Source organism: Callorhinchus milii, unplaced genomic scaffold (genome assembly GCF_018977255.1).
Source record: "Callorhinchus milii isolate IMCB2004 unplaced genomic scaffold, IMCB_Cmil_1.0 Scaffold15, whole genome shotgun sequence".
In the NCBI taxonomy this organism is placed as follows: domain Eukaryota; kingdom Metazoa; phylum Chordata; class Chondrichthyes; order Chimaeriformes; family Callorhinchidae; genus Callorhinchus; species Callorhinchus milii.
In genome coordinates, this window is record NW_024704756.1 from 16,271,513 (window position 1) to 16,341,773 (window position 70,261).

Consider the following 70,261-nt stretch of genomic DNA (forward strand, 5'->3'; position numbering starts at 1 on the left):
GGATTATTAATGATCCCAGGAAAGCGATCCACAAATCGCCTAACCACCAGGTTCCTTACTTAAACAGAGTAGTAAACAGAGGAGTGTATCATACATTTTCTTGCAGTGCAGAACCTGGGAATGAAACTGTGAATAATTCACAATTTATGTCGCGAAAAAAAATGTGCAAATATAAAAAAAAACGCACAGACACACAAATAAATGACTTTCCCCCAGAAAAAGTCAAAGGAATTGAATAAACAATCATTGCATTGAAAAAGAGAGAGAGAGAGAGAGAGGACTTACCAACAGAGAGTGCCCAGTGTTGCTGTGTGTGTGTGTGTGTCCTCTGAGCCTTTCCTTAAATAACGTTGCAATGAGTTGGACACAGAGTCGAGGGTTGAGACGCAGTGATAATTCTCACTCTGGGAATTTTCTCTCTCTCTCTCTCTCTCTCTCTTTCTCTCTCTCTCAGTTTGCAATGTGGGGCAGGAGAGAGGGAGAGAGATATGAAACACCAGACAGACAGACAGATAACCAGTTAGTCCTTCAATTCGATCCACTTGAGGCACACACTCACTCACACACACTCACAGAGGTGGTGAGAGTTGGGAGGAGAGAGTGAATGTGTGTGACTTCACACACAGCTACTGACGCCTCTGATAGGAGATCAGCTATTTTCACACTCACACACACACTGACCTTACACACACTCACACACACTCCCTGACTATAAACTTTCACAGACACACACACTACACAGATAGAGAGTGAGTGAGAGAGAGAAAAGGAGAGTGGAAGAGAAATAGAGGGATAGAAAATCCAGAGAGCAAAGCCACAGATTGGCAGACACTCACACTCACACAATAATTGTGAGATGAATTGTTGATTTTTTTGTGATTCTCTCCCACCCCAACCCCCCCACCCCACACACACACACCCCTCTCCTTCCCCCCCCTCTCCCTCTCCCTCCACGTGCAATCTGACAAGAACACATCAAGTCCCCAGTCAGAATTAACACCCAAGTAACATTTTATTTCAAATAACAGTTTCGCCCACACCAGTCAATTCACTTTACAGTGTATCCTGCGAAGCGCTTTGAGACGTCTCGAAGCTATGATAAGGCGCTATATCAAATGCCAGGATTATTATTATTATTATTGTGCCACTTTTTTTCAGTTTATGGTAAAGGAAAACTCACTGTGTGTGAACAGCTCTTGGTTTCCAAACCCAGGGGCTGCCGAGATGATCGAGTCTTGGAGCAAAGCCAGGAACTAAAACCCAGTGTGTTTGTGTTGTGTTGGAAGATGAAGCTATTGCCTTTGATTAATTGTGGCGTTTCACCACAGGGAGCTGGGGATTTTTTTGCCATGAGAGAGAAAGAGAGAAAAAGAGAGAGTGAGTGAGAAAAGAAACTGCATTTCCATTAATCGCTCTGTGGAAAAATAATAACTGGTCATATGACACAAATTCGGAGAATCAAGCTCATTAAAATCGAGACGTGGGAGTTTTTTTGAACGTGTAAAGATAGAGAAAACCATTGAGCGATTGGTGCTTCTTGACCCGTGAAGTGCATCTAAACACTTTGGTGGAGTCCTGTAGCTCAGTGGTTAGAGCACTCGCCTCGCAAGCGAGAGGACCCGGGTTCAATTCCCATCTGGGGCGAAACGTTAGGCCAGTTTCCTTACCCCACACGCCTCTGGTTACCAGCAGTAAGTTAGTCTATTGGCGGATCGCTTTTCTGGGGGTAATAAAATCCCTTTTAAAAAAAAGTGGTCACTCGATCCACAACTGTTCATGGGACACTACTGTGCGCAATTGACTGCCCTGCTTTGCCCACAAAATACAGTCAATTCACTTTACAGTATATTCTGTGAAATGCTTTGAAACGTCTCGAAGACATGATAAGGCGCTGTATCAAAAATGCAAGGATTAGACACCTTGTGTACTGTTAGTCAGAGCTCCTTCCATTCCAGCCTCTGTTTCTAATCTTCTGCTGTTGTTGGCTCACTGGCATTAACTTATGTAGAAATGACTGATTTCACACAGAATACAGGATCCAATGCCAAGTCTGGAGCACTTTCCTGCAGAGGAATAATGATGGATACAGTACTTGGGAGTGAGTCATAAGGATGCGATCTGAAGCCCTTTTTTCTGCACACAGAATAATAGTTACCTGAGAGTCAATGCAAGACTGGTATCCAGATGTTCAGATGTGTTCCACAGAGAATAATAAATAATGCAGAGAAATTACATTTAACCGAACCGCTTATTAACCGAACAGATCATTTCTCAATAATAAATAACAACCCTGGCATTTTAACATTGCGCCCTCAAAGAGCTTCACAGGATTTTAATGTGAAGTTGGAGGCCAGGCGAGGTGAATGAGCTCGCCAATTTGCACATAACAATCTTCCACAAATAACCACAAAGTGACTGGCTGATTTTATCTGGGGGGATTGTTAGCCAGGACACTGGGAGACAGAAACTCCCTTCTCTTTTCGAAAGCACCATAGGATCTTTAATGTCCTCCCGACCAGGCAGACGGGACCTCGGTTTAACGTCTGTCTCATCACAAGGACGGCACCTCCGACAATACAGCGCTATCTGCCCCTCCCCCCCCCCTCAGCACTGCATGATCTATAATCCAGAATGATAATGATCTCAAAGTGGCAACGTGGGGTTTGATCCAGTATCCGACTGACTCAGAGACGAGAGTCCTCCCAACTGACTGGGTCAAGCTGATGCTTAATGAATAAACGTGGCTAAGTATCTACGGTGAACATTTAGCAAGAGAATAACTTGTAGGTTGACTCCTAAGGTCGGGAATATATTACAGTGACGTTAAAGAGAGACATCTGGAAAAAATTAGGACGCAATAATGATTACAATATTGGTAGCAGCGTATTGAGGGAACTCGCTTAAGAGTGAAATCAACACAGGTTTGATTGCTGAAGGACTGGATTGGAAAAGTAGTTAGATTAGAGACTGCCACCACGGCTCTGTCGTCTGTGGGAAACAATTGGCATTCGCGTAGAGATTCCTTGTTAAAATTGGACCCTGGTTGTAAATAACATATTTGCAAACCTGACCTACATAAATAACTTTGAAGAAAAACAAACTTCCCTCCTCCCCACCTCTCTTTCCTTCCTCCCCATCTCTTTCCTTCCTCTCCATCTCTTTCCTTCCTCCCCATCTCTCTTTCCTTCCTCCCCACCTCTCTTTCCTTCCTCCCCATCTCTTTCCTTCCTCTCCATCTCTTTCCTTCCTCCCCATCTCTCTTTCCTTCCTCCCCACCTCTCTTTCCTTCCTCCCCACCTCTTTCCTTCCTCCCCACCTCTCTTTCCTTCCTCCCGACCTCTCTTTCCTTCCTCCCCACCTCTCTTTCCTTCCTCCCGACCTCTCTTTCCTTCCTCCCCACCTTTCTTTTCCTCCTCCCCACCTCTCTTTTCCTCCTCCCCACCTCTCTTTCCTTCCTCCCCAACTCCAGTTCGGGTGCCATTTCACCACTTGTCAACGAGCTTTGCGATGTCCTTCCGATGTGAAGAGCGCTATGTAATTACTGTGCGCATTTGGCTGTCGTGTTTCGCCCACAAAAATACACAGTCACTACACTGTACAGTATATGCTGTGAAGCGCTTTGAGACATCTCGAAGACCTGAAAGGCGCTATACAAATGTAATTTTGTTGTGATAAGGCGCTATATCGAATGCAAGGATTATTATTAATATTATTATAAATGTCAATTGTGTTGAACTGTAAAGTGCTCTTGAAGAGGACTTTGCATTTTTTTGGGTACCCTTTATGTGTCTTTCCAGTGATTATGGTATTGTTAAGTGTAGTGACTGTTTTTCTCGAAAAATACAGCAGTCATTTGCATCAGCAAGGACTTACAGTCAGGAGGTAAATGATCGGCCAGGACACCCGAGGACTGGCGAGCGGGACCTTGATTTAAGGTTTCATCCAAAGGACGCATCTCCCAGCGTCGCACTGGAGTGTTGGAGGATAGACTGTGAGCTCACAATCCTGAGCAGGAAGACGGGACCTTTCGAACGACTGGTTTCTTGTGGAGCGCCAAGTGATTTATCTCCCATTTGATGTAAGCCCAAAATAGCATTTTCTGTTCTTATGAGGTTGTACTTATTGTATTGGAAGTGGAATTGAAGTGTTGCTGTTGGTGTGCGATGGCTATTGCTGCAGCTGGTGGGAGAATCTTGCGGGTTTAGGGCAGTCTATTTTATGGATTTGTACCTGACGTTACAAGTGTTATTAGAACCTTACGTTCTCATTCCTGTTTTATATTGTTCAGCTGGCACAAAATGCTTTGCACATCCTGATCTGTTGCTCGGTAAATCTTAATAATAATAATAATAACCCTTGCGTTTGATACAGCACCTGTTATGTAGAAATGCGGCTTGATGTACTTGTTATAATTGTTGTCATAGTAATTTTTATCTCTATGTAAGTGCAGTGCGGCAGCCAATTTGCACTCGGCAAAGTCCCACAGACAGCTTGAAGTTTGCCGTCACTTTATCTGGGGCAATCGTTGGCCCGGACACTGGGAGAAATTCCCTTCCCTTTCAAAATAGTTTCATGGCATCTTTAATGTTCATCTGAAGGGGCTGATAGGGCCTTGGTGTAACATCTATCCAAAGGTCAGTACCTCCGACAATACTTCTCTAACTGCTTCTTTGCCCCTCAGTAATGCTAAGATCTCTCAGTACTGCATCTGAGTGTCAACCTGGACTGTGAGCTCAAATCTCGAATAACAATCTCTCCTGACATACAAGAGAGATCGTTATCGACTTTCCATTCCAAATGGCACATCCAGTCTCTGTCCAAACTCCATGACGTCTCTTATTACTAAGTGCAGGATATTGGGACACAAGTACTGAAACTAGGATGCAATTTGCAGTTTAGAAAATATTCCCCTGAAATTAGAGTACGTAGGAAGTTGAGCAACTGAACATTTAATTATTCCTAGACTTTGAATTATCGAGAAACAGACTTAGGCTTCCAACTATCACTCGCTTTGCAAGTGAGAGAGCTGGGTTTGATTCCCAGCAGGGGGTGAAACCTTGGGCAAGTTTCCTTACTCCATTCGCCTTATAATAATCCCTCCAAAAAAAACCAATGATAAAAAATTGGTCATTTCGATCCACGGCTGTCTGTGGGACGCTGCTGTGCGCAATCGGCTGCCGCGTTTCGCCTACAAATATACAATCAACTCACTTTACAGTCTATTCTGTGAAGCGCTTTGAGACATCGAGAAGACGTGAAAAGCGCTATATCAAATGCAAGGATTATTATTATTTTTATTATTAATATTAACACCTAAACATCTGACAATGCTCTCTCACAATCACAGGCCCGGAAACTGTAGTGACTCTGTTTATAGGCAGACACAGCAGCCAATTTGATCACAATCGTCATAATCCTTGCATTGGATGCAGGGCCTTAAAGCGTCGGAAAGCGCTTGACAGGATTTACTATATTTACTGTAACGTGTAGTGACTGTGTATTTTGTAGGTGAACGCAGCAGTCAATTTGCGCACCGCAGTGTCTCCACAAACAGCCACAAAGCGATCGTGCAATTTTATCTGGAGGGGATTGTCGGACAGGACAGCAGGAGAGAGAGAGAGAGAATAAGAAACTCTCTTCTCTTTTCGAATATAATGCTGCGCTTTCTTTAGCGTTCACCTGAACGAAGGAGACGGGAACTGCACTTTGTTTAACATATCATCCAAAATGAGGGTTCACTGAGGCTGCTGTTTATAGCAATCTTTTGCCTCCGTTGTTTGGGACAACATTAAGTCATTTTATACTCTGAAACTCATCCCTCACGAAGCAGCCAGTGAAATAGAACGCAAACAGTTCCAGACAGATTTGGATCACGGACAGTTGCATCACCAGTTCTGGCCGGCGTTCGCCTTCCAGAACGTTCCAGGAAGGCTCCAAAATAAAGGAGGGAAGAATGTTAAAGAGCAGGGAGAAAGAAAACAACAACTCTGTGAGCGACGGCTCTGGAAGCGGTTCCTGACTCGGACAGATGGTTTGATAATTGCCTTCATATCGAACGATTTTAATCAAATGGAAAAAATAACAACCTTTCGCACTTGACAATTAGACACGAAAAGTTGCTGTAAAAATGCAAGTTCTAGATTCGTCCACAAAATGACACACAGCGGGGTCCACTTCAAGTCTATCCAGCGAAGCACTCGGAGACATTCACCCAACGTGATACCGAATGTGAGTTAGTGTTAATTAGAATAGGGCAGTTGATCAAAGTCTTAATAATAATCCTTATGAATAATAATAATCCTCGCATTTGATACAGCATCTTCTCACGTCTTTCAGACGTCTCAAAGCGCTTCGCGGGATACACTGTAAAGTGAATTGACTGCGTGTTTTGTGGGCGAAAGGCGGCAGCCAATAGCGCACAGCGGCGTCGTTTAAGAAAGACATAGAGTTGAGTGAGAAGAAAAGGAACATTAATGGACAAATCAGGCGAGCGGGAGAATGGTAGAAACAGCTTTAAGACGTCATCTTCACATGATAAACCAGGCATAGCCTCGTGCAATGTACTGAATGTACTGAGAAGCCACTGATATTGCAAGCACAGATAAACAGGGTTATCAGGACGCTCTGAATAACTCAGACTGAATGGTCCCTGATGCCCGATTTACTAACCTACTCTTCTGTTCTGTCGCACTGATTTCCTCTCAAACTTCACCTCTCCGTCTCACACAATAAAGCTTTTGCACTGCGCTCCTGCTTTCCTGCGCTCAGTTATTGTTCAGCTTAGCTGTAGAGTTCGGATCATGTAATAACCCTCGCAGTTGATCCAGTGCAGGTAATTTCAAAACATCTCAAAGCGATTCATAGCTGAGCTGCCGGTAGAGGCAGCGATTGTTTATTTTAAGACAGATACTGTTTTGCACACAGCAGTGTCAAACACAGACCGCCATGAAACGGGTATCTCAATGTATCCAAATTACTGTACTCCAGGACACCAGGAGAAACTCTACTCTTAAATATTCTTTATTAATTATTAAAAAAAATGAAATAATAATGTGCTCACTCAATCCACGACTGTTTGTGGGGACGCTGCCGTGCGCAATTGGCTGCCGCGTTTCGCCCACAAATATGCAGTCAATTCGCTTTACCCTATGTTCTGTGAAGCGCTTTGTGACTCGAAGACGTGATAAGGCGCTGTATCAAATGCGAGGATTATTATTATTATTATGATGATTATTATTCTCTTTGCCAATAATGTGGCAGCATCTTTAGCATCCACAGACATCCCATCCAAGGAACAGCAACTCCCGACAATGCAATGCTCACCCAGCATTGCCCGGGAGGGTCGGCCCAGACTCTGGGCTCGTGACCCAACGTTTGGGGGTTGAACCCACAACCTTCTGACCTGGAGGAGGCCAAGACGATGCTTGAGGCTGAGCAGTCTCTGTCTTGCAGAGAGTGATCGCATTTTTCCTGGCGTTTGTTACAGTTATTTGAACAATCCCAAGGAAGTCTCAGAACGTGGCTCATTTGAAGCAGTTTGGAAAGAAAAGTCAACAGGTGTATTGGTCCTTGTGGCAAGAATGAAGGACCATCAGATTGAATGGGGACAGCGACGCCTTCTGGTTAAATGTGGCCGCTACAGCTTCAGCAATCCTTCGCGGGTGAAAAACCAATGGAATGAAATACTGTGCATCACAGTTATGTGGTGTCAACTGGCAGCATTTTCACCTCTGGATCACAACACCTGGGACTTGCCTGGCTCCGTCAGACTACAACAACAACAACTTGCATTTATATATAGAGAGCCCCTTCCTCACGCGGGGTAGATTCTGGGATTGCCAAGCCAACCACGGAGAGTTGACTCAGTTCCAATATTCCATCAGCTATGTTACCTCGGAACCAGCACAGCCCCCAAAGACCCCGCATAGCTCTCCCTCCACAAAGGGACACGAGTTGGACATTCCTCTCATGTGAAAGGTGCTGTATGTCGATTTACGCCGTGAATTATCTTTCAGTTCCAGCTGTGTTCCTGCTCCATTTTGTTATCACTTAAAATTAATAACAATAATCCTTACATCAAATATAACGTCCTTCACATCAGGAGGATGTCTCAAAACGCTTCACAGGATGTACTGTAAAGTGTAGTGACTATGTATTTTGTAGGCAAACCTCGATTAATGTCACATCCAAAGGTTGGCATGTCCAACAATGTAGCCCACTCGAAACACTGTATTTTATATTGTAAGGTTCAAATCATTCGCTGTCCGGCCCCTTGGGATGTCCTCCTGAAATGAAAGGCACGGTATAAATGTCAACAGGTGTACTGTCCTTGTTCTTATTTGTTCGTATTGTTGTATTGGAGTGTCAGCCCAAACAGAGAGTGAGCTCAAATTCCCGATATGAGACTTTGAACCTGAAACCTTCTAAACTCTGAGGCCAGGCTGACAAGTTTCTACTCAGTAAGTTATGGCAAGTGTATTTCGGTAGATAATGTCAAGGCAATTGGTTGGTGTTTATCATTGAACATCAAGAAGCAAACCGGATGTTGGGATGTCTCAAAAGATCAATAGCTGAAGTACTGGGGTAATCCTGCCGCTGTATAAATCACTGGTGAGACTATACTCAGATACTGTGTACAGTTCTGGTCACCGCAGCACAAAAACAATATTGGAGCAATCGAGAGGATACAGAGAAGGGCAACCAGAATGATTGAGGGAATGGGGGGGACTGGACTATGCGGAGCGACTCAGGAAATTGGACGTGTTCACACGGGGAAAGAGAGGATTGAGAGATGACGTGATTGCTGTCTTTAGGATTCTAAAGGGCCAAAACAATCGAGATCATAACCGGCTGTTTCAACTTGTCCAGAATAGTAAAACCAGAGGCCACGGCCTGCGATTGAAGGGGGAGATTCAGAACAGATCTACGCAAACGCTATTTCAGTGAGCGAAGAGTGAACCTGTGGAACAGGCTCCCGAGGGAGATGGTTGAAGACGGAAGTTTGATACTTTCAAACACAGATTAGATAGTTTTCTTTTAGGAAATAACATTATGGGATACAGCACATAGGGAGTTTGGGACATATGTGCAAATATATGGCCGCCAGGAAGGTGGAAGGTGAACTAGATGGACCTTGGTCTTTTTTCGTCAGGCATTTCTTATGTTCTTATGTAAGTATGGCTTGTTTTTCTACGTACATTTCTCTGCACACAAGTGATAAATGAGAAATGTATTTCAATACCCGGCAAACTATCTGCGAATTCTATTTGACTGTCAAATAACTGATCCGCTTATTGATTTCCCTCAGTATAGTACTGACATAATACACTACAAACCATTAACTCTAATAGCTGCAATTGCTATAAATATCTATGCCCGATTCACCACAAGCTCACAGTGTATCCCAACAAAAATATACCACTCGTAGATTGTTTTGACCATGGGGCTGATCTGATTGTCAGAGGAGCTGTCCTTTGGATAACGATTATAATAATAAAAAATCATTTAAAAAATTGATAATAATAATAATAATCCTTGCATTTGATATAACGCTTTTGATATCTTCTCAACGTCTCAAAGCACTTCACAGAATACAACAACAACAACAACAACAACAACAAGATTTCATTTAGGAGGACGTCCCAAGGCGCTGGATAGTTGGGTCGGGACCCGAGCATTGGGGGGAGATGGTCAGGGTGAGGGGAGGGAAGGGAGGGAGCGAGGAGGGGGTAGAGAGTCGAGAGGGGAGCTGAAGGTACGGTCAAAGAGAAAGGTCTTGAGACCGGCTTTGACGGAGGAAAGGGAGGAAGCGGCGAAGGCACTGGGGGATAGAGTTCCAGAGCCTAGGGGCTGAGAGGCTGAAGACCACCGATGGTAGGGCGGTTGGGGCGGGGGACGTGGAGCAGACCGGAGCCAGAGGAACGGAGGGTACAGGCAGGTAAGTAGGGGGATAGTAGGTCAGAGAGGTAGGAGGGAGCGAGGCCGTGAATGGCCTTGTAGGTGAGGATGAGGATCTTGAATTCGATCCTCTGGGGGATGGGGAGCCAGTGGAGGCGAGCGAGGGTGGGAGTGATGTGGGCGCGGTGTCTGGTGCGGGACAGTACACGAGCTGCAGAGTTCTGAATGACCTGCAGTGTGGAGGGAGGGCCGGGAAGGCCGGCGAGGAGAGAGTTCCCGTAGTCCAGCCTTGAGGTGACAAAGGCGTGGAGCAGAGTTTCAGCTGTAAAGTGAATTAATCGTATATTTGTGGGCGAAACGCCAATTGCGCACAGCAGCGTCCCACAAACAGTCATGGATTGAAAATGACCAATTTATTATTATTATGTTATAAACTATAATTGGCAGCGATTGTCTGTGAAAAACTATGAGGTGTTTAGGGGCGATGATAAGGTGCAATAAAATAATAATAAAAATGATCCTTGAGTTTGATATAGCGCCTTATCATGTCATCGCGACGTCTCAAAGCGCTTCACAGAATATACCGTAAAGTGAATTGACTACATTTTGTGGGCGAAACCAAGGTAGATATGGAACGTTGCTAAGGTAGATTATTGGGATGGGATTCCTGTCAATGGTTTGGTCAGAGGCTTGTCTTGTTTTAGATTCAGACCAAGAGAGAAAGACACTTACACAGAATCATGTAGACGAAACGCAGCAACCAATTGTGCGCAGCAGTGTCCCACAGACAGTCACAGATTGAGTGACTCAATTTTTTTCAAGAGATTATTTACCCCCACAAAAGCGATCCACTAATCGACTGACAACCGGGTTCCTACTTACCGCTGCTAAACAATAAACATTAAACAGGTCAAGTTCTTTCTTTTCAGAGAAAAAAGGGTTTATAGGGGAAAGTAAGTCCAATTCCAGTGTATCCCATGTGGTGTCGCTATAATGCAGAATTTGTAATTAAGGGGAAAGTGATTTCACTGAGTCAGAAACCTGAGGCATAAATCCGGGAAACAGGGGAGGTTTGTGCGTTTTATAGAGAGAGTTTCTGTAGCCCACAGTTGTCGGGCTCAGTGACGTCTTGCAGAGAAAACATCACAAGATGCTTACACAGAAGTTTTATACATAATGCCCACAAAATACACAGTCGATTGACTTTACAGTATGTTCTGTGAAGCGCTTTGAGACGTCTCAACGACACGATAAGGCGCTGTATCAAGTGCAAGGGTTATTATTATTATTATTATCATTATTATAACAACATTTAGCCTGATTCAGCATCCATAACGATGAAAAGTGCTTTGCAGATAATTACCTTCAAGGGATTTTGCAGATAATTCCTGGAATGACTGTGTGTTTTAATAATAATAATCCTTTGATAGAGCGCCTTATCTCAAATCGCTTCACAATATACTGTAAAGTGAATTGACTGTGTATTTTGTGGCCGAAACGCGGCAGCCGATTGCTCACAGCATCGTCCCCACAAACAGCCGTGGATTGAAGTGACCAATTTGTTATTATTTTTTTTGAAGGAATTATTAACCCCGGAAAAGCGCTCTAACCACCGAACTACAGGACTCTACAGGGTTTTACAGGCAAATACAGGTTCATGCATAGCCATGGAGTGAGCGAACAGTTTTATTTGGGGGAGTTGTTGGCCAGGACACCTGGAGAGAGAGAAACTCCCTTCTCTCTTTGAATAGCGCCGCGGGAACTTTAACATCCACCTGAAGAGCCGCAGGCGAGACTTTGGTTCAACGTCTTATCCAAAGGACGGCGATGAGTTTGAGTCACAGAGTGAAGGTTGAACCTTCTAACCCACAGCCGAGCAGACAATCGAATGAGCCACGTTTACACGAGTTGGTTACGGTATGGAACAGGTTCTACTGTAAGGCACTGAAGCACTAAAGCACGATTGGAGCTTAGTATAAACTCAGCGCACTGACAATCCAGTGGTGCTCAGGAAGATGGACGCTCACATTGATCCCAACCGGCAGCCACTGGACCCGCCATTGTTACCATTAATTATCACTGTGTTGAGACGTCTCAAAGGGTTTCGTAGGATTTACTGTAAAGTCATTTGACTGTATATTTTGTGGGTGAGACGCGGCAGCCGACTACGCACAGCAGCGTCCCCCATACACAGCCGTGGATCGAGCGACCGCATTTCTTTTCGAAGGGATCATTACCCCGGAAAGCGATCCGTCAATCGGTGGGGGTGGGGGAGACGACCAAAGGTGCAGTCAAAGAGGAAGGTCTTGAGACGTGCATTGAAGGAGGCAAAGGAGTGGTGTGGGGGAGGGGGTGGGGGTGGGGTGGGCAAAGGGACTGTGAGATTGAGTTCCAGAAGGTGGAATAAAGTGCTTAAGTGAAGGGAAGGTTAAATGGACAAGTTTCCTTACTCCACACACACACACACACACACAGACGCCTCTGTTTCCCCGGCAGTAAGTCGGAACCCGGTTGTTAGTCGATTGGGGGATCGTTTTCTCGGGGGGCGATAAACCCTTCAAAAAAATAATAATAATGCGGTGACTCACACTGCTACGCAATCGGCTGCCGCGTTTCGCCCGCAAAAATACACAAATACTTTTACAGAGTTACATCCCGCGAAGCGCTTCGAGATGTTTTCGAAGGCGCTGTGTGTCAAACACAAGGACTATTTACTATTTTCAGACACTATTTACTGAGAACCAGAGCCACTCTGTGCGGTCCAAAGAGAACCAGCAAACACATGGCAGCCCCAACCTGGCTCAGGGTGAGGCAGGCTGGACTCTGTGTGGGGGGGGGGTTGTGGGTGGGGGGTGTGTGTGGGGGGGGGGGGGGTTGTGGGTGGGGTGTGTGTGTGTGGGGGTGGTTGTGGGTGGGGGGGGGGGGTTGTGGGTGGGGGTGTCTGTTGTGTGTGTGTGGGGGGGTTGTGTGTGTGTGTGGGTGGGGGTGTGGGGGGACTTGTGGGTGTGTGTGTGGGGGGTGTGTGTGGGGGGGGGGGGGGTGTGGGGGGGGTTGTGGGTGTGTGTGTGGGGGGGGGGTGTGGGGGGGGGGGGGTGGGGTGGGTGTGTGTGTGGGGGGGGGTGGGGGGGGGGTAGGGGCTGGATTTCCATTGGACTGACACACAATTGGAGGTTTTACTTCCGCTCGGGTCCACCATCCAGAAAGGGATAATAATAAAAAAAAGGGAGAGAAAGAGATCGAGACAGACAGACACACACAGCGAGAGAGAGAGAGTGTGTGTGAGTGAGAGCGAGAGAAAGAAAGAAAGAAGAGAGAGGAGAGAAAGAAAGAAAGAAGAGAGAAAGGAGAGAGAGAGACTACATTCGAGGAGGAGAAAGCAGAGATGAGATGAGGAAAGAGACCTACAGATCGGAGAGGGATTGAGAAAGGTACGTGAGAGTGGTCACTGGCGAGTGAGCGGCTGCCGGAGGTGGAGAGGGATCGACCAGAGACATTTGTAGCCGTTTGACCCGCAACACTGTGGCCATTTGGGCCGCAACACTGTGGCCATTTGGGCCGCAACACTGTGGCCATTTGACCCGCGACATTGTGGCCATTTGTGACCCGCGACACTGTATCGCTCTGTAGCCCCAAAGCGCTCCCACTTCCTCGTTCATTTCACGCCTTAACGTTACATTACAATACATTACACATCACATCGCGTCGGGGAGAGGCTGTTACAGCTCACACCCCGGGGGGGGGGGTCTGTCTGTCTCGTGTTGGGTCTAGTTCTGGGAGGAGACTGTTTTTTTTTGGGGGGGGGGTGTGGGGGAGAGAGAGATCTATACCATTTCTTTGCAGAGGATTTTTTTTGGGGGCGAGAGAGAGAGAGAGAGAGATTGGAATCAGATTTGCTTCCAATGCTCTCACTCTCTCTCTCTCCCTCTCTCTCTCTGTCTGTCTCCCTTTTTTTTTGCACCCATCTGTGCTATGTGTTGTATCTAAACCCTCCTCCATCTCTCTCCCTCTCCTCCATCTCTCTCCCTCTCCTCCATCTCTCTCCCTCTCCTCTCCCTCTCCCTCTCCTCTCCCTCTCCCCTATCTCTCTCCCTCCTCTCTCTCTCTCTTTAATATGCGGTAAATTGCACCAATACTGACGTGAGCGAGAGATGGGGGCTGGTAGCAGAGAGTTGCCTTGTGTGTGTGGGGGGGGGGGGGGGTGAGGGAGAGAGGATGGCTTGGGGAATATTGGGGGTTGATGTCATGGTTTTAATGCTTCAAAATATTACCTCTGTGTGTGTGTGTGTGTCTCTCTCTCTTTCAGAGCAGGGTATTCCTCTCTGCTTGTGTTGTGGTTGACTGGTTTGGAGGGAGAGAGAGAGAGAGAGAGAGAAAGAGAGGGGGGAATCATTTGGGCAAGAGGAGAAAAAGCAGCTTTCAATGACCAAAGCATCTCCCCCCTCCCCCCTCTCTCTCTCTCTCTCTCTTCCTATCCCCACCAACACCAGCAGTTGGTATTTTGAGGAAGTTGTCTCAACTTTAGATTATTGCATCTTAATTTTTTTCTAAAAAATGAAGCTTATGATAATAATTATAATAGTAAGCCTGGCATTGCGAATTTGTGATGTCAGATGAGACTTTGATGTTCCATCATTTTTTTTTCTTATTTATAACCACCTTATTTCAAGTCCCTCTTGAAGATTCCACCCCGTATATTTTATTATATTATATACATATATAGTGTATTATAATGAGTCCCCAGCTATATACCGGCTGCCAAAACCGGAGGGCTGTGTCCCCAGGGACACCTGTGTTGATGAAGGAAGAGAGGATTGATTGATTCATCCCTTTATGAATGAATCATGGGCCCATGTTGCAGATCAATTGGTGGGGGGGGGGGGGTGGTTCTTTTCTTTGTAACAAGGAATAAATTTCCCCACAGAAAGGATCGGGCTGAGGCCCGTGAACGACTTGTACGGTTTTTTTTGATGAATGAATGAACATACACAAAATATACAGTCCCTTCACTTTACAGTATATTCCATGAAAGAGCTTAGAGACGTCTCGACGACCTGATAAGGCGCTGCGTCAAATGCAAGGATTATTAATATTATTATTATTATGACGATGAGTGAACCTATGATTGAGGGTTTAAAGGGAGTCGCTGCCTGCTGGGTGAAGCTTTTCTGGGCAGTGTTGGTATCGAAACTGCTTGTTAATATTTATTGGGGACGACTGAAACAAAGGTGTTGGCCGGCTTCGGGGGAGGGTGTGACTCTCTGTAAGTTTGTGGCGGACTAACAAAAACTTACTGTTTTATTTTTATGAAAGAGTGTGTCAGCCTGGCTCTCAGTGGCTCTCCCAACTCTGAGTCAGAAGGTTGTGGGTTCAAGCTCCCACGTTGGAACTGGGAATCACATCATCTAAGCGGGCGCTCCAATGCAGCGCTGGGGGTGGAGGGGTATTCTCATCGTCGGAGGTGCTGCCCTTCGGGTGAGATGTTAAACCGAGGTCCCGTCTGCCTGTTCAGGTGGACATTAAAGATCCCATGGCATCATTCGAAAAGAGAAGGGAGTTTCTCTCTCCTGATGTTCTGACCAACAATTAATTTAACAATCCCCCTCCCAACCACCCCTGCCCCCCCCCCCCTTCCCTGGGATTGGTAAATTGAGCTGCTGCTTTTGCCACAGTCACTACACTTTCAGCGAAGCGCTCGCCTAAGACATTGCGACAATGTGACGGAGGCACTGGATCAAATGGAAGGATTAGAAACGTTATTCATAATAATCGCACATTCTGGCGATGCAGTGACTGACTGCCATCTTGGAGGGATGGATTGGTGTGGGGGGCGGTGGGGTGGGAGGGAGAGGAAGGGCCAGTGTTTCCAGAGGGGGGGGATTTTGTGGTGAACAGGTACTGTTATCTGGAGCCAGGTCACACAAAGGAACTTGGTGAAACCAATCCGAGAGACGGTTTTGCTTCATGTGTTCACAGTGAAACTGGGAAATCGCGAGCTCTACCACCGTGGGTATAGATTTATGGTGTTGTGGGGGGGAGAGGAAGAGAGAGTGAGGACCAGGAGAGGAAGAGGATGAATATCAGGAAACGATTTTGAAAGAAGACAGTCGCGGTTACTCATATCCTCTTTAATGGGGACTTTGAGCTACAATGTTGGCAATTTGTGACATATTAAACATTTTCAGTATTTGGAACACACGTGACACTTGGATTCCTAAATCTCACAGGACAGACACATAAAGAGGCCATTTGACCCATCGTTCGTGCCTGTGCCGGTTTCTCTGAAAGATCTGCTCGCGTTAATCCCACTTTCCCCTCTTTTTCTGAAATGTTTCCTTTTCAAGTATTTGGGTTTGAGATTCACTCTAGAAAACCATTGTGGATTCAGTTTCGGCTCCAGTGTTTTCGATGGGATGTCCTGTGTTCTAACCACTCTCTCTCTCTCTGTGACTCTCTGAAAAAAAATTCTCCTTTTTTTTTAAAAAAAGGCCCTATGCCCTCAGTCATCATCCTCCCCCTCTCTGATCCCAACCCACAGGCCCAGTTGCAAACCCTTCACTGCCCAGCGCTTTGGGATGTCCTCCTGACGTAAAAGGCACTGTAAAAATTGCACGTTGTTGTTGTTGTTGTTGCTCTGTCCTGGTGAAAGTGTGGATTTGAGTTCTAACCACACCCGTGGGCGTAGCATTTCCTTGTCTCCAAAACCGGTTGCTAGTGCGATCGCACTGTCTTGGTGTTGTGCTTCTTGCCACCTCGAGCCTCTTTATTGTGAGGTTTTCCTGCTGCTCAAGGGACACACAAATGTTGTTGCGTTGCGTGCAAGGTGTGTGTGCACGTGTGTCCGGAGTGCGCGTGTGTGTGCGCACACAAGTGTGCAGTGTGCATATGGACCAGTTAAACACGCAGGACATCAGTGTAATCAACTCTCAGCCACTACGTTTAAAAGATTCATGTAGCATGATATTAACGCTCTATCGAATTACACTACACGCAGTTACACAGAGGAAACCAATCCACTTGCTTTTGTTGAGTGGAGCAGGAGAGTTAGGCAATTACATAGACGAGGTATAGACCCGCTCTTGGCTGATCTTGTGCCTGTATTTGATGTTCCCTTTTGAATTGGAGGCTTGTGTGGAGTTTAAACGGAGATGTGGACTAATTGGGTCGAATGGCCTGTTTCCGTGCAGTGTTGCTCCTTGTTACTCTATGGGAAAAGTGATCTTAAATTTCCCCTGTTGTCTTGATCTGTCGGAAGCAGCGTCTCAAAGCATTCGACACTGCTGACTGGACATGTGAGCTGGGGCTGTGAGTGTGCGTGTCTGTGTGTCTGTCTGTGTTGAAAGCGCAGTCAAAGGGGTACTTCTCGAGACTGGCCACCTATAATTTCATCCACTTAGGTGTAACATACTCAAAAAAACATCGCTTTGGGTCAAATGTACTACCGAGGCCTGCGGCTGGCAAGTAAATCAATTGCCACATACGACGATGACAACAACAACATCAACAACTTGCCCTTATATAACTACCCTCCACCCAGAGCGCTAAACAGGGGCAGGGCCTGACTCCGAGTGCAGGAGGTGACCGTACGCACGGTTGAACAGGAAAGTCTTCAGGCGGGACTTGAAAGAGGGGAGAGAGGGGGCTTGAAAGAGGGGAGTATGTGTGCATTCCCTTCTGGGAACGTCCTGAATAATTCATCCCTGTTCCCCCACTGAGGCTTTATTTTCCTTTTGCCGTGCTTGAAGCTGCCTCGGCCATTCCCCGCTGCCAGGGCCACTGTGTGACTTTTCATCTTTTTCCCCCCGCCCCCCCCCCCCCCCCCCCCCCCCACCTTGTCTCTCGCTACCTTTACTGTGTTGCACATGGAAATTCACCCATTTCTCTGCCAGGCCCGATCTCTGACCCTTGGTCTGTGGCTGTGTTTTGGGTGTGTATATCCAGCGACATGTTAATGCTGACAAACCATCATGCTGAGGGGAGCACTGTGCTATCCCAGCTGTAGCTGATCCATAAACATCCGGCTAGTAAACATGTCCCTGGGGGCAAGAAAAGGAGCGAGAGTCACACGTTTTGTTTGCCTGTTTAACACAGCCACTACACCACAGTCCCTTCGCCTTGCTCCCTCCCTCGCCTCCTTCCAGGCACGTCTCAAGACCCTCTTCTTCGACCGCGCCTTCGTTCACCTTCCTACCCCCATCCTCTCTGCCCTCCACCCCTCCTTGATCCCAACCCCCAGCTCAGATCCAAATCGCTGACTGTCCAGCACCTTGGGACAACCTCCCAGGGTGAAAGACACCGTGTAAACGTAATTTGTTGTTGATAGCAATTCCCTATGAAGCCCTTGAAGACGTCTCTTAGCTTGTAGGTGTTGGGTGAAATCAAGATGGGTGTTAAAGATGTCACCATGTGATGAGAAGGGAATTTCTCCTGGTGCAGTCGGAGATCCTCCTGATTAAATTAGCCATTCGTGCCTTTTTGTGAGATGTTGCGGCTGCACAAGATGGGGTGCGCTTTGCCTACAAAAACGTTACAAAAGAAATCGTGGAGCCCTGTAGCGTAGTGGTTAGAGCACCAGCCTCGAAGGCAAGAGGACCTGGGTTCGGTTTCCGGGCAGGGTGACACCTGAGGTAAGCTTCCTTACTCCTCACGCCTCTGTTTACCGAGCAGTAAGTTGGAACCCGGTTGTTCGTCGATTGGCGGATCGCTTTTCCAGGAATATTAATCCCTTCAAATAATACTAACTTGGTCATTCAATCCACGACTGTCTGTGGGATGCTGCTGTGCTGTCGAGATTTGCCCACAAAATACACAGTCACTACGCTTTACAGTGTATCCTGTGAAGCACTTTGAAACCTCTCGAAGACTTGATAAGGCACTGTATCAAATGTAAATATTATTATTCATTGACTAATTACTGTAAAGTGGTATATTGAGATATGTGATGAGGTGCAATTAAAAACAAGAGTTTGTTCTTCTTGAAAGCTATGGGCGCGTGTGTGCACGTGTGTGCGTGTACGTGTGTGTGCGTGTGTCTCTTTGTTTCTCTGGTCGATGAATGGGATTGTGAGGCCGTGTGGAATGGGGAGATTTTCAGGGACGGAGAGGAGAGCTCAGTGGCAGGTGAAAAGCGTTCACTAGCAATATGTGGCCTCAAGTACCCATTCACATGCTAATATTGGCCTCTTCCAGGCACCATCTGGTGTCCCCCGTGGCCTACCCCAGAATGCTGGTGATTGGGGCCCTGTGTCTGGGCTGGGGCTGGGGGCACAGAGCTCCTGTACCTTGTGCTGAACACCGGCCGGGCTCATCACGTTCGTTTACAAAACTAGTGATTTTAAACAACCCGTGATTTCAGGGCTCTTTGTTCTTGTCGGCCACTGCATATCGAGGCGTCTTTAATGTCCGCCCGGGCACTGCGTTCAGTGTCTGAGGTGCCTACCTTCGGGTGAGACGAGATTGGCTGTGTGGACATTGGCTGCCTTTGTGATCTGGGCCTAATGATCGTCAGCCAGGACAAACTAGGAAATCTCCTTTCCAGTCGTGTCGTGGGATCATTAATGTCCATCCCAACAGAGGCCACAGACAGGTCCTCGGCGCATGATCTCCTCTCTAAGAAGGTGACACTGACGATCTGGAGATGTCTCCCCTCCCCCGGCACTGAACTGGAGCCTCAGCTTAGACTGTGAGATCAAAGTACCCAACGTGGGGCTTGAATTCCACTACCTTCTGACAAGAGGTGAGAGGACGCTAGTGGTATTTAAAGAATAACCTCGATAAACAAGCCCATGTGCCTGCCTTGCCCCCAGGCCGTGTTGGTTTAAGAGCTGACTGCCAGCCTGGAGCCCAAGGTGAGGAGATGTACCGATGGTCGGTGCAGATTCTCTGTGTTTCCGCTGCACTGTGAAGGCAGCAGATTGCAGGCACCAACATTACAGATTTATTCCCTGCCGTAACTCAGAACAGTAATAAATCGGAGGCTTTGCCACTGGGATTTATTCGGTCGGGGTTTGTAGTTTAGCCGTGCCTTCGCTTGGCCGTGTAATGATCACGGATCGATTCGCTCGTGTCCACAGCTTAGCCCAAGTCTCGCCAGTTAACTGCTGTGTTAACCTGCTGCAGGGATAAGACTTGGACTTCTTCAGTAGGTGTTCAGCGCCCACAATGATAGTGAATCCTTGCACTTGATGTAGTGCCTTATCACATCGTTGAGACGTTCCAAACCTTCTCGAAGGCTACGCTGTAAAGTGGTGTGACTGTGTTTTGTGTGTCTCATCTCACTTCACACAAAATTGCTGCTTGGGTAACAGTCTATATCAACCAATTTGCACAGCTATGACATCAACGACCAGGGGGTTCTCTCGGGGGTTTGGGGGGGGGGGGGGGTGGATTGTCAGTCAGGACACCAGGAAAAACTCCCTTCTCTCTTCCAATACTGCCGCGGGATCTTTAACATCCACCTGAACAGGACACTGAACGGCTCTCGGTTCCAACGTCTCATCAGAAAGACTGCGTCTTCGACAACATAGTCCGCACAATGTACTAATTCTCGCCCTCTTTTTTAAACTGGCGACCAAGTAACTGCTTAACCACCAAACCACTTAGCGAAACAATCAATGTCCTGCTTCCATCTGCGCCCAAGCCATTTGCTCCCGTTACCTCTCAATGATTGCCACAGGAAATTCTCGTTAAATGAAATTCTGTGTTGTGTGTTTTTCACAGGCCTTTGAAATCTCCTCTATTTGTCTTCCCCACACCCCCCACTGCCATTTACAGCCTGTAAATCCCAGCACCTCCCTCCCCATCTGCACCTTCCCAAGTCGGGCCTGCTATATGCATTTCTTCCGCCCCACCCCATGTCTTCACCATTGGCAACCCAACGTTCAGCAACTATGCCCCCCCTTTCATCCCTCTGGCTCGAGCCCTCGGGTTTAAAAAATCTTCCTCTTCCAACCCCGCACGTAGGAATTTGCTGGCAAAAGAAGACCCAAGGTCCATCAATTGGAGTTTGCCTTCCACCATCCTGGCAGTCGCTTGACATGTCGTGTCCCAAACTATACACTGTTCCCCAGATATTATTTTCTAGCAGAAATCTCTCATTTGTTCTTGAAACAAATAACAAATTTCTGCTTCCACTGTCTCCCTAGAGAACCTGTTTCATAATAATAATAATCCTTTTTGATATAGCACCTTATCATGTCTTCAAGACGTCTCCAAGCTGACTATATTTTGCGGGCAAAATAATAATTTTACTACTTGCTCACTGAATTAGTGAGCCCCACCTCCCCCCCCCCCCCCGCACAGTATCTGACGTGCCTCTGTGACGTTATCAAGGCAATGTTCACGTGAACGCAATTTTCCGTGGCCCTGTGTGACTCTCCCTGGTTTGGATACGCTTTAAGCCCGGTTATCGGTTTCCGCCCTGTGTCAGACAGACACCCAGTGACCAAAATAAACTGCACCTTGGAGTTTGGTCAAACATGCCTCACAGTAAGAAAAGCCTAACAATAAATCTCACCACCTCCCATATATAGAAAGGTTACACACAGCCATTCAGCCCATTTGTAACCAGATAAAATTGGTCAACCCTCTCTCCTGTTTATGGGGCTTTGCTACGTGTGGATTGCTGCAAATGAACAGAGAGTTAGCCCAGTCAACTTACATTTATATCGTGCATTTCACACTGGGAAGACGTCTCAAAGTGCTTCATACATATGAACTGGGACAGGACTGAGCAGGAGAGGGACTTTTATTTTTATTATAAATAACAGCGCCTTCTCTCACTTTTACGAAAAATACGCCCTCGAGATCTTAAACGGCTTTTTAAAAATGTAATTAATAAGAAATTAAATGAATGATGTACGAGTGAATCCAGCAGCTGATCCGTGCCATAAATAATGAGACGAGCGACCAATTAATTTGAGTATTTTTTGAGGGTGGGGGGATGGGGGGGAGAAATTAAATTTGCATTTAAAGGGGATCCTGATGATATTTATGCACTCCCGTCGTGCATTACACTGTACATGATGAAGTGTGCGGTGTGTGTGTGTATATATATATATATATGTGTGTGTTATTTGGTGTAAGCTGCCTTTTTGGTATTGCAAGAGTTAATTTAGAGAGAGGGATGGGGTCTTGTCAGAGCTTTTGTTCCAAGGTCTGTCGAGGAGCTTTCTTTGGTCGCCAGGCTGCAAGCTTGAGGGTTGCCAGAGGGTGATGTGGGGGTGGGGGGGGGGAGAGGAGAGAGAGGTAGTGGGGGGGAGAGAGAGAGAGAGAAAGAGAACACGAGTGAACAGGTGCAAGTTGTGGAGCTTTAGCAGCTGGGGGCTGAGCCACAAGCACAGCCCGAGTGGTGGGTGTATGTTTTATGTATTGGGATTGGTGGTGGGGGTGGGGGGGGGGGGAAGGAGGGGGTTGTGCACTATTGTGTCATCTTTAAAGAGCCTGTGAGCTCGCAACGACAGCTTGGTGGATGGATGGCAGGTGCTAAGCTTAAATGATGGCGGCGGGGTGGGGGGATTTAATATGTCTACTTTCTAATCTTTTTATTAATAAAGCCACACCCCCCCCCCCCACCACCCACCCACCACTCCCACTATGCCTTGCAAGCGGACTTTGCTGTCTGTTCAGCTTTCTCGTCAGAGAAATTTGCTGCCATGGGGAACGAGGAATGGCTTCTCGAATTGTTAACGTTTGTTACAGATATTCAGAACAAAACCTCAGCAATTTATTTCACAGGGAATTGCTGGGAATTGTAGCAGTGTAGTGACTGTGTTGTAGCAAACCCCAGCAGCCAATTGGCACGCGGGATTTCCCATTAAAGGGAATCACGGAGTCCTGTAGCTCAGTGGTCAGAGCACTCGCTTCGCAAGCGAGAGGACTTGGGTTTGATTCCCGGGCAGAGCGAAACGTTGGGCAAGTTTTATTACTTACTTACTCCACACGCCTCTGGTTACCCGGCAGTAAGTAGGAACCCAGTTAGTTGTTAGTCGTTTGTCAGATCACTTTTTTGAGACACACACACACACACACACACTCAAAAATCTACAAATGATTTGAATAGCAAAATAATTCTCATTTGAATATTCAAGAAAAAATAATAATAATAAGCTGGTCTGTGGGACGCTGCTGTGTGCGATCGGCTGCCGTGTTTCACGCACAAAATATCCGGTCAATTCACTTTACAGTATATTCTGTGAAGCGCTTTGAGACGTCTCGAAGACGTGATCAAGCACTGTATCAAATGCAACAATAAATTGTTGTGATCAATTTTGTCTGGGGGGTTGTTGGCTGGTGCGGGGGGCAGTGGAGAGGGCGGGGGGGGGGGGCAGGGGAGAGGGCGGGGGGGGCTGTTGGCATGATTCGTTTTTCAAATAAAGCCGCAGGATCTTTAACGTCTACCCAGACAACACAGCCCTTTCCCTACACTGGAGGAGTCGGCCTGGACTGTGGCTGATAACCCATCAGTTAACGTTAAACCAGTTGGAGCTTCAGGTCTGTGTGACCGAATGGAGACTCGCTCCCAACAACTCATTTCCCACCAGTGCGGAGCTGTGAAACATCACAAACTGGTGATCCAATGTGATTTGAGCCGCCTGTATGGAAGATGCATTGGTGGTTGCGGAACGTGATTTTCCTGTTTAGGTGGGTTTCTCTATGAGCCTAATTGCTGGTTCCTAGAACTGGGAATTTCCCAATGTACACCTCTGACAAGCTCTTCAGGACATTACTGGGCACGACAGGTGCTGTAGCAGTTCATGTCGTAGCAAAAACAAGGTAACGCAATGAGTTGCCATAATAAATGCAAGGATTATTATGGTTATAAGTTTGGGAGCAGAAAAATGGCTGATTGCTTGATCATGAATGGAGGGCTGGAAGGTCAGCAAATCGTGTGCGTATGTGTGTGTGGTATGTGTCATTATTGCTAAATATCTTAGTTGCGACAGGCATCGCCTTCCCAATAAACCTCAATAATTGCTTCCCCAATAAACTGGTGTGAACTGTAAAAATAATAATAATAATTCTTGCATTTGATACAGCGCTTTTTCACATCTTTGAGGCGTCTCAAAGCGCTTCACAGAATATAGTGAATTGACTCTATATTTCGTGGGCGAAACCAAGGTCGATGTGGAGGGTTGCTGAGGTAGATTATTGGGAAGGGTTTGGTCGGAGACTTGTCTCGGGGTAGAGTAGGTAGTGTAATAGGATTCAGACCAAGAGAGAAAGACACTTACATGGAATCACACGCTCGGTTGCTTTGCATTCCTCCCTCCTCTGTTTCGGTTGTAAATATTTTTTTGGCTAAACACCACGTTGATTACCTCATGCTCCTCGTGTGGCTGGGCCTGGTGTGCTGGTGGAGCAGAACTAATGCCTCTGTTAAAAGCTGGGACGCCCTAGATTTCAATGGTCGCCTCTTTGCTTGATGTTCATCCTTTGTGCTATCTGGTTCGATAATTCCTCCCAGCCGGTCTCTCCTTGATAGGGTTCCCTATCTTCCCTAAACAGCTACTTACAGCTACAACAAATTAGTACAAGGCTGGGGGTGGGGGGGGTGGGGAGGGAGCTGGTTTGGAGGAGATTTGAAGATCCTGGAGAGAAATAATAATCCTTGCATTTGATATGGCGCCTTATCACGTCTCAAAGCTCTGTATATAATAATAATAATAATAATAATCCTTGCATTTGATATGGCGCCTTATCACGTCTCAAAGCTCTGTATATAATAATAATAATAATAATAATCCTTGCATTTGATATAGCGCTTTTCACGTCGGGAGGACGTCCCAAAGCGCTTCACAGAACACACTGTAAAGTGAATTAACTGTATATTTTGTGAGCGTAACGTAACGTTTCACAGATACTCTGTGTCCGTCAATTCACAAGCCTGTGGTGTGAAGTCCATGATGTGGGCCAGTAAGCTGTGGGTTCAAGCCCCACTTCGGGACTTTGAACCAGGCTCGGCTGACACTCCAATGTCACGTGCTGTGTTGTCGGAGGTGTCGTTCTTCAGTTGAGATGTTAAAGCGACGTCCCCATCTGCCTGTTCAGGTGGACGTTCAAGATCTTGTTGCACTATTCGCAAAGAGATGGGAGTCTCTCTCTCTCCTGATGTCTTGGCTAACCGTACCCATGATTATTTAAAAAAAAAGATTGGTCACTTGTTTAATGGCTGTTTGGGGCCATTGCTGTGCACAAATTGGCTGCTGTGTTTGCCTACACATTACACAGTGAGCACACATTGCAATGAACCTTACGAAACACTTTCTGAGATGTACGCGCTCCTGACATGAAAGGCAGCGTATCAGATATTATTGAGGTAACCAAACCCAAGCCGTGGAGTGTATGGAAGAACGTTTGTACTGTAGCTCGGTGGTTAGAGTGCTCGCCTCGTAAGCAAGAGAGGACCCGGGTTCGATTCCCCGGGCAGGGCGAAACGTTGGGCAAGTTTCCTTACTCCACACGTCTCTGTTCACCTGGCAGTAAATCCCGGTTGTTAGTCGTTTGGAGGATCACTTTTTGGAGGTAATAATCCCTCCCTTTTTATCAAAAATAAAAAGAAATTTGCAGCTAGACCTGTACTGTTCAAGGGTTAAGTGCTGACTTTGTGACTTGCCCACGTTGCTTTATAGTTTGCTGTTTGCTCAGAACTAAACAAATATTGCTTCGAATCTTCGAATAGATTACCCTACTGGTTGAAACATATCCTGTACACTTTTGTGTTTCCCACCCCCTTTCCCTACCTGTTGGGTTCTGTCTGCAGTCTTCCACTCCGGCGGTTCGAAGAATGTGGGGGTTAAGCCCCCATATTGGAGACTTTGAGCTCATAGCCTAGGCTGACACTCCATTACGGTGCTGGGTGAGGGGAGCGACACATTGTCAGAGGTGCCATCCTTCGGATGAGACGTTAAAGCAAATTCCCCGTCAGGAGGAATTCCCCGTTCAGGAGAACGTCAGAGATCCCACAACTATTGCAAAAGAGAAGGGAGAGTTTCTCTCGGTTGACGATACTGCAGGTGAATCATTCACTTTACAAGTCACTTTATGGCTGTTTGTGGGACATTGCTGTGCACAAATTTTAGCTGCTGCATTCCCAACAAGACTCCCAGTCACTACACTTGTCAGCAACTCACTGGGACTGTTGCGGGTGTCAAATTCAAGGTTTATTAGTGTGTAAAAGGCAGAATAGCCGCTCAACTGTCTTTTGATTCACCAATTCACGGTGCACTCCTGAGTTTGTTCCCAGTAACATTACCGTATCCTGACCAGACTTTACAGCTTCTGCATTTACACAATTGGTGATGATGACGATTTGAATATTCAAATGTGAATTATTTTGCTATTCAAATCGTTTGTAGATTTTTGTGTGTGTGTGTGTGTGTGTGTGTCATAATAAATAATAATAATAATCCTTGCATTTGAAATAGCGCTTTTCACGTCTTCTCGACGTCTCAAAGCGCTTCACAGAATAGGCTGTAATGTGAATTGACCGTATATTTGTGGGCGAAACAGTCATTGTGTGTGTGTGCGTGTCGTGTGTGTGTGCGTGTTGTGTGTATGTGTGCATGTCGTGCGTGTGTGTGTGTCGGGGTGTGTGTCGTCGTGTGTGTTAACTAATTTCTGTTCCCTTGGTTCTTGGCCAGGCATCAGCTTGCGATTTAATGGGCAAAGCAATGCAGGCGTTGTATATCATGGATACTTTCTCCCTTCGCTCCTGTTAGTTGAAGGGTCATTGGAACGATATCTCCATTCGGCGCCCACACACACACACACACACACACACACACACACACACACCTCCCAAGCACCACACCGGGGAGTCAGCCTGGACAGTCAGCTCAAAGCCCCTGATGTGGAGTTTGAGCCCATTACCTTTGAACCCGTGACCCAGAGGCAAGAGCGCTATTGACTGTTCCAGGGTTCACTCCCACAAACCACATCCCCAAGGCCTCTGCTCCTCTATTGCTCCAGACTCCCTCCATGTCCCTTTTGTTCCCCTGGTGTGAAAGTGGAACAGTATTTGCATGGAGCGGGCCCGCGTTTACTGTGCGCTCTGATAATAAACCTGGCCATGTCTGTGATCCCATGGAGTTGCGCTCGAGGGTGTGGGTGTGCGTTGTGCGCGGTTACTCCTCGTGTGGAGCACTCGGAAACCTTTGTAAGCCGAGGTCTATACCGTGCCACGGGGAGATGGTTGCGTACGGAGGGAATTCGAAGTGCCCTCGATTAATGTAATTAAGTACCGAGATGTTGGTTAATTACATAACTAATCTTTGTTTTAATTACACACTCGGGGACACCTGTAATTCCCCTCTGGGCGCACTCATCTGCCCGCAGCGCATCGCACAGCAGAGACTCACGTCACCGGTTGTCAGTCGCTAGTGGGGTAATGTTGCCGCCTGCCCATGAACTGTCTCGGAACAGCCTCCCGGAAAAACACTCGCTTGCTGGAGAAATAAGTGTATTAACACGATGGTTAGAGCGCTCGCCTCGCAAGTGAGGGGACCTGGGTTCGATTCCCGGGCGGGGCGGGGCAGGGCGAAACGTAAGGCAAATTTCCTTACTCCACACGCCACTGTTTACCCGGTATGTGGGAAACCCAGTTGTAAGTCGATTGGCGGATTGCTTTTCCAGGGCGTCAATAATCCACGGGTGTTTATGGGACACGGCGGTGCACAACTGGCTGCCGGGTTTCTCCCACAAAATGTGCAGTTAATTCAATTTACAGTGTATCCTGTGAAGCACTTAGAGACGACTCGAAGGCGCGATAAGGCACTATATCAAATGCAAGGTTTATTATCATTAATATCCCTCGCTTGTGTGAAGGTGCGAACAGCGAGGGCTGAACTGGGCTCGATCCGTACCTTGTTGTACGTCGAAGTCGTAATGTTGCGGAATATTTGAATCCTTCCGTGAAATTGGATTGTTGCTCCGTTTCCGAGTCTGGTTTCTAGACACTCATCCGAATACTATTCTTTTTTTAATCGCCCCCTGACCCTTCCCCATATATGTATGTGTATATATATTTATTTGGCTCACTCACGGAAAATTTAGGCTGCTCTTAAGTAGACGAGTGTTCCGCTGGGTAACCCTACACAACACCCAGTCACTACGGTTCACAGTGAGATCCTGTGGAGTGCTTTGGGAGATGGCCTCTCGAAAGACACACCGAGTGCTAAGATTATTGTATTTTATTATTATCATCAACAACCCCCTAAAGGTATCTTTTGCCCCACCGCCTTTTTGTTTTGTGAATGGCATGAACCCACTGAGTAAGTGCTGCCTGGTACCTAATCTGGAGGGGCAGCGGGGGGGGGGGGGGCGGGGAATATGGGGGGGAAGGAGGAGGGGGAATGTTGGGGGGGGAGAGGGCTGCCTTTTTGCACTGACGGACATTTCATTATTACTCTGCGTGTGTCTTGTTATTAATATATAAGCTGCCGAACCTTTTAGCTTGTTGTCAGTCTGGGTGTAAAGTGCCCGGGTGATGGGCGAGAGGGTGCGGTGACGGGGGGGGGGGGGTGATGGTGGGGGGGGATGGTGGGGGGGGGGGCTGTTTCCACGACGACCGTCAATGATGCCGGGTGGTGCTGATGGCTCCCCCACCTCCGGGCAGAGCCCGTCCTTCAGCTCCCAACAGCTGCTCAGCCAATCGTAGGGACTGAGGCACAGAGGGTGACGTCATCTTAAACTTATCGCCATTGGCGTTTTGTGTGTCTGTGTCTGTCTGTGTGTGTGTGTGTGTGTGTGTGTGTGTGTCTGTTTGTGTGCATGTGTGTGCGTCTGTGTGTGTGTGTGTGTGTATGTGTGCGTCTGTGTGTGTGCGTCTGTGTGTGTGTGTGTGTATGTGTGCGTCTGTGTGTGTGTGTGTTGGTTTGTGTGCGTCTGTGTCTGTGTGTGTGTGCGTGTGTGTGTGTGTGTGTGCGCGTGTGTGTGTGTGCGCGCGATGGGTAAGAAGAAAGAGAGCCCAATCTCCCAGCATCAATAAATGACATCAAACCCCTTCCCCCCCCCCCCCCCCACCACTGACAGGAGAACATCCAGCACAAGTCGGGCCATCTCCTCCCCTCCCTCCCTCCCTCCCGCTGACAAATTAAGGTTAGAATCCAGTGTGTTCAATATAGCGAGCGAGCGAGAGAGTGAGAGCTGCCCGCTGAGGCTGCGTTAGCTCTGCCTTTCGTGCCAAACTTGTGGGAACCTGCATGAGTGCTTAAAATGGCAGAGGTAGCAGCTTCCCCATCCCCAGGTAATCTCTCTCTCTCTCTCTCTCTTTTTGCACTCTCTCTCTATTTCCCTGTGTCTCTATCTCTATTTTGCACACTCTTTCTTTCTCTCTCTCTCTCTCTCTCTCTCTCTGTCTACTGTCTCTCTACTATATATACATATTATACCATACTGTGCAGTGAAAAAGATTTTCAAAACAAGACCCATGAATGACACGCATCATACACACACACACACACACACAGGCACACGCACAATCACGCACACACGCACACACGCACAATACATAAATATATATATGATGTATATTTATTTGTGTGTGTGTGTTTCTCTCTCGTCCACGCATGTCATTCACGGGTCTTGTTTTGAAAATCTTTTTCACTGCGTTGCATGACTGCTGAGCGAGACGCTCAGGGAAGCTCCTATCTCTCTCTCTCTCTCTCTCTCCTTTTTTTTTGTTCCTCCCCCCCCCCCCCCACCATGCCATTAATAATTAGTGACGTGTTTCTTTCTTAAGAAAACAAGCTCGTTTGGCTTGTGGCTACAGGTCTGCATATTCGACCCCATCCCCCAATTTCTCATTTCTTTCCCAAATAAAATCAGAGCAAATTTCCCTTTCATTTAAAAAAAAATCTCACATTTTTTTTCTGTTGGTGTCTGTTGGGGTGTGTGTGCGTATGTGTGTGTGTGTGGGAGGGTGGAGTGTGTTGGTATGTGTGTGTGCGATGGAGGAGGGAGGATGCTAGGAGTGTGTGTGGGGGGGGGTGGAGGAGAGTGTGGTGGGAGGGTTATGCTATGTGTGGGTGTGTGTTGGAGGGTGGGGGGTGATGGGGACTGGAGTTATGCCAATGCTGGCACTGTGCACCTCTCCTGTTTGCCGGATGTTACTGCCTGTCTTTTAGTGAATAAATAGATCACAACAGTTGCCACATTGATTACCTTTCCCTCTGATTTGCAAAGCCTTCCCCCACTTTTAACTCTTCAAGGACTCAGTGCTTTGGAGCTCATTGCTTCTTATCCCTGCTTTCTTGTACATATCTTATATCTATATATATATATATATATATAAATAATCCTTACATTTGATCGGGTCTTCGAGACATCTCACAGCACTTCACAGAATGCACTGTAAGGTAAATTGACTGTATATTTTGTGGGCAGAACATGGCAGCCAATTGCGCACAGCAGAGTCCCTATATATATATATGTATATATAGTGTGTATTATATGTACTGTATATCTTTGCACTGAGCATTTGTCGATTTCTATGTTGTAGGTTCCATGTACAATAACGCACTCGCCTCCGGGTTAGAAGGTCATGGGTTCAAGCCCCACGACGGGTCTTTGAGCTCAGTCTCGGCTGATGCTCAGGGGAGGGAGTAGTTGGGGGGAGATGGGGAGTACTGCATTGTCAGAGGTGCTGTGTTTTGGGTGAGACGTTAACATTGGTTTGTTCAGGTGGACACGATTCGTAGGTTGGTACTATTCAAAAAGAGAAAGGGTTTCAAAGCACAAAAAAAAGCTTTTTTTTTTTTTGGCCCACCATCTCTGTCCTGGTGCTCGCTCCCCCACTGGAGTTCTCTACTCTAACCCCATTCCCCGCTCTCTCAACCATCGTGTCTGCGCTGGCGCTCGCTGAAACTAATGGAATGAGGCATTTTGTCAGGCCAGCTCCTGCAGGCGTCTTTCACACAGCTGAGGCTTGGCCTGCTCACAGGCTAACAAAGGAGGGAGACTAAACCTCAGTTAGACTACTTTTGGTCTAAAGAGTCTATCCGTACTCTTCAACAAAGATTTATTCAATTTCCCTCTTTGACTGCTCTGCTTGTGGGTACAGCATTGTAATTCTATTTGCTGAAAACTTCTGTCTCTTTTTGAATATTGTTATTAATGAGCCCATTTAGAAATATGTTCCTCTGGTAGTGTAACCTCGAACAGTGGGGGTGGGGGGGCGTAATCTCAAAATTAGAGCCAGGCCGTTTAGGAGTGAAACCAGGAGGCAGTTTTTCACCGAAAGGCTAATGGGAATCTGGAACTCTCTCCCACCCCCAAAAGGCTGTGGGTTATGGCTGGATCCATTCACATTTTCAAGACTGAGGTGGATAGATATCTGTTAGGGTATCAAGGGATACGGGGCAAAGGGCAGGTAATTGGTCTTGAGGTACAGTACAGATCAGCCATGATCAGGAAGAGGCTTGAGCGGCTGAATGGCCTCCTCCTGTTTCTATGTTCCCTCGTTTCAGTTTGTCTTTCGATGCCTGATTTTCGCTGGGACACGAAGAGCTGCTCAGACCCCCAGAGGCAGATTCCCTCAGTGTCCGCGAGATCAGAACTGACAGATAAGATAGAGTTCTTCAGCCTTGAACAGTGACCTCTCAATGGGGACGTGATTGAGGCATAAGATGCGTGCAAATTGGCAGCTGGATTTGTCTTTCACCCCAGGAAATGGCCTCAAAATGCTTCACAGGATATTTTTTTGGAGGTCAGCCGGGTGTCTGACACACGGAAACCCATCACCGTGGTTAAGCGTATCCAAACCAAACTGAGGATTCCAGGCATCCCACCTACACATGGAACTACCAGAGATATTTATTGGAATGGAATGCACATTCTCTCTCTCTCTCTCTCTCTCTCCCCCCCTGGAGGGACGCATCCTGCTTACCTAATTCTGGAAAGTATTAGGCACAGGTTGGCAGGAGCCAAGTCTTGGGGACTCCGGAGTGTGCGTTGGGGGTAACCGTTGGAGTCTAACTAACTAAAACTGTCCAGCAAGTTTTCCCACTTGTCTTTCACAATGGACCTCAGAGTGATTGGTTGTTTTGTGCTCCTGGTTCCAACCACCAGAGGGTGTTGGTGGAGATGGGGGCAGTCTTGGTGATGTTGCAGCCTCTCGCCCTTGGTCAGAAGGTTCTGGGTTCGAATCCCATTGGCTCCTCTCAAACCTTTCACAATAGTAGGCACCGTGTTATTGTTACCAATATTGAGTCAGGTGTAATATAGGAACGGCAAACAAATTCCTTTTAAACCAACTGCAGAAAGTTGGTTTGCACTGCACACCTTGGGCTGAGTTTTGTGTGTTCAAGGAGAAGCCACTATTTTGGGGGAGCGAGGCTTTCCGGTGAAGACTTGCCACATTGTGGTATTGCAGTAAACTTTGTGCATTTTCCAGCATTATAAGGTTAAAGGCCATGGAATGGATGATTGCAGAATCTTTATCACAATATTCAATGGTGGGTAACGCCTACAAACCTCAACCCTCTCCATTCAAATAGGAGTTATTAGAGAAACTGGCCCTTTGTACTGCTCGTTCATGAGTATTGTAGATCGCACGCCCTAATCTTCCCCTCCCCTCCAAATCTCTGCATTTTCTGTTTGCCTTGCTCCTCCCTACCTCTGTTAACTCCATACCAACCTGTCTGCTCACTCCACTCAGCGTAGCCTGCTCCATCCCCCAGTCCCTCCATCTCATACCCCACCCTGGCTTCTTCAAAAGCCCATCTCAAGACCCCCCTCCTCAACCGGACCTCTCGGTCACTCTCCTACCCCCAACCCTCCCCGCCCTCCACCCCTCCTGATCCCAACCCCCAGCTCGGGTCCAAATCCCTGACTATCCAGGACCTTGCGTGTTGTCCCGACGTGAAAGCCGCTGTGTCAGTATAAATGGTGCGGAAATATAGAGAAAGGTTCTGATGGGAAACCGGACACCACTGTGTGTTTGTAAATGAATACTCAGTGGTTCTGCAGCTCCTGTATATGTGGTACATCTGACATCTGGTTTACTCTCCTTTCCTTTGTGAATTGAGAGGAGCCATCTCCATTCCAGTCAGCTGCCTGTCACTCACTCACTCACTCACTCACTCCAGCAGGAGGCCTAGCTGGTTGGTAAGTGTGACTGGGTGGATGAGATATATGAAACTCGCTGTTGAGCCCAGTGACCTCCGCGGGGATGTATAGGGCGCCTCAGTCCTGCTGGGAGGCTCGGTGCTCTACAGCTTCCCAGCGGCGGCTCTGCTGGGAAAGGGTACGTGCGTCGCTCCAAACTATTGGCAGATATCCTCCAGCGTTAGGGAAACTGGAACACAACAGCAACGATAAAACACATTTGAGCAGCGCCTCTCACATGGGGGGAGAGCATCCAACGGTCACTGGGCTTTACAGTAAGACACCTGTGAAAGGGATCTGAGATGTCTCGGTGTGAAGATTATTATTTTCTGTGTGAGTTGCTGTGTCACTGACGTGGTGCTGTTTGCTCGGGGGGTGGGGGGCGGTTGGGGGCGGGGGGGGGCGCTGGGGGCACCGGTTGGATCTTGCTGCAGTGCAGCGATCTTGCAATCAGGTTGAGTCATGTAACTAAGCAAGTGAATGAAGGAATGAACGTCGTATAGGAATCCTGGAGTCTCGAGGAGAAACCGGAATACACAATCTCATTCCCACACCCACACCTTCTTCATCCACTACCCCCACCCACCCCACCCCACACACACACGCTCCCAATTCATATGGATTTACCTCCAAATAAACAGTTGACTGCAATTCTCTGTCGAGGGCTTTTGAGACGTGTTGACTTTGTTATTAAAAAAAATCAAATGCTTCATCAAAATTCACGTTTGTTTCTGAGATAATAATAATAATGATAATAATCTTTGCGTCATCCGTGCATACAGCACCTTATCATGTCTTCAAGACGTCTCAAAGCTCTTCAAAGCTCTTCCTGTTAAGTGGATTGACTGTGTATTTTGGGGGCGAAACGTGTTAAGCAACAGGAGGTGTTTTTCTTGATTCAGTGATCGCGTTGAGGTGGTCAGTGTGTTAACCCCGAGCTGTGTTAACCCCGAGCTGGGTTAACCTCTTCACTGACTACAGATTCTTCCAGATCCACCGACCACACAGACCCCCATACAGGCTATTCGTTTCCGCTCCCAGTCACTGGAGCAATTTTGCGGAGTTCCTTAATTTCAAGAACTCCTGAGCGACTCTTGTGTCTGCGCCTTCGGGAAGCTGGGAATACCGTCTGTAAAGTCACTGTTGCTGGGATAAGGGAATCCTGCTCTGAGCATAGGTGGTTCGTTCTGAAGCTTTCGGATCTCTTGATCTAAGAAATCTAAGAAAAGTGCTTTGAGATGTCTCGAAAACTTGATAAGGCGCTGTATCAGATGCAAGGATTACTATTAGGATTATTATCATTTTCAATATTCTTATTCCCATCACTCCTATCAAAAGCGAGTGGGTTGGAGGGGGGGGGAATGGAGGGGTGGGTGGTGGGGGGGCGGCGATGAGCGAGAGAGAGACTGTGTGTGTGGTGGTGAGTGGCCTCGAGTGGAGTGGGAGGAGAGGGACCACATATGTAGGATTAGAGTCCTGGATATGGCTTGACCAGGTTAAAAAAAAGCTCTCCATTCCACGCCCCTGGAACCAAACTCCAGCAAACGTCACGTCACCTGAACAAGTTCGAGTTCCTTATAAATATTGAGTTGCTTTATATTTACTCTCTACCCACCTCACCCTCTCTCTCTCTCTCTCTCTCTCTCTCGTGTCTCTGAGCAGGTTTGCGTGAGGTTGCTGAAGATGTCCGATAGTGTTGATGTTGAAGAGAAACCACCAGCACCTCCCTTGAGAATGAACAGTAACAACCGTGATTCATCCTCCCTCAACCATGGCTCCAAGCCTCTGCCCCTGGTGCCCGAGGAGAAGAACAAGAAAGCCCGGCTACGCTCCATCTTCCCGGGAGCGGGCGATAAGAGTAACGTATCTTCCTTTGTCGGGGTCTTGGAGCTCAGCGTAAAGTCATGTTGCCCCAATTTCCCCACTTCCCTCCACCCAGTGTCCGGGTCAACGATCCTCCAGAGAGAGTGGTCGCTCACTTTACGACTGTGTGTCGCTGGCCGGGTGGGTGGGGGGGGTCTGTGGGTAAGGGGATGCTGTTTGTGTGTGTGTGGTTGTGAGTGACAGGGGGTTGTGTGTGTGTGTGGGGTGGGGGGGAGGGTGCTGTGTGTGTGGGGAGGGAAGGGTGCTGTGTGGGGTGTGGTTGCGAGTGAGAGGAGGTTGTGTGTGTGTGCGTGTGGGGGGGGGGGTGCTGTGTGTGTGGTTGTGAGTGAGAGGGGGTTGTGTGTGTGTGCGTGTGGGGGGGGGAGGGTGCTGTGTGTGTGGGGAGGGAAGGGGTGCTGTGTGGGTGTGTGGTTGCGAGTGAGAGGGGGTTGTGTGCGTGTGGGGGGGGGTGCTGTGTGTATGTGGGGGGAGGAGGGGTGCTGTGTGTATGTGGGGGGGGGTGCTGTGTGTATGTGGGGGGAGGAGGGGTGCTGTGTGTGTGGTTGTGAGTGAGAGGGGGTTGTATGTGTGTGTGTGTGTGCCCACAAATACAGACACAAAGCTCCACTGCATTTCCCTTTTGCACATTTTGAGGCGTCTTGAATTTGTTGACAGAATTGTCAATTGCCGGGGATATTAATAATAATTATTATTATTATAAAGATGTTTTGTCGCATTCATTACCTTCTGGAATGGCAATAATTGGACACAATGGAACTTTCTTGTCAGCATTATATTCAGTGTTACATTACTGTGCTTGATTTGTGTTTTTTCTCTCTTACGTGTCTCTGTCTGTCTCTGTCTGTCTGTGCGTGTGTGTCTGTGTCTCTGTGTAGCTAACAAAAAGAGGGAGAAAGAGCGCCCGGAGATCTCTCTGCCGTCTGATTTTGAGCACACTATACACGTGGGATTTGATGCGGTCACAGGAGAGTTCACGGTGAGTCAGACTCGGTGGCCACTGATCAAAGTAAAGTCAGTGTGTGACGTACAGACACCTCAACTACTGAAGATAATTGGTTGTGAATTTCCCACCTTGGCATCTGCTCCCACGCGCTGTCTTGCTGCTCGATTTTAAATCTCTCCCACTCCTCGGAAATCATTTGTACCTGGTGGAGGGAACAGTTCCCTCTTGTGTGGACGCTCCCTCTCCATTTTTCACCTCTTCCCTCTCCCCCCGTGTGGCTGAGCTCTGTAGTCAACCGTCAAGTCCCCCGAAAAAGGGGACATGATGCAAAGCTGTTTTTCAAACTGTGCTCCTAACCCCGTCTCAAGACCTTCCTCCTTAACCGTACCTTCAGCCACATTCCCACTCTCTGCCATCCTCCCTCGCCCTCCACCCTACTTGATTGCAACCCCCGGCTTGGGTGGAGCTATAGATGCCATGACGCGTTAGAGAAGGGAGCTCTCTCCCAGATACTCTCTTCCTCTCCTCTTGCACACATTCTCTCTTTCTCTCACTCACACGCACAGACTCTCAGTCTCTCTCTCTCGTTCTCAACAAATACAAAATACAGAGTTACCTTTGTAAAGAGCCTTTCACGTCAGGAGGACGTCCCAACAGCTGCTCTGAGCGTGGCTCTTAGGTCCTTGTTTGTGCTTTTGCTGCAGGGAATCCCCGAGCAGTGGGCCAAGCTCCTGCAGACGTCGAACATCACCAAACTGGAGCAGAAAACCAACCCCCAGGCCGTCCTCGACGTCCTCAAGTTCTACGATTCCAAAGAGACCGTCAATAATCAAAAGTACATGAGCTTCACCTCTGGAGGTAAGAAGTGGAGAGGCTCTTGTGCAGTTGTACTGGAGCAGAGCGCAGCGTAATGTGGCTGGCGCAGACAGAGGTGGTGTGTGAGAGTGAGAGGCAGACAGACAGACAGACAGAAGGAGGGGCCGGTTGGGATTGCGTGGGTTATAGATCTGCCAGATACATATTTGTTGTATTCAATTAGTCTCGACTTATCTCCACTAAGGTACCTATGTTCACACAGCTTCTGCCTCCGTCAGTTTTACTAAAGTTTTACTGCGTTTATATATACTTTTTTTATATATAATATATATCAAGAGAGAATGGACGACTTCAAAATATATTATATATATATATATAAAACACACAGCAGTAATTTTTATCGCAGGAAGAAATTAATTTGCCAACTCCGCATCCCTCTCCTTTTCTCCTCTTTTCCTCCCCTTCCCACCCTCCCACCCCCAATTCTGGGAAACTTTCCTAATTTTCTTTCGCTGTTTCTCCTTTCTCCCCACCCCCCACCCTTTGCAGTATATATAACGCAGTGGACAACTTCTATCCGTTAGGATTTGGGTTTGCCGAGGGCACTGGAGAGGAGCCGAGGGGACTGAGGCTGACGTGATCACATTCCTGATGGGATTTTGTGTCCTGTAAGATTCCTCCAGAGGATTCCATTGAGGAGGGGGAGAGGTTTGCGGATGGTGGTGGTGGGGGGGGTGGTGGTGGGCGGAGAAGAGGAGACAGCAGCCTAATGCAGGCGTCGGCTCTTATCCTGTTAAATCTCAGGAGTGTAACTTGGGACCTTTCGTTTCGTGCTCATTATCGCACGTTCTTGAGCGAGAGGCCCTCAGTGTGGTTCAGGTGGTTAACGGTAGCGAGCCATGGTGAGGGGTTGGGGTGGAGGGGGAGTGATAGTAAGTTTGTGCCTGTTGTGTTGGGCGATGGAGAGGAAGCTCTCTCTCCCCCCCCCCCCCCCCCCCACCGGGGCAGGTGACGTGAGTTAGAAGCCGAGGATTTGAATGTGTGGTCCAGGCTGGTGCTCCGGGGCAGCTTTGCCGTGGGTGCTGTGCTCCAGGTGGCCAGCAATATTGCTCTGTAGTTTGGGAGGACATTAACCATCGCTGATCACTATTAGGAAGAGATATTCCCAACCAAACCCCCCCCCCCCCCCCCCCCACACACACACTCTCACACACTCCCGAGCAGTCTTGTATCTTGGACCTCTCTCCGTGCCTGTATTCAAATAACTAACCAATCTGTTTCGCTTGTACATGTAGAGCGCACAGCCTCAGAATAGCCCTCTCTCTCTCTCTCTCTCTCTCCCTGTGCTGTAACTTCTATGATATGAAGTGATACCTTCATATGAGACTTTCTGTGTGAGTGTTTGTGTTTGTGCTTTTTTTAATCTTGATTATATCCACCTCATTCCGCTCGCCTTTCTTTAAACAGCTGTTTGACTTCTATTGCAGCAGTATATGCTCTGATGGTTCCCCTCCTAAAGCAGTACAAGTGCACACAGATCACTGGTTGGTTTATTGCTTGATTTTATTCGTTTTTTTTAAAAAAATCCTTAACGTGCAGCGGGCGAGCAGAGCGCTGAGGAGGCCGGATATGGCTAGCGGCAGCAGGGAATCCCTAGGGATGTGCACCAGATCGGGAATTCTTAACCGCATCTGGCTTCTGGGGATTTATTTGGGAGGCGGCTGGCCGGGAGGGGGGTGCGGAGGGGAGGGAGTTGCGGTTTGGTTGGGAATATCTCTTAAATTTAACCAAATTTGGGGGAGATTTGATGAGACGTTGGCTTGTGTGCACAGAGATTCCGATTCTGTGCATGTGTGGGACCCAAGCAGACACGAATATGCAGTGTTTTTCCTCCACTGTCTTTTATGCACGACTTGCAATGCCCCCCCCCCCCACTTCCTCTTCTTCCTTTTCTTCCCTTCCTTCCCCCACCCCACCTCCACCTGCGCCATGGTTTGTCTGTTTGTTTATTTACCTGAAGCGATCCAGGTTTGACGGGTTCACAAAACGTTATTTTATTACCTGCGGGCATGACTGCTTGGGTGGGTGGGCGGGTGGGTGGGTGGGGAGTGGGGGATGAGCAGGGAGGAGGGAATGCATGTGTCAGATTTGGGTGGGGGGGAGAGAAGAAGAATGATGTGATGGGAAGATGGGGCATGTTGGTTGCTCCCAACCCTTTTCCCCGGCAAAAATTCCACCCAATCTTAACCTGTCAAAACCAATCGAACCGGTTTGTTTCTCTGGTGGTGTTGGCGGCTGAGGGTCTGTATGGGTCAGATTGTTGGTTGGGGGAGGGACGGCGTTGGTTGGGGTGGTTTGGCTGTGGTTGGTGGTGGGGGGAGTGGCTGTACGCATCGGGTTGGCTGACCGCCAGCGCTAGCATGTCCCGCCTGCCCGCCCACCCGCCAGTCCCACGGAGGCTTTCTTGCCCACGTGCTCCAACAAGCCTGAAATCGTGTATTTATTGAGTTTGGGAAGGGTTAGAACTCCCAGTTTGGATGTGTCCAAACAGTCGTCATCCCTAGGAATGCCCGAGGGTTAGGTGGAGCTACGGGACTTTGGCTTCCGATGCAGTTGAAGCCGCCAAATATTTCTGTTTATACACAAGAACCCAAAAGAGTTGAGGGTTCAGATTTGGAATCCCTTCCCCTCCTCTCCACCTTTTTTTTTTCCTTTCTCCTCCCCCCCTCCCGCCCCGTCCCCCTCAACCCCACCCCCTGCCCGCCACCCAACTTGCAGCGGAAGCCAAATTTTGTATGTTAGTCTACCGTGCTCTGTAGTTTGAATGTATCGGGCATGGCTTCCTTTGCGAGAGGGCAGAAAAAGAAACGTCTTAAATTATTCAGTGTCTTACGGTTAAGCGTTGATGGGTAACCCAAGGTGATAGGATTATGTTGTGGGTCACCCTTTGTGTAACAGTTGTATAAGATCCAGGCTGGTAGCTTTGCCCCTGACCAGCCCTGGGAAAACTCTTGCACGGAGACAATCAAAGTGACAATATCTGATGGCTATGAAAGCAAATACACTATTATTTTCATTGAAGATTTAATACGTTCCCAAGAAAACTAGTGTTTTTATTTTGACATAACTGGCTTCAAAGTGTGAGCACTCGCTCTCCTAAATAAATGACTAACCAACCAATTAACTAACGGTGATTTCTGAGGGCTGCAAAATCTATCTGAACCTGAAGGCCACTTTATTTGTTGTGGTTGACGGCAGCGCAGAATTGTCGAAAATCAGTCTTCCTTTGGAGGCAGTGCTTTTTTTAAAAAAAGAAATAAATATACTTTCAAATTAACCGGCGGGAGTCCAGGTTAACTCTTTACACTCAATCTATTTAGCTTTTTTTAGGTGGGGGGGAGGGAAGGAGGAACGGACGGACTCCAGATTAGTTCACTTCAAATATACAATTCATTCATTCATATACAATATTATTACTAAGTTTTTGACTATATAAGTCCATATCTTGTGTGTTTTTTTTGGGGGTACATTTTGACTGTGGAAACCTGCTTTTCAGCCGCGCGGAATGAGATGTTTGCGAGTTCTGTTCGGGTACAAACGTCTCAACCTCTGAACTAGCGCCTGGTTACCAACAGCCGTGTAAACCTCTGATGGTGTGTCCTTTGCATTTTGCAGATAAAACCGCTGATGGATATGTCGCCGCGAATGCTCTGGTGAGTCAGTCTCTGACGCGGGGTGGGCGGGGGGTGGAGATTATTATTCTCCTTCCTCTCCGACCTACTATCCCCCTACCTACCTGCCCGTACCCTCCGTTCCTCTGGCTCCGGTCTGCTCCCCGTCCCCCGCCCCAACCGCCCTACCATCGGTGGCCTTCAGCCTCTCAGCCCCGAGGCTCTGGAACTCTATCCCCAGTGCCTTCGCCGCTTCCTCCCTTTCCTCCTTCAAGGCCGGTCTCAAGACCTTTCTCTTTGACCTTCAGCCTTCAGCTCCGCTCTCGACTCTCTACCCCCTCCTCGCTCCCTCCCTTCCCTCCCCTCACCCTGACCATTTCCTCGCTCCCTCCCTTCCCTCCCCTCACCCTGACCATTTCGCCGTTGCTCGGGTCCCGACCCAACTGTACAGCGCCTTGGGACGTCCTCCCGACGTGAAAGGCGCTCTATAAATGGAATCTTGTTGTTGTAGTTTGTTCCTTCCCCTTTCTACAGTAGCTTGTGGTACTTGGTATCTCTCCATCTCTAACGTGAATAATAATAATTATGATAATAACAATGATAATAATAATAACAATCACAATTATAGCAATAATAATAATTAGTAGTGATCCTCGTGTTTGACTGTTTCATCGCAGAATACGAAGATGGCCTCTGAGCCCCCGGTCGTGCCCCCGGTGTCCGAGGACGATGACGAGGAGGACGACAATGTCCCCCCTCCAGTGATTGCCCCCCGGCCGGACCACACCAAGTCTGTGAGTGGGAGGGGGTGCGGAGCGCAGTATGTTGGGGGGGGGGAGGCTGGCTATAAGCATCACAGAGTTGTCCATGTTATTTCACGTCATGGCTCAGTGTATCAGCCCTGGGGGGGGGGGGTGTGGGGGAGGCATTGAATTTGTTTTCCCTCTAACCTCAGGATGAGGGAGGGATGGAGGGGTTTAATGTAAATGCGGGAGAGAGAGCGGGATTAGAAATGTCAAATTCCCAGCACTATGTGGAAGCTGTTTCCACACCCCCACCCCCCCCGTGTGTGTTTCTTCCCCCCCCCCCCCCCCACCACCACCATTTTAAACGACATTTAATCCCGCTTTCTAACCCCCGTCTCGATGGTTTTAAAGCTTGGGGTGTTTATCTGGTTTTGTTCTGAATGATGCACAGACAGACACACACCCCACCCCCACACACACACCCCACCGCCACACACCTCACACACACCCCACCCACACATACCCCCACCCACACGGTTATTGCCAGTAACTATCAGCATCTCCTCTGGGCAGATCTACACCCGGTCGGTGCTGGAGCCCATAGCGCCACCAGCTCCGGTCAAAGAGGTCACAACCTCCCCGGTCACCACCCCGCCCGAGAACACCACCAGCCTGAACAGCCAGCTGTGCCGGAACACCGACAAACAGCGCAAGAAGTCCAAGATGACCGACGAGGAGATTCTGGAAAAATTAAGTAAGTTGTTGTTCAATTTCTCGATGCCGTCACTCGCCAGGTTTACCCAGGGTGACAGGAGCTGCTTCTGGAGATATTGCGAGCTCTCTCCCCCTCCCCGCTCCGATTTCAAGGTGTCACGAGACCTTCAAGTTGTTGTTGTTGTTGCCTGTTTCAGGAAGTATCGTCAGCGTGGGTGACCCCAAGAAAAAATACACGCGGTTTGAGAAGATTGGCCAAGGGTAGGTGTCCGTTCTCCTGTCTCTGTGCGTCACTCTGTCACACGGGGTGTGTGTGTGTGTGGCTGTGGGGGGGGGCCGGGGGGGGAGTTGGGGGGAGAGAGAGGAGCGGTGGGCAGTGAGGCGGGCTGTTCGATGCTCATTGAGTTTCTAAGATTATTCTTATTTCAGTGATTGTGAAATCCCAGTGTTGGTGTCAAAGGGCAGAAGGGGTTGCAACAAATCTTTTTTTACCTTTTTGGCCCATTTTGATTTCATCCCCACCCCTCCATCTGTCCGTTAGTTATACAGCATTGAGCTGTTTCTTATGTACTCCATGGCTTATTCTTATGGCTCTCTGGCCCCTTTGGTCTTTTTCACAACCTGTTGTGTTTTTTTTTTAAAAAAGCCTCAAATACTATTATCCTTCCACCAGTTTATCACTTGATCAGTTTAGCACCAGAGTATCCTTTGGAACGCCACCCACAGTCCCTTCGAGGACCGTCTCGAGACCCTCCTCTTCGACTGCGTGTTCGGGCATCCCCCTATCCTCCCTGCCCTCCACCCACCCTGATCCCAACCCTCAGCTCGGGTCCAAATCCCTGACCGTCCAGCGCCTTGGGACGTCCTCCCGACGTGTAGGGCAGCGAGTAAATGTAACTTGTTGTGGTTGTCACAGTGACTTGATAGTGTTTCGAGCTGAGGGTTTACTCTGATGTGTCGTGTAGACTGACGTCGGTGAACGTGGCAGCTTTGTCGATGCTTCAGTTTATCTCAATGGCCCAGAACTGGGGAGAGGGAAGAAATATGTGCGTGTGTTAATTCTACTCTGTGCAATAGCCTCCTCCTGTGATAGATTTTTTTAAGGTAAACCAAGAACCATATTTAATCTGTGCGTTTTGAGTAGGTTGCGAGACGTCTCCTAAGGTAAAGGTTAAGGGACCATGTGTCAATGGCTTTTTTTGTGAGTGGCTGGGCGGAGTGGGGTTGAATTAATATCATTAAGAGCTCCTGTCTTGCATGACGGCGATTTTTGTTGTCGTAGGTTTTCTCCCTCGGGTGCCACCTGTCTCCATCCTTCAGTTCCACTCCCCGGTCACCTCTCCCGTCACCGGGCTGGCAAAGAGGCTCGTTCGCTTTGTCTCAGAGCCAAACGCACGCACTCCTGCCTCCTGTGCCGTCTCGTGTCCTCATCAACAACTAAACGTGTAGTTTGTGTTTAGGAATGCGTTCTCTCCCCCTCTCTCTCTCACACACACACACACACACTCACTCACACTGAGGCTACAGGCTCTCTAAATGGGTGCAATTCACTCTCTTTGAGTGCGTATCCCTTACTTACGCCGGATTAACACGTTTTCCACGAGGTAACGTCAACATTCGAGAACCATCTCCATTTCAGCCACGTACTCTTGACTGGTTACAACCAGCAAAGGCTTCGGACAAAAGGGAGATGGCCATTTGAGAACCTGTGCTTTGTCAGCTTGGCTTACAGACCTTTTTAATAAGGAAAGGTTTGACACAGCCGCCCGCTGAGCCGTTGAAATCCTGTAAAACTCGGAATAGCACCCTCTACTTGTGCGCGTGTGAAATCACCGGTGCTCCGTTGGCAAAGCAGTTCTTCCAACCCTCAACAGTGTGAAAAGCTTTGGGAAACTTAGATCCGAAGTTGCTCGGTTTGTTCCAAGCCGTACTACACTTCCTGTGCATCATGTGTTAAGTTACTCTTGTACTGTATCCCAAAGTATTATTTTCTACAAAGAAATGTGGGGGTAATAGCGGGGGAAGTGGGACTGATTGAGTGGCTCTTTAGAGGCACAGGCACGATGGGCCGAATGGCCTCCATCTGTGCTCTAAGATTCTACAGGAAATCTATCTAATATGGGAGATGGACAGTTACTCAGGAAGTAAAAGGGTTTGGAGAAAAGGTGAGGAAAAGATCTGCTGAACAGCTGGGGCTCAGCCCACCTAATGCCTTCCCTGTTTCTATGTGGCCAAGACACTTTAGTGACAGAGAGGACCTGATGCTCTTGTTTCAAGCTACGAGAAACGCACAGCTTTGGAAGTGATCATGTGAACAGCGATGCCCAGTGACCAGGCAGTGACCGGAAATGTTCCCAGCGAGGGAGCCAGGAGCAGACTGGCGGGTCAGAGGGGGAGGAGGATGGGAGCTCACTCTCTCCCTCTCTCTTGCTCTCGCTCTCTCTCTGGAGGGAAGCTTTGGCTTCCAGGGTTAACGGGAGCTGAGAGGGAAGAATCAGTGCCCCTCCCAAGTCCTGCCAGCGAGTTGTGCTGTCACTTCGCTGTCGTCAGCAGTGTACTGGAGCACTGCAGCCCTAACTGTCTCAGGGACTCGACCAGAGACTGTCGCAGAGGGTTGACTCCATTCCAATAGGCCATTGGCAGCTGAGCTCCAATAGCCTCTGCTCCTCTCCCCCCTCCCCCCTCCCTCGGGGATAATTGCTGTCTGTATATCATTCCTGAAGCCCAGTTAGTCCCCTGGATACTAAAATCAAACATTTAGCTGGTAAAAATCAATGAAGTGGTGATTGCTTTAACTCTGACCTTTGTACAGTATTTTTTTTGCATTGACAGGAAGAGAAAATTTCAGCTGTCTGTCTTGTATTGGGGTGGGGGCAGTGTGTGTGTTGGGGGGAGGGAGTGTGGGTGGGGGGGAATTGTGTGTGTGTTGGGGGAGGGAGTGTGGGTGGGGGGGAATTGTGTGTGTGTTTGGGGGGGGTGGGCAGAGCAGGAGGGACTGAGCTCACCTCGTAACAGAGCCCCAGACTGTGTATCATGTTACCTGTTGCGCTGACGTGACAATGGCTGAGTTTATTCTCATTAATGTCGAGCGGCTTCAAACATTGGGAACCTTCAGCACCTCAGCCGTGAGCCGACGGATCAAATTCTCTCTGTTCCTCCTCTGTCACCGGGAAACGGCCAGGCACGGCTGATGGAAACTGAAACCGACCCCATGCAGTCTCCCCTCCAAATAGCTCCAAGCTCAAACCTCCCACTGTCTGTCTGTCTCTGTCTGTGTGTGTGAGTGTCTCTCTCTGTCTTGCTGACTGTCTGTCTATGGATCTCAATCTCCATCCAGGAGTCCCTCCAACTCACAATTCATCCATCTCCCCCCCACCACCCACCGCCACTCCAATTTCTAAGACGCCTTTGACTTCCCTTTCAGACACACACCCCCCCACTAACCCCCACATACTTCACTATTTATTTATAAGCGACTGTGAGGATGGTGGAAGGTGAACTGGATGGACTTTGGTTTTCTTTCGCCAACAAATTCTTATGTTCTCATGTTTAAGAGGGTAATTTTGCAGTGTTAAATTCTAAGCCTACGGTCTCCAGGGAAAGACCGTGAGGAATTGTTGGGGCCTCGGCTCCAGCTCTCGTTGACACAGCAAACTCTCTGCTAACACCGCTTTTGCTTTTATTTCTGCAGAGCATCAGGCACAGTTTACACAGCAATAGACATCGCCACGGGGCAAGAGGTGAGTCTGACTGACACCTGCCTTCAGCGCTGGGCCGCAGAGTGAGGCATTTCCATCCCAGGTGTCAATCTTGCAAGGCTGTGATGTGTTACACATGGAACCATTTTGTCATCTTTACGATGATTCACACGCTGACTGTTTTCCTGTTTGCTTGCTTTGCCCCCCCACCCCACTTCCAGGAGGATTGAGGGCGGGTCAGCACAAAAGGCCAGTAAAGCTACCCCCCCCTCACTCCCTCTTTGCCTGCCTTCAGATCGTACCTGAAGACTTTCCTCTTCGACTGACCGATCCTAGGGTTAACCCCCCCCACCCCCCGCTTTCTCCTCAGCTCTGCGTCGAACTTACTCCATTGTTCAACGTTCTGAGTCACTACCCCATGTGGGGGGAGAGGCAGTATAAATGTTTTTTTCCCCCCGCCCTCCCTCTCTCAGATTTAACCTCTGATCTCTTTCTCTCTCTCTCTCTCTCTTCCCCCCCCCCCCCCCACCCTCCCTCCTCCCCAGGTGGCTATCAAGCAGATGAATCTCCAGCAACAGCCAAAAAAGGAACTGATAATAAATGAAATCCTGGTCATGAGGGAAAATAAAAACGCAAACATCGTCAACTATTTAGACAGGTGAGTCCGAGGAGGGAGCTGGCGAACAAACAACAACTTGAACTTATATTGACGAGGACAGGTTGGGCTGAACGCTTATCCGCATTGAGAAATTTCCGATTGTTTTGTTGAATCAGGGGAAGTTGAGTTGCTGTTTGGTTTTGTTTCGTTTCCCGCCAGCTATCTTGTCGGGGACGAGCTGTGGGTGGTGATGGAGTACCTGGCTGGGGGCTCGTTGACTGATGTAGTGACGGAGACTTGCATGGACGAGGGTCAGATCGCAGCCGTGTGCAGAGAGGTGAGTGGACCAAGCACAGCTGCAGTGTCCTCCTGTGTCCAGGAGGGGGTGGGCCGGCCGGCCGGCCGGCCGCTCGACTCGACGCAACTCCATTGAGCTCAGGCGGGCGGATGGACGTTGGTGAGAGATGCAGTGGTGAAGTGGAGAGATCTGGCGCCATCTCGTGGGCAGAAAGGGCCATTTGCCGGGTGGCCTCAGATGATCAGACAACAGCACAGCAATGATGTCAATTTAGCGCTGTTGACCTGATTTCAACTCTGTCGGAGCACTCTGGCCTCCAGAGGCAGAAGGTGGAGCTTCACATCGAGGACTTTGAACTCGCACAGTCTAGGCTGACCCTCCAGGGCAGTGCTGGGTGGTGAGGGTGGAGGGGTGGTGGGGGGGGGGGATGCAGCAATGTTGGAGGTGCCGTCTTTCAGATGAGACTTCATATCGAGGTCCCAGCCTTGCCTGTTTAGGTGAATGTTTCAAAAGATCTTCGCGGCTCTCTATGTGGGGACTTGCGCTCGCTGTGCGGGGACAAGTCGGCCGCCGGGTCTTGGGTAATGTGGGCAGACTGGGTTCACGGATTATTCTGACGTCCTCGTTCTTACTTCCCCCCCCCCCCCCCACACAGTGTTTGCAAGCCCTGGAATTCCTACACTCCAACCAGGTCATCCATCGGGACATCAAGAGCGACAACATTCTGCTGGGAATGGATGGCTCGGTTAAATTAAGTAGGTGGAGCACGAGGCTACTCTGGGTGTGACCAGCATGGCAGCTTTGTGGGGATGTGGGGGGGAGAGGAGAGGTTGCAGTTTTCTAATGTTTCTTTTGAGTTAAAATTGCTCGATTGCTTGGGCAGCCTTAATTGTTTAATTATTATTTATTAATTATTTAAATTGGTTTTGAGACATCTCCACGACACAATGAGGCGCTACATCAAATGCAAGGATTATTATTTTTATTATTATACTTACTTAAAACTCAACCCTACAAAAGCACTTTTCAATGCTACGTTACATCGAAATCATACTCCAGTCACTTCAATCCACGACTGCTTGTGGGGACACTGCTGTGTGCAATTGGCTGCTGCATTTTGCCCACAAAATACACAGTCAATTCACTTTACAACAACTATACATTTGTATAGCGCCTTTCACGTCGGGAGGACATCCCAAACACTTTACAGTATATCCTGTGGAGCACTTTTGAGTCATCTCATTAAAGAGCTTTATCAAATCATAATCAATCATTGCATTTGATGATAGTGCCTTATAATGCAAGTATTGTCATTAATCTCCAGTTGCAATGTGTAACTCGCACCGTAGCCCCAGGGAGTGGGATTGCGTTGACCATCCTCCCCCTCTTCTCTCGCAGCGGATTTTGGCTTCTGTGCTCAGATCACCCCCGAGCAAAACAAGCGGAGCACCATGGTGGGGACACCTTACTGGATGGCCCCCGAGGTGGTGACGAGGAAGGCCTACGGTCCCAAGGTGGACATCTGGTCGTTGGGAATCATGGCGATCGAAATGATTGAAGGGGAACCCCCTTACCTGAATGAGAACCCCCTGAGGGTAAGTAAGAGCTTTGGCTTTGACTCCACTAACGCGATGCTCCCTACTAACCTTGTGGGCTCTCACCCAGTCCTCTCTGTCTGTGTCCACTGTCTCCTTTAGTACTTCAGACCAATGCACGACTGTGATCAGCCTGAGGCTTGAGTGAATGAAGGGAATAGAAGAAAATAGGGATTCTATACTTTAAAGAATCTTATAGGATTGTGGAAACTTACAACGCAGGTGGAGCCCATTCAGCCTCGTGCGTGTGTGTGTGTATCTGTGTGCCTCGCCTACTGGCTTTCTGAAATAGTTATCCATTTTTGTTTCTCGGGACACAGTATACAGTTTGGGAAGGTGAAGGGCGAACTGGATGGACCTTGGTCTTCTTTCGTCTAGTAATTCTTATATTCTTCTCCCCTGCCATTTTTCATCATTCTTTCTCCCCTCCCAATCCCATCCCAACACCTCCAATTGTCTCACCTTCTGCTCTCTCTCCCTCCCTCTCTCTCCCCCCCTATCCCCCCTCCCTTTCTCACACCCCCCCCCCGCCCTCTCTCGCTCTCTCTCTCTCTTCCCCCTTATGCCCCCTCTTTCTCCCTCCCCCTCTGTCTCGTTCCTCTGCTGGTGCTCAGGCTCTGTATCTGATCGCCACTAACGGGACCCCTGAGCTCCAGAACCCAGAGAAGCTCTCGGGGACCTTCAGCGACTTCCTGAACCGCTGCCTGGAGATGGACGTGGAGCGGAGGGGATCAGCCAAGGAGCTTCTGCAGGTCTGGCAATTGATGATGATTATTACTATTATTTATTAACTCTCTCCCTCAATCCCTCTGCCTTGCCCCTTCCTCCCCACCTTGGGGCAGAGATTGGGACTGGATTCTAGACATTTCTCCACAATTCTACCCTATCTTTAAGAGGCTCTGCAGGTTTAGTCCCTGCAACAGTGAGCCCCTGATCTCCGCTCCGACTGGGGTGGGGGGAATGGGTTATTTGGGGCTCCTGCCTTGACCCTGGTCCACACTGTGTCCCAGTTGAGATCAGCCACTTGCCCTGTGGGGGAAGATAGTTAGTGCCTGGGTTCTATCTGGGACTTTCCATTTCCACCCAGTGTGACACTAACCCTCTCTCTCTCTCTCTCTCGTCTCCAGCATCCCTTCCTGAAGGTGGCAAAGCCTCTCTCGAGTCTCACCCCTCTAATAGTCGCAGCCAAGGAGGCCGTTAAGAACAACCGCTAGAGTGAGAGGAGAGGGGGTGAGGGGTGTCCCATCATCAGCACTCTCTGCCCCCACCCCACACATCCACTCTCACTCCTTCACTCCCTCCCTCTGGGATACAGAGGGGCTGGCTTGCCATGGACTGCCTCTCCCCTGGACAAACCTCCATCTAACTTGTGCGACAAGACTGAGCGAGTACAGAGGTGACTGAGCTCCCAGGCAGAGTTCCTGTTTTGGCAACTTTTTTTTGTACAATTCCCATCGGAAATCTTGATTTCACACCTTCCGTCACCAAGGGCACGGAGTCTTTTTCCTCCCAACCACCCACCACTCCATCCCACTTTCCTGCCTAGTTCCCTCCCCAACCCCCCAACCCCCACCTCCCACATACACACACTTCCCACTCCCCTCATCCACTCCCATTCACAAAACGAAAATGGAATCTATCTTCAGTTGCGGAGTCCTAAGCAGGGAGGATCCTAGTTGTAAATATATCATTGGGTCCAAAAACTCCTGTGTTGTAAAGAGTGTTTTACCTACAACAATGCACAGTCACTACACTTCTTCACAGCGAATCCCGTGACGCTCTTTGAGATGTCCTCCCCACCGGTGGAAAGCGCCGTATCAAAGACGAGGATTATTGTGTGATTATTCCCAAACATCACCCATTTTTTTATATATATATATATATTAAAAAAAATTAAATAAATGAAATGGAACTAAAACCAGCGTTTGTGACGTGCGGCTGTTGAGGTGTTGGCCTGGACTTGGGCTCCACTGACTGAACACCTTCAAACGATGCTTCCTCACCGGAATCCCAGCTCCCAGACTGAATAGAGGCCTTGCATTCCGTGCTATTAGTGTTTCAACAACCATTTTCCCTGGGCAGCGGGTGCGGGAGCTCTGTCACAAATAGCTATTCCTTCCATTCTTTCCCAATTCTTTATTGCCTGTTGTTTTTCCAAGTGTCTCAATTCTTCGATCGATTGTTGATGGCGCTGGATTTACAATGACTGGATTTGTTTTGTGATCACTGACTATGTTGGAGGAGTTTTCTTTTCCTGCATGGATTGAGGTGGGGGTGGGGGGTGGGGGAATGTGTGCTGTAGTGTGCGGTGGGGGGGGAGAGAACCCGCCACACACCCACAACGCTTGCCAGCAAACCAACTTTCTGCCCCAGCAGAAAGGTTCGTGTCCTGCAGTGATTGATCCGCCTGACCATGGGGGGGAGACTTGAAGTGACTTGAAGCAGGAAAGTTAGGTCCAGTTTTCAGTATTTTATTCAGTGGGATTTCCTTTCCCGACGACCAAGGTGTTAGATCAACCGTCCCCTCCTCCTGGGGAGTGGGACGTCAGAGGGTTTATGTGGGTTAACTCTGTGTTTAAGACACTTGCACAGAATCTCTTGGGGGGATATTCAAGGTATTTTAGGTCACGAGAACAGCTTGAGAAGGAAGGGGGGGTGGGGGTACAGGTAGCCAGTCTAGAGGGGGTAAATGTATAGAGCCTCCAGGGCAGGTCTTATTGACTCCTTTGTTCAATGAAAAGGGTTGGAGCTGTGTGTTAATTTCTTTCTCCCCCTCCCCGCCCTGTAATGTTTTGGCGACTGTTCAGTCTCCAATCTTCATTTTTGCAAAGATCTAAAAGGAGCTCTACTGATTTGGCTTCCGACCAACGCTAAAACCCATCTGTTTATTTTCCCCTCCGATAGCAAATTTATTACCCAAGGTCGTCAGTTTGACATTGGAAGGTTCGACCTGCGGGCTGGGCTGTCGTGTGTTAAGGCATCCTTCTCAGAAACCTGTCTTAATAATCACGTTCATCATGACAGTTCCTGCAATGACGATGCCGAGAATGAGCGCTCGAGTGAAGCATCGCAATCACGAGAAAGCTTTCAGTTGGTCGGAAGGAAATTAAATCAGCGGCTCCTTTTAATCCGCTTCCTTAAACGAGGACCATTCCAATGCGCCCCTTTCTCGCGGTGTGCGCGAGAGTCTGTGTGTCCCCATGTGCCTGCATCCATACCCGGTGTGTTTGTCACTCCCTCTGCCTCCATCTCTCTGACTGTCCCTCTCCCACCCCCTCAAAAAAGAAAATAATATCACCACTGCTGTGCTCATTCAAATGTATTAATCAAGAAGTGTGAACCGGAAGTTACAGAGAGTATTGTAAGGCAATTATAAGACGCTGAATGTTATACATTCAAAACCAAAGGAGAAGCAAGAGGAACAGAACATGCTGATCGACGTACCATTACATTTTTTCTACTCGTCTCCTGTACGCTCTGTTTCGGGGAAAGAAAGTGTTTAAACCTGTACATTTGATGTGAAATTTCTTTTACTGTGAAAATAGATTTTTAAAAAGGTACTATAGAAATTTTTTTTAATTTAAGTTTTGGGGGAAAATGCTGGAAATGACTTCACTGCACACACAATCCCAGGCATCAATGTTCGGCTACATTGTCGGGGTATTTTTTTTTGAATATATTTAAAAAAAAATTAAAAAAAAGAATAATAATTATTTTTTTGTTTGTTTTCGTCTGGCCTCCAGAGCGTTTTCAGACTAATTTGAAGCAATAGAGGGATAATGATTCATTTAAACTGTGGATTGTGCATGAATAGTGAACTTAGTGTTTAAATAACATTTGGAGTTTGACTCTTTGAACCTGAAGCATTGCAAATAAAAACTCAATGAAACAAAATAGACAGCGCAAGCGTCTTTCATTTCTCTCCCGTGTTGAGCGGGTCTCTTGTATGTTCGCAGGTGATATATATAAAAATATATTGTCAATTCACTTTACAGTTAAGTATATCCTGTAAAGCACTTTGAGACATCTCAACGATGTGATAAGGCGCTGTCTCAAATGCAAAGATTATTATAATTTCTGCCACTCTAAAATGGGTTTCATTTGGATTCCATAACAATGCTCCTTCCCCACATTGAAGCTCTATTCTGATCCCATCCCCTAAGAAATAAATTTGGTCACTCGGTCTACGACTGTTTGATGTGTACAATTCGCCCACAAAATACACAGTCGATTCACTTTACAACGCATTCTGTGAAGCGCTTTGAGGTGTCTCAACAATGTGATCAGGCGCTATATCAAATGCAAGGATTATTATTATTATATTGCCCTGTGCTCGCTCCACCCCCACCCCCACTGAAGCTCTCTAACCGAAGTGAACGCCTCACAAAGTCATGAGGTCCAAGCTGCTGGTGATGGTCACCTCAATGCGACTGGGAGCCTCTCCTCCTCCTCCTCGCTTGTCCTTTCTCTGAAGTTCCAGAACTTGGCGCTGGGCGGTGTCGCTCGGAGCAGCCTCAAGTGTAATCTCGCCCAATAACCGGTCCCAGAAAATGTTCCTGTCCCAAACCTGTGGATGCGTGTAAGAAAAAAAACAAGGCTGGTTATTTCACTCAGTGGCAGGGTCAGTGTGGATCGATGGTGCTATTTCTTGCACGGGTTCCTTAGCAAGGTATTGAAGGAAATCAATATGGTTTCAGGATATTAGCCCAGTGAACCCCAGTGACTGCCCCAAGGCAAAGGTTGTGACTTGAGCTTTGACACAGAGGCCTCCTCACCTGGATGATGACTGGAAACTTGGGGTTCCTCCTGTAAAAAATGGCTTTGGTGTCAAATTGGGGATTCAGTGTGTCTTCAAAGACAGCCGTGCGAACCCTGCCAAACTCACACTTAATAACCGCGTAGGGGTCTGCTCCTGGAACATAGCAAGTAACACACTGCTGTTCACACCAGGTACATGGAGTGTCACCTGCACACCTTTCAATGACAACAACTGTTTATACAGTGCCTATCATGCAGGGTGGTGTCCCAGAGCGCTTGAACACATCCCAGGGCTTCACACACCTGATTATAGCTGTCTTCAATCTTCCCTCCCCCTCTGCTCCCTTTCCAGGTCAGGCTGTGTTAGAGGTATCAGGGGTGTCTTAGAGATACCCCCCCACCACACCCACTTCCGGGGGAAATTTTAAAACGATTACTTTTTGGAATATTGAGGATCTTTACCCATGTACAATCACAGACTGGAGTGTATGTCCCACTGATAGAGATCCTCGAATCCTACAGCACAGAAGGAAGCCATTCAGCCCATGTATCTGTGCCAAGCTCTTTGATAGAGCTGCCAACTGGTCCCACTCCTGCTGCTCTTAGCCCACAGTCCTGCAAACGTTTCCTGTTTAATACCTATCCAATTCCCTTTTGACCTCCATCATCGAATCGGTTTCCACCACCTTTCCAGGTAGTGCAACAACTTTCTGGGTGTGTGAAAAAAAACTCTCCTGGTCTGGCCTTCCCTCCCCTCTGGTTCTTCTGACAATTATCTTAAATCTGTTCAGTTTAGTTAAATTTGGTGTCAGAGGAAATGTCACCTCACGTACCTCCAGAGGTACGTTGCTTCAGCAGGTCCATCGCACCATGTAGGTGGACATGGGTGGCCATCCGCGGGTAACGGTACATAATGTTCCAACACGTCACCTTGGGCTTGTCAAGGGTTAACTCCCTAGGGTCAAAGTCACCACACAATGGACCAGTGAAATTATTACTGGGCAGGTGGGGGAATCCAATCACAAAGCCACACAGTATACACACCCGGTCTGTATACAGTCAAGTCACTTTACAGTATGTCAACGACATAAGATGCTCTATCATATGCAAGGATTATTATTAGTGGTAGTAGTAGTATTATTAAACATTCACAGCCACTCAGCACTGAAGAAAGCCATTTGTACTCTCAGAATCCTGGTCTAGGTTTTGCCTGAACCCCACAGACATCAAAGAGGTTCCCGCTGACAGTTCACCCGACGGCTTCATCCTTTCTCCTGATCTTCTGCAGCGCTTGGAGCAAAAGGCGCCAAGATGGGAGTTTTAATAAGTGGTCCTGACATTCGATGCAGCAGCCGGTCTCAAAGCGTTTTGCAGGATTCATTGTAAAGTGTAGTGGCTGTGTATTTTGTCCCGTAACGTGTAGCAGTTAGCAAGTAAGAGGACCCAGGTTTGATCCCCGGCTGGGGCAAAGCTTTCAGCAAGATTCCTAACGCCTCTGTTTACTCAGCAGTTACTCGTTACCTCTGTTTTTTTAGGGTTGGCCAATAGTTCCATCTGCTGTACTGCTCTGTGCCTGCTGGTGGCTGACTGTGAGCACGAGCCCTACCTCTCGCTTGCACCACCAGCAGGAATGTGGATATACTGAAACACTGCTGTTTGTTGTTGTCGTTTTCCCATTTCACCATTTCAGTGAGATGATGATAATAACCTTTGCGGTTGATATAGCCAAGCCCCCATCATCTGTGCCTGGTTCAAGTGGACATTAAAGATCCCATGGGAAGAGAAGGGAGTTTCTCCCAGTATCTTGGTCCCCAAATAAAATTGGTCAGGCATTTCATGGCTGTTTGTGAGCCGCAGCTGTGCTCAAATTGGCTGTTGCGTTCGCCTACAACTTCATAGGTCACTACAACAAATGCATTTTATAGCGCCCTTTATGTCGGCTAACATCTCAGAGTGCCTCACAGTAGCAGGACTGAAGCCTGGCTCGGAGAAAGGGGATGGAGAGGTGACCACCGCACTTTACAGTAAATCCCGTGAAGCGCTTTCAGACGACCTCCTAACACGAGAGGCACGATGTCAAGCGCGTGGATTATTATTATTATTATTTTACTCTTTCCGATGCCCGCTTAAAAATGTTGCCGCTGGCTACCTGCACCCAGAGACCGTGTCAGTGAAGACCCTCAGCAGAAAGGGGGCTTCAATGTCTGCCAAGAAGGTGGTCGGGATGATAAGGTAACGACCAGCAGACAGAACGGTCCGTAGAAACACGCTCCGGGTGTCGGCATAACGGGAACCCTCCACTCTCTCAGGGTACGTGTGGAGTCTGTATTCTCGGTTACGTTCCACCTGATGATAGAAAGAGCCACGATGATGGTTTTTACATTACATTGGAATCCATTAGAATCTACAGCACAGAAACAGGCCGTTCGGCCCAACTGGTCTCTGCCGGTGTTTATGCTCAACATGAGCCTCTTCCTGCCCTTCCTCAACTAAGCCTTCAAGCATCACCTTTTACTCCTTTCTCCCTCATGGACCTCTCTAGCTTCCCCTTAAATACATCTGTGCTGTTTGCCTCAACAACTTCTTGTGGGAACATGTTCCACATTCCCACTGCTCTCTGTGTGAAGACATTTCTTCCAACTTCCCTATTTGATCTATTGGTGACTATTTTATATTGATGGCCCCTGATTTTGGTCTCCCCCCCCCCACAAGTGGAGACATCTTCCCTATGTCGACCCTATCAAAACCTTAAAGCACAAAAAATTGGTGTGAAAAACCACCCCTCACGTCCATCTCAGTTCGGATGGACGTGAGGACAGGAAGGTCTCTTTCTTACCCTGAAGATGCTGAAGCCGATCATCAGCATCTCTCCTTTGCCTTCTCGCCTGTGGATCCTCTGTTCTTTCTGCTGCAGACACACCAGGACCTCATCCTTCTTCTTCGTCACGTCAAACACAAACTGGAGGGAGGGAGGGAGGGGCAAAGGCTTCTCAGTTCATTGTCAACAATAATCTTTACAGCGCCAATAACCCTTTTTTTGGTGATCATCCACCACCCCCCCCCCCCCCCCCACCATCTCCCACCTTCCGACTTCCCTATAGGGTGATGTCGTTTCATATTCAGGGCCTCAGTGTTTCACGGGGAATTACAGTCAGGTGTAGTGACTGTGTGTCGGCAAACACGGGGGCTAATTTGGGCACAGCTCTCGAAAAGCCTTGAACCTCAATGTCCCCCACCTGGGGATTGTGCAGGAATGTTTCTATGTGGTTGGTGCAGCCGCCGGCACGGTGCAGCAGTGGGTTGGTGTGTCTGGTCCAAGCTCCGCCGAACATCGCCTGTTCCCAGGTCTTCCGCAGGCTCAGGCGGGAGGTGTTAACGAGGAAGCAGATGATCACTTTGGTGAAGTATTTGCACCAGTCATCGAAGGTCATCCTGGGAGAGAGGCCAACGAAACGGGAGCCGTGAGCAAAGCTGACACCAAAATATTCAACACAGCAAAGAGAGCTTTATCCTGTCTGACCCCCTGCGTCGTGGATCTTTGTCCTGAAGTCACCTTTATAATCGTAGGATATTAATAATAATAATAATAATCCTCGCATTTGATACAGCGCCTTATTGTGTGGTTGAGACGTCTCGAAGCGCTTCACAGGACATATTGTAAAGTGTAGTGACTGTATATTTTGTGGGCCAAATGCGGCAGCCAATCGCTCCAGCGGCGTCCCACAAACAGTCGGGGATTGAGTGACCAAATTTTCTTTTTGGAAGAATTATTACCCCTGGAAAACGATCCGCCAATCGACTAACAACCGGGTTCCCACTTACTTTACTGCTGGGTAAACAGAGGCGTGTGTATGTGCGTGTGGGTGGCGAGAGTAAGGAAACTTGCCCAAGCTTTTCGCCTCGACCCGCCCGGGAATCGAACCCGGGTTCTCTCGCTTGCGAGGCAAGCGTTCTAACCACCACGCAAGTCCACAAAGTCAGACTCACCAGAACTCGCCGTCGTTCCTCACCACGATGCCCATTTTCTTGCGTTCATGTTTGCTGACTTTGTTCCACTCCTTTGAGCTGGGGAGAGAACAGAGCAGCCAGGCCTCCAGTTAGACACATCAACGGTTCCCATCTCAGCCGGGTCTGTGGCCGAGCGGGTTAACCAATTCGCTGCGGCAACTTCGCAATCACCCGGCGGTTACTTACGCGTCGCTCCACGGGCCGATCCACTCGCTGTTGCCCCAGGGGTTCCTCATCCTGACCATCAGCTGCGTGTCGGGGCCGGGGCCGGAGCCGGCGAGGGTACCCGCTGTCAGGGGAACCCTCCGCAGGCCCGTCACCGAGTAGGAGTGTTGTGTATTCAGCCCCAGGTCCTGCATCTCAGCACTGGGCTTCAGCTGACACACACACACACACACACCAGGCAATCCCAGAGAGAGAGAGAGAGAGTCTTGTTTCATTTCAAGCCCAATTCATCAGGAAATAACAACAACAACTTGTATTTACATAGCGCCCTTCACGCAGGGTAGGGTCTCGGAGCGCTTGACCATGGCGGAGACAGATGTCAAGCCTTGGGGAGGTGTCCGTGAGCACGGTCAAAGAGGAAGGTTTGAACAATCGTGATCTAAAGAGGGGAAGGAGGGGGCAAGGCAGAGGCACAACACAACGCAACACAACACAGCACAACACAACACAACACAAGAGGTTTCCTGATCAGCTATCGAGCACTGTATCTCAGAGGTGTCGACCTAATGTCCATTCGTTGCTATTGCTCCACAAGAGAGATCGTGCACCATTCCAGACCTCGGGAAATTCCCACGTGTAGGTGATGTGTGTGTGTGGAACTCTCAGTCTGGTTTGGATACTCTTAAGTAGGGGTTGGTGTGTGTCGAACATTCGGCTGACACTACCCCCCCCCACCCCCACACATACACACACACACATACACACACCCCCACACACACAAGCTGCTCACATGATCCCATTCGCCGTGTGGTGGAGCTGGTGAGAGTGTGTCTGATGCTAATGAAGGGGACGGAGTGGAGAAAGAGAGAGAGAGAGAGAGACGTACGTGACTGGAGCAGCTGATCAGCCCTCCTTGGTCAAACGTCGTCAGCAGATGGTCGCCCAGTTTGAAGCCCTCGCCGGAGGTTTCCACGCTGTCTTCCGGCTTCACGTCCAATGTCTCCACCACCGCCCCAGTGAAATCCAGCAGAGCATCTCCCACGTTCCCTCCGCTCAGCGCTTCGTAGCAGCCGGACAGCCTGTGAGCGACCCGCATCGCACATACGTCACAAGATCCCACAAGAGGTTTCTTTTTTTGGATGAAGAAGTAACTTCAGCCCCTCGGGTCTTAACCTTCTAGGGCACCTGCCCCAGTGTCCGTCCCCACCCATCACAGCATCACAGCTGCTTCTTAAATTAATCCCATTGACGGCCTGTCTCTCCGCTGTACAATTTATGCAAACAATAATAATAATAATCCTTGCATTTGCTCCAGCGCCTTATCACATCTTTGAGACGTCTCAAAGCGCTTCACAGAATACACTGTGAAGTGGATTCACTGTGCATTTAGCGCCAACTGTGTCTCACAAACAGCCGTGGACTGAGTGACCAATTTTTATCTGGGAGATTGTCAGCCAGGACATGGGGGGGGGAGTGGGAGAGAAACTCCCTTCTCTTTTCGAACAGCGCTGCGGGATATTTAACACCCACCTGAACAGGTGCAGAAAGGACAACAACAACAACTTGGATTTATATAGCGCCCTCCACGCTGGACGGGACCTGGGTTTAACTTGCAAATCCGTGTAAGTCTCTTACTTTGCGTACGCCTTCTCCAGGAGAGCGCTCCAGAACTCCTGCCTGGACGTCGAGTGGCAGTAGAGGAGGTCCCCCCCCATCGTGGGCAAACGGTCGTCCACCACCACCTCCGTCCACTCCGTAAATCTCCAGAAACGGAAGCAAAAGATCCCGCCGTACTTCTCCGGCCTCTTCGGATCCCAATCCTGCTCCCTCCAGTCCGGGATCACCTGCACAGCAAAACACTACAATGGGCTCGCGCCCCCCCACAAGCCTTGGCTCTCGCCAACCTGCACCTCATACTGGCTGGAATTAGGTAAGCAGGATGGATGTGTCCCTCCAGGGAGAGGGAGAGAGAGAGAGTGCGCATTCCATTCCAATCATTTAGCTCTGGGATTTCCATGTGTACGTGGGATTCCAGGAATTCTCAACTTGGTTTGGATTCTCTTAAGCAACGGTGATGGGTTTCCGGGTGTGTCAGACACCCGGCCGGGGAAAAACCCCAGCGCTTTATGGGGAAACTACTGTCAAGGTCTATTGGGAGGCCACGGCTTTTGCAACTAAGATATTAACCAACAGTAACAATAAGCCACGTGATGGGTTTCCACGAGTGTCAGACAATAACAAAATATTATTATTTATATCAATAATAGTAATCCTTGCCTGGCTTTAGCTCCTCATCACCTCATTGAAGCGCTTCTTTTTAATCTGGGGGGATTGTTGGCCAGGACACCGGGAGAGACAAACTCCCTTCTTTTTCCAATCGTGTTGCGGGATCTTTAACATCCACCTGCACGGGGCACAGACGGGTTTAAGGTCTCATCTGAAGGGAGAACAGAGTCTTGCCTTTTGCCAAAGTCCGTCTCTCGTGGCTATGCAGGACGCTGCAGCCAGGAACCAACAATTGCCCAGCTCCCCTTGATTCAGGTCGTGTGAGCTGATTCCGTCCACAAATAGCCGAGGGGATTCACAGAGCTCCTGGGGAAAGGGGGAGAGAGAGAGAGGGTGGGGGCGGGGGGAGAGAGAGGAGGAGAGAAGGGGAAGAAAGAGGGGGAAAATGAAAGAGGGGGAGAGAGAGAGAGAGAGGGTGAGAAAGAGACAGACAGAGTGAGAGAATGAGAGTGTGAGAGAGCACACAGGTAGAGAGAGAGAGAGAGAGAGAGAGAGAGAGAGTCAGAGAGGGCAGGGAATCAAAATATTTCAGATGAACAATATTAATTGCCGCAAATTCAGTCCCAGCTCGTGTTAACGTTCACAGATAACACAGGTAACACTTTAGAACGCAACTCCTTACGCGTCTCAAAGCACTTAGCAAACAATGAGTGACTTTAAAGTTCAACACAGAATAGTGCTGCGCATGAAATGGCGAGGTTGCAGTTTGGGGTGAGTTTTCCGAACAGGAGGAAAAAGCAATTAGAATGGACGTCACAAACCTTTCACTGGGGGGGAGCCTCACGTAAGTCTCACGTACAAACAACAGGGTGGGATTGCGATGCAGCATAAGGCGTTTCTGATAATAATAATAATAATAATAATAATCCTCGCATTTGATACAGCGCCTTATCATGTGGTTGAGACGTCTCAAAGCGCTTCACAGGATACACTGTAAAGTGAATTCACCGTGTACTTTGTGGGCGAATCGCGGCATTGTCAGAGGCAACGGGCCTTCAGATGAGACATTAATCCCGTCTGCGCCCTCTTTGGCTGTTCCATCATTGCCTCTTTTTCTATCTCTCCCTTTCTTATTGATCCCAGGGCTTTTCCCCCACATTTTAAGGTGGACGTTAAAGATCCCTCGACGCCATTTGAAAAAGAAAAGGGAACTTTACCGCTGCCGTTCTCCCTCACCCCCACCCCACCTTATCCCGGATGATAACAAACCCTGAAACGAAATTGGTCATTCACTTCACGGCTGTTTGTAGGACATCGCTGTGTGCATAAATTGGCCGCCACATTCGCCTACAAGATACACACACAATAAATCCTATCAGACGTCTTCAACTCCAACATTACACGCAACTGGCACAGGCTTCAGCAGCAAAGCAATCTCCCAGAGACATGCTTAACTCTTGGCTGAACCTCCTAGTGAGTTAGGAAGCGCTCGGAGAATAAAAACACAGAGCAGCTCAAAGCGTTTCACAGGATGTACTGCAAGGAGGTGCGACTGCGTGTTTTGCGAGCGAAACGCAGCAGCCAATTTATGCGCAGTGAGACACCTGCGAGCAGCGTTGATTCATTTCTTTGTGCCCAGCGTGAAATTTAGAGTCGTTCTATTCTAAGCACCAGGTCTGTCTCTCTCGGCCCTTTCATTACTGATCTTGAGACAACAGGGGATTAAAAGGAAGATTTCTCCTCCTCCCTCTGGTTAGTTGATGCCACAGAAATGTGCAGAGACCTCAAACCGCGGAGATAACTGGAATAGCTGTGAGGAGGCTCAGGATTTAGGTGAAAGACTGAATTCGCTATTTAATGCAGATTTAAGCCAGAGAAGCATAACATTAACTTTGATTAGAGATGAGCGACTGAAGTGGGTGTAAATGGAAGATTTAGCACCAAAATCTTCTCCCTCTGATTTTTCTCCTCTCCTGAAAAACCCGTTTAAGTCCCTTCTGTCTTCAGCAGTTGGATTAGAAGGTTGTGGGTTCTAATCTCATTTCAGGACTATTGAGCTCATAGTCTTGGTGTAGTGACTGTAGTGCAGTGCCAGGGGGCTGGGGGAGGGTGGGTGGGGGAACAGGGAGGGGATTGTGGGCAAGTGCCATCCTTCGACGAGACATAAAAAAAATCTTTGATGCTGTTTTGAAAAGAGAAGGGAGTTGCTCTCTCCTGCTGTCCTGGCCGACAATTGCCATAGCAAAAACTTGGTCATTCGCCTCGGGGGTGGGGGGGGGGGGGGGGGTGTTTGCATGACTTTGCTGCCTGCATTCACCTACAAAAGGCACAGTCACTACACTTTACAGAAATTACCTGCTTTGACGTAATGAGCCGAAGGCAAACGGAACCAGATAATAAGGGGTTATCTGCCTTTTCTAACAGTTTGATCAATCACAGACAACGCTGGGTCAGCAATGATGGCCCAGAGCCATGAATCAGGTCACCTCGAGCTTCCAGAGTAAACAGTTTAAGCAGCCAGAGCCTCGGTACAAGTGCTTGAGACAGAGTTTGTACTGGTTTATCCTTTGTGTATTTGTTTTGTGTTCAGAATATCAGATTTGTGGCATTGAATATATTATCTCTTCCCCCCCTCAACCCAGGACTAATGTTAACATGATGGGCTAAGAAGCAATCATTACAGTATATTCTGTGAAGCGCTTTGAGCCGTCTTGAAGATGTGATAAGGCGCTGCATCAAATGCAAGGATTATTATTATTATGACTAAATAATAACTATTGTAGTGCCTTTCATGTCAGAAGGACGTCTCAAAGCACTTTGTGAGACTAAAATCACTCTGGACAACCTCGAAACCCTTTGCCTGGATGTATCTGAAGGTATTGATCAGTGTATCCGGCCTCATTGATGGAGATTTCATGTCTGTTGCCAATTCTGTCGACAGAAAGATTCCGTTTGACTTTCTTCCCGTCTCCCAACTTCCCATCTCCTGACCTTTATCCTCCTCGGACAGCTTTTTTCTCGCCTGCATCAACACGTCAATTCCATTCATGATCTCCAAAAGCTTTCAGCACTTTAGGGTCTCCCATTTCAAGGAGAACGAGTTCTCATCCTAACATCTCCTCCCCGCCATCTCTATCACTTAGATTTCCTGTAGCTTTCGATCTCCCCGGCATCTTGTCACACACACTCATCACTGAGGAACATTCAACTTCTAAGTCCTGGAATTACTCATGGTCTCAGCCTTAAGATGGGACGGGGGGCGAAATGTCCTGTGACCTCAGACCTGAGACCATTGTCCTAATGAAGATTTGATACCAAAATATCTTTTTTTTAAAAGACAAATTCATAAATTCTGCCTTAATTTGGGGGCCAGTCTCGCCTCAGTTCCTGAACAGAACTTAGGGATTTCCAAAAATAATGCCCCATCTTTAAATTGAGCCCCACACGGTCTTAAGACTAGAAGCATAAGAAATTCCGTGCTCTGAAGCCCAGCTTTTGTTCAGCCGGCAGGGAGCAAGGTGAATCACATTGAATGGGACCCACGTGGGAGCAAGTTAACTAAATCTGGTGGAAAGATATTAGGTTGTTTGTTAAAAGCATTTGGAGCTTAATGAAGCAAGAGAAAGACAAGAGACACAGAGCGAGACAGAGAGAGAGTGTGTGTACTGTACTGCTGTAATTAAGGCGAGTTTGTTCCCATCTCCAGGTTTGTGTCCAGACAAATGTCATCAGCCAATTGAATGAGAACAAGCGCAACCCAGATTTCAGCACAGAACCCTGCCTCGTGAATGTAGGACAATACACGTCACCCTTAAAGCACTTGTTGGGATCAAAACCAGAAAGAGAAACAGAGAGAGAGAGAGAGAGAGAGGGTTCCACACCAGAGAGGGTGATGCTTTAATGACGGCTTGCAAAAGAGCAAATTGCTTCCAGTGATGATTATTACACGGGCGGTGAACAGCGATCAATCAATAAAAGGAGAGTTGATATCAAAAGACCATCCAGACCAGATCACGATGGGCTGGGGCTCTGTTCAACCTGCAGGTCTAAGACGTGTAACACCAAAAGGACTGTGTGGAGTTAGCGGAGGGGAGGAAGAAATCTCAGTTACAACGAAGAAATCTCTATTCTTAGCGGATGATAACCCGGCCCTAAGCTCCCAGCCAAGCTTCCAGCAGCTGAGAACGGACAGCAGGCCAGGACAACCAAACCCGAGTCTGGCCACTCCTTCCTTATGATGGAAGAAGGCCCTGGTGGAGAGAGTCCCAGCTGTTGAAGCTGAACGCACATGTCCACAGGCAGGTGCTAATAATATAGAGCAGGCGCATTAGTCATGAGGTACTAATGTGAACAAAGTGCTCAGTGGTGATGAACTGACCACTGAGGGGTGGGAGGGGAACCGATCAATTACTCGCTTAACCCTTTGATGGCTGAGCAAAGACATTCTTTTCATCGGTGACTTGTACAGATATAAGGATTATTATTAATAAAGAGAGGGTCAGGCTCCAGCAATGCCCCACTAGGGGCCAGGGGTCTGCCGGGCAATCCAATCACGGACCCAAGTCCGAGGCCAAGCCAGACGGGGTCTGGGAGCTATTTGCCGTACCTGGCGTCTGATATCGTGGGTAAAATATGGAACGTGTGCTTTCCCGTGCTGGCCTATCCGGTTGCCGTAGTTACCGCTACATTGTGCGCATGCCAATAGCCATCCTCGCTCTGCGGGCCTTTCCTTCATGACTGCAGCCGTTTGTGAGGAGCCAGAGATTTTCCTTTTATTATTTCCCGGCTGCGAATAATTTAGTCACAGCAACAGCCCATCAACTGCCCTGTGCAATGTCACGCTGACAGTCACCGCAGACATGCAGTCAGACAGGGCGTGTATGTCTGTCTGTGTGTGTGTGTGTCGCTGTCTGTGGTGTGTATTTTCCCCCTTGTCTGTGTGTGTATCTCAGTGAGCCCCACTCTTGCCTCAGGCTCAGAAGGTTACAAGCTCACACTTTACGCTGGCACTGCAGACTGTGTTTGTGGGGGGGGGGGGGGGGGGAGAGGTGCCGAGCTTCAGTTCACACGTCAAGTCGAGGTCCCGTCGGCCTGTTCCGGCGTATGTTAAAGATCCCATATCACCATTTCTCGAGACACGCCGGCCCAAACTGCTCCAGCTTGATAAATTATTCACCTCATGATCGTTTGCTGGACACAAATTGGCTGACGCGATTGCCTACAGTTACAACACTTGACAGCGAGTCCCATCTCGACGTTCGTTTCAGTGTTTCTGGCGCTGCATAAACCGAAGAACTATTCTTTATTACCCCAACAAAAAGGTCTCTGCATTCAATGGCCACAAAACCACATGGATGAAAAGCCAATGAGCCAAATGGATAGGTTATGTGTTGTGATACTCGATGTATGTGTGTTTGTGTGGGGGGTGGGGGGGGGGGGCGCGATACAAGAGAGGTATTTAGAAGCGAATTTGATAAGAACCTTCAGGTAAGGAGACATAGGAATTGGGATTGAGTTCAGGCAGCGTCAGAGGAGGAGCAAACATCAACACAAGATACACGTTCACCGCACAGTATATCCTGTGAAGCGCTTTGAGACGTCTCGACGACATGAAACCAAATTGCAAGGATAATCATTATCATCATTAATACAGCCCTCCCCTCATTCCAAGGCACGGCTCAATACGTACCACTTTAACAGCGCTTTCGGTCATCTACCCCCACCCCTCCACCACCTCCCTCCCCACGCTCCCCAGCTCCCACCTCCACCCCCTACCCCGTGAAGCTGCCCAGAGAAGTGCTCTCAATGTGCAAGGCACTGTGGTCAGTGCAATAGCTCAGTGGGTGGGGGGGGGGGGGGTGGAGTGAGGGGGAGGGGTGGCCTTAACAAGCAGCAGGTCCCAAAATTTTCCCCACTGACCTTCCTCCAGCTCGTCGAGGCTGCCCACCTTCCCGCTGCCGTCGATGTTGAAGATGATGCGGACGCCCTGGGCAGGTTCACGTTGTCGGAGAGGGTCCGGGTCAGGTCGGCCAGCAGCGCGTCGAAGGAGCGGAAGCGGTCGGAGGAGACGGCGTACACGATACCCTTGAAGTAGCGGTCGCCGTTGCGGTAGAAGCGGACCTTCTTGGCTTTCTTCTCGGTGGTCAGGGCCTGCAGGGTCCGGGTACGGTAGAAGCTACAGTGGGCGCTGTGCGTGGGGCTGGGCAAGCCGTTCATCCGGGCACCTTTGGAGTAACGACTCTTGTCCCTTTCGTCAAAATGCCCGAAGTCCAGCTCTTTGTCTTGGAACATGTTTCTGTTGTGGGGAGGGGGGGATTTTTTTTCCCGGTTTGTTTGCGTTCGGTCGGAAAATGGTCAGGAGAGTGCAATCAACCTGGAACAGATAAAGAGTTCCCACACGTTAAGCTGCCGAGTCTTTGTGAACTATGTGTTCAATAAAAAAAAGGGAGTTTCTCTTCCCCCCTCTCCCCCCCCGCACCCCCCCATACAATAAACATCAGTCAGTCACTTCATAGTTGGTCGGGGACTGTTTTGCGTGTTCACATACTATACACAGTCACTTCACTGTGGTACCTCCTGCATAGTGTTTGGAGACGTCCTTCTGAAGTGAAAGGCGCCATATGATATGCAAGGATTATTATTATTTAAACAAGTTATTAGTTAAGCAACAGTTAGAAAGAAGCACTGAGCTCCACATTTGGGGGCAGGTGGCCAACAACAACAACAACTTGCTCCCCTCACGCAGGGCAGCGTCCCAGAGCCCTCGACAGTGGCGGAGCACGACACCGAGCCGGGGGGAAGGGGCAGGTGACGGTCAGCACTGGTCTAAGAGGAAGGTCTTCAGGTGCGACCTGAAGCTGGGAAAGGAGGGGTCGAGGCGGAGGGGATAGAGGACGAGAGCTCCAGCGTGTTTTGACGCTCATAATTGTGCGGGTTAGTCTTGAAATAGCCCCAAGTGCCGTCAATTATTCCTCACATCCTAATATAAACACTGAGTGCAGGCTTCGAGGCCAAGGCTGGGAGTGAGGGCTGGCTCGGTGGGAGCTATATCCAGCAATGTGCTCACGTACAGGGCATCTCAGCAATGCCAAACACTCGCGCTCCTTGTTTCCATTTTATTTCAAAATCAAGTCTCGTCTATTTGGGACGTTTCCAATTCAGCCTCGGCTGTTAGCAGAGACTCGCCAGCTGGGAGCGAGTCACTGAGAGAGTGGAGCATGTGTGTGTGTGTGTGTGTGTGTGTGTGTATATACACGCTGGAGCTCAGACTGGACTGGACACCAGCGGAGGGTGGGGGTGGTGGGGGAGAGAAGAGGACTTGTCGCGTAGCCAGCTCTAGCAAACCTCACGCACGATAGCCGACCATCCCACACACACCCCCGCCCATCAGGAGGCTCTCTTTCACCTCCTAGTGGCCGATTTTAACATTGCAGCACAGAAAGAACCCCCCACCCTCCTCCACCACCTTTTTGTATTATACGTGAACTAGTGAGAGACGAGGGAAGGTTAAGTCACTGAACCCTCACGGAGGAAGCAGCCATGGATCACAATGCTTTTACCTGTCTCCCCAACCTCTGCCCTGATGAGGAACCAAATCGCTCATCAATAATCGCTGTGTCTATGTTCAGTCCCACATCCGGCCCCAATGCTTCAGATGTTTAGATCCCCAAATAGTCAAATTAGATGTTGCTCAGAAACCCAGTGTGTAAGTGAACCCATTGTGACGTTCCCTTGCTGCCCCACTCCTTACATACATTGTCCCCAGGTTACATCAACACATGTAAAACACCACACGCCTTTGATCGTGGACTGCTCTCAGCACACACATGGGCGGCACATGACAGGTAATCAGCTTGATGTCTTACCTTGAACACAATCATTCACAGACAAAGTGCACGGAATGATTAGCTACAGGGAGAGTGATAGCTTTTGAATATGGATGTAATGACGTTGAGAAAAATCACTCTTTGGATTGGAGAGGTGCAGTCCTGTGGTCAGGCCAACCGTGCCAATCCCTCAAACACCACATAGGGCCTCTTAGTGACCTCCACTCACTGATTTTCTTCTTCTCTCTTCCCTTTCCCACCCAAACCAACCTTACTTTACCCAACCATGACTAACCCAATCCTGAACTACCCAACTTTACTCTACTGAACCCAACCCTAGAGGCTTTACCAAAGCACATGTCTTGCCACCATCAGCCATGAACAGTAAAGTGCAGTGGGAAGATGGACCATTATATCAATGAGTCACTTTCCCTTAACCCGTGAGCACTGGGGACCCTGTTAATCACTTACCTGGGTTTCCCTGATTGACAGCTGACGAAATCGCATTGACTGACACTCACCTGTTTACCATCCAAGGTGTAGAGCTTCTTGACCACGCCCGTCTCCAGCTTGATGGCCTCGGTGATGTCGGTGAGAACTTGCTCGAAGGAATGCGCCGTCTTCTTGTTCAGGAGAACTCTCACTGCTTTCCGGGGCTTGACCCCGCTCCGGATAACAGTCACTAACTTGGGGCGCACAAACTCCTTGGTCTCCTTGACCTCGGTTGTGTGCTTGGCGCTGGCCAGGGACTGGGGCACTCTCTGGGTCCCAGAAGCCTTGACGTTTACCGACCAGTTGGGGTTCACGTTCTTGGTGTAGTCCACCTTTTTGAAGATGTCGTGCGACGAGCAGACATAACTCCCTCCTGGGCAAAATACATTAAAACAGCAGATGGTCACACATAATATAATCCCGACAGCAACTGGTACCTTTCACGCAAGGCGAACGTCGCAAAGTGCATCTCGAGGGCAATTGGGAAGTGGTGAGGTGAAGAAAGAGAAGGTAAATGTTGACTAGTCAACGCAAAGGTTGGAAAGCAACAACAACGTGCAGATATACAGCGCCTTTCATGTCAGGGGGACGTCCCAAGGCGTTGGACAGTCAGGGATTTGCACCCAATATGGGGGTTGGGATCAGGAGGGGTAGAGGGCAGGGAGGGAGGGTGGATGGGTGGGTGGTGAAAGCAGTACAAAAAGGAGTTTTAGGAGAGAGTTGAAAGAGCGAAGGGAGACATTAATGGATTAAGGCTCAACTTAAAGGGGACATTCTTGTCAAATTACCCTTTGACCACAGACTGGTTGATTTGTCTTTGAGATTGCTTGTTGCCCTCTGATACCTCGTTCAAGTGAACCATTCACTGAGGTACAGTTGGGGTCCACGTGATGTTTATCACATTGAATGGGACCCACGTGGGGAGCAAGTTAACTAAATCTGGTGGAAAGATATTAGGTTGTTTGTTAAAAGCATTTGGAGCTTAATGAAGCAAGAGAAAGACAAGAGACACAGAGCGAGACAGAGAGAGAGTGTGTGTACTGTACTGCTGTAATTAAGGCGAGTTTGTTCCCATCTCCAGGTTTGTGTCCAGACAAATGTCATCAGCCAATTGAATGAGAACAAGCGCAACCCAGATTTCAGCACAGAACCCTGCCTCGTGAATGTAGGACAATACACGTCACCCTTAAAGCACTTGTTGGGATCAAAACCAGAAAGAGAAACAGAGAGAGAGAGAGAGAGAGAGGGTTCCACACCAGAGAGGGTGATGCTTTAATGACGGCTTGCAAAAGAGCAAATTGCTTCCAGTGATGATTATTACACGGGCGGTGAACAGCGATCAATCAATAAAAGGAGAGTTGATATCAAAAGACCATCCAGACCAGATCACGATGGGCTGGGGCTCTGTTCAACCTGCAGGTCTAAGACGTGTAACACCAAAAGGACTGTGTGGAGTTAGCGGAGGGGAGGAAGAAATCTCAGTTACAACGAAGAAATCTCTATTCTTAGCGGATGATAACCCGGCCCTAAGCTCCCAGCCAAGCTTCCAGCAGCTGAGAACGGACAGCAGGCCAGGACAACCAAACCCGAGTCTGGCCACTCCTTCCTTATGATGGAAGAAGGCCCTGGTGGAGAGAGTCCCAGCTGTTGAAGCTGAACGCACATGTCCACAGGCAGGTGCTAATAATATAGAGCAGGCGCATTAGTCATGAGGTACTAATGTGAACAAAGTGCTCAGTGGTGATGAACTGACCACTGAGGGGTGGGAGGGGGAACCGATCAATTACTCGCTTAACCCTTTGATGGCTGAGCAAAGACATTCTTTTCATCGGTGACTTGTACAGATATAAGGATTATTATTAATAAAGAGAGGGTCAGGCTCCAGCAATGCCCCACTAGGGGCCAGGGGTCTGCCGGGCAATCCAATCACGGACCCAAGTCCGAGGCCAAGCCAGACGGGGTCTGGGAGCTATTTGCCGTACCTGGCGTCTGATATCGTGGGTAAAATATGGAACGTGTGCTTTCCCGTGCTGGCCTATCCGGTTGCCGTAGTTACCGCTACATTGTGCGCATGCCAATAGCCATCCTCGCTCTGCGGGCCTTTCCTTCATGACTGCAGCCGTTTGTGAGGAGCCAGAGATTTTCCTTTTATTATTTCCCGGCTGCGAATAATTTAGTCACAGCAACAGCCCATCAACTGCCCTGTGCAATGTCACGCTGACAGCCACCGCAGACATGCAGTCAGACAGGGCGTGTATGTCTGTCTGTGTGTGTGTGTCGCTGTCTGTGGTGTGTATTTTCCCCCTTGTCTGTGTGTGTATCTCAGTGAGCCCCACTCTTGCCTCAGGCTCAGAAGGTTACAAGCTCACACTTTACGCTGGCACTGCAGACTGTGTTTGTGGGGGGGGGGGGGGAGAGGTGCCGAGCTTCAGTTCACACGTCAAGTCGAGGTCCCGTCGGCCTGTTCCGGCGTATGTTAAAGATCCCATATCACCATTTCTCGAGACACGCCGGCCCAAACTGCTCCAGCTTGATAAATTATTCACCTCATGATCGTTTGCTGGACACAAATTGGCTGACGCGATTGCCTACAGTTACAACACTTGACAGCGAGTCCCATCTCGACGTTCGTTTCAGTGTTTCTGGCGCTGCATAAACCGAAGAACTATTCTTTATTACCCCACAAAAAGGTCTCTGCATTCAATGGCCACAAAACCACATGGATGAAAAGCCAATGAGCCAAATGGATAGGTTATGTGTTGTGATACTCGATGTATGTGTGTTTGTGTGGGGGGTGGGGGGGGGGGGCGCGATACAAGAGAGGTA

General features: G+C 48.6%; 4 protein-coding genes and 1 pseudogene across 6 annotated transcripts in view; 1 reads left to right on the top strand and 4 right to left on the bottom strand.

Moving 5' to 3' along the window:
- chrdl2 (chordin-like 2) overlaps positions 1 to 446 on the bottom strand; it is a 13,346-nt gene extending 12,900 nt beyond the window's left edge. The window contains exon 1 of the mRNA XM_042340794.1: positions 286 to 446. The gene's annotated coding sequence lies outside the window, so the exon portion shown is untranslated. The remainder of the gene's footprint in view (positions 1 to 285) is intronic.
- Positions 447 to 13,210: 12,764 nt separating this feature from the next.
- On the top strand, positions 13,211 to 49,223 carry LOC103178926 (serine/threonine-protein kinase PAK 3). 3 transcript variants are annotated; one of them, XM_042340624.1, is made up of 16 exons: positions 13,211 to 13,325; positions 34,660 to 34,855; positions 35,757 to 35,857; positions 36,529 to 36,682; positions 38,128 to 38,184; positions 40,316 to 40,353; positions 40,989 to 41,105; positions 41,631 to 41,811; positions 41,969 to 42,032; positions 45,463 to 45,511; positions 46,015 to 46,127; positions 46,287 to 46,404; positions 47,021 to 47,120; positions 47,764 to 47,960; positions 48,575 to 48,712; positions 49,088 to 49,223. In XM_042340624.1, exons 2-16 carry the CDS (start codon positions 34,681 to 34,683, stop codon positions 49,172 to 49,174), a joined length of 1,689 nt encoding a protein of 562 aa, XP_042196558.1. In that variant the 5' UTR covers positions 13,211 to 13,325; positions 34,660 to 34,680; the 3' UTR covers positions 49,175 to 49,223. The 3 variants fall into 3 exon arrangements, with proteins under 3 accessions (XP_042196558.1, XP_042196560.1, XP_042196559.1); XM_042340625.1 differs by lacking the exon at positions 13,211 to 13,325 and adding an exon at positions 25,637 to 25,907; XM_042340626.1 differs by lacking the exon at positions 38,128 to 38,184.
- A 3,052-nt stretch (positions 49,224 to 52,275) lies between these two features.
- LOC103179565 (calpain-5) lies at positions 52,276 to 62,166 on the bottom strand. The gene is made up of 12 exons (XM_042340832.1): positions 61,953 to 62,166; positions 59,352 to 59,488; positions 58,527 to 58,735; positions 57,778 to 57,970; positions 56,913 to 57,103; positions 56,706 to 56,783; positions 55,955 to 56,150; positions 55,555 to 55,677; positions 54,868 to 55,064; positions 53,552 to 53,673; positions 52,736 to 52,872; positions 52,276 to 52,527 (listed from the first exon to the last, which is right to left on the bottom strand). Exons 1-12 carry the CDS (start codon positions 62,164 to 62,166, stop codon positions 52,342 to 52,344), a joined length of 1,983 nt encoding a protein of 660 aa, XP_042196766.1. The 3' UTR covers positions 52,276 to 52,341.
- Positions 62,167 to 63,128: 962 nt separating this feature from the next.
- LOC121850218 lies at positions 63,129 to 65,485 on the bottom strand (annotated as a pseudogene).
- The window catches only part of LOC103178947 (neuronal migration protein doublecortin), a 9,187-nt gene continuing 4,397 nt past the window's right edge, over positions 65,472 to 70,261 (bottom strand). Inside the window, exons 3-4 of the mRNA XM_042340833.1 lie at positions 67,415 to 67,808; positions 65,472 to 65,490 (exon numbers count right to left, since the gene is read on the bottom strand). Of these exons, the coding sequence (XP_042196767.1) occupies positions 65,472 to 65,490; positions 67,415 to 67,808 (413 nt within the window). The remainder of the gene's footprint in view (positions 65,491 to 67,414; positions 67,809 to 70,261) is intronic.

Bases quoted from the DNA above. Each gene is read 5' to 3' on its own strand.
- LOC103178926 (XM_042340624.1), top strand. From the start codon at position 34,681: ATGTCCGATAGTGTTGATGTTGAAGAGAAACCACCAGCACCTCCCTTG. The intron at 35,858-36,528 runs GTGAGTCAGACT...CTTTTGCTGCAG, and splicing joins CGGTCACAGGAGAGTTCACG to GGAATCCCCGAGCAGTGGGC. The intron at 41,812-41,968 runs GTAAGTTGTTGT...TGCCTGTTTCAG, and splicing joins GGAGATTCTGGAAAAATTAA to GAAGTATCGTCAGCGTGGGT.
- LOC103179565 (XM_042340832.1), bottom strand. From the start codon at position 62,166: ATGAATGGAATTGACGTGTTGATGCAGGCGAGAAAAAAGCTGTCCGAG. The intron at 59,489-61,952 runs GTGATTTTAGTC...TCTCCCCCTTTC, and splicing joins GGGTTTCGAGGTTGTCCAGA to CCCAGGAGCTCTGTGAATCC. The intron at 55,678-55,954 runs GTGGGGGACATT...CCCTCCCTCCAG, and splicing joins CATTCCTGCACAATCCCCAG to TTTGTGTTTGACGTGACGAA.